This window comes from Ranitomeya variabilis, chromosome 6 (assembly GCF_051348905.1).
Source record: "Ranitomeya variabilis isolate aRanVar5 chromosome 6, aRanVar5.hap1, whole genome shotgun sequence".
Lineage (NCBI taxonomy): Eukaryota > Metazoa > Chordata > Amphibia > Anura > Dendrobatidae > Ranitomeya > Ranitomeya variabilis.
In genome coordinates, this window is record NC_135237.1 from 251860459 (window position 1) to 251932547 (window position 72089).

The 72089-nt window shown below is 44.0% G+C and overlaps 1 pseudogene; it reads left to right on the forward strand.

Annotated features, from left to right (window-relative positions):
- Positions 1-15698: 15698 nt before the first annotated feature.
- On the forward strand, positions 15699-27072 carry LOC143783255 (piwi-like protein 1 pseudogene; annotated as a pseudogene).
- Positions 27073-72089: the final 45017 nt, after the last annotated feature.

The following is a 72089-nucleotide window of genomic DNA, read 5'->3' on the forward strand; positions in this document are numbered from 1 at the left end:
GAGCGGCTATGCAAACCTTTTATATCTGTAGCCTTCCAGGACCTTCCTAGTGTTCCAATTGGAGCCGCTACAGGACCTGAGCATGTGACCCCCGACCACCAATGAGAGGTTGTCCCGTGGGCATGTTCAGTAGAAGAAAAGCAGGACTTAGTCCCTGGAACGTCTACTCGCCTCGGATCAATGCTGGTTACAAAGGCTGGGACTGGAATGGCAGCTGTAACCAAACACACATTATCTGCTTGAGCCAGATGCTGGGACTGACGACTCTGCTGAGCAGGCTCCACTGCAGCTGAAGGAGAATGGGAGATCGCAGCGGACATGGTTTGAGATTCCCCCTGTGCAGCGGTGGGAACTCGACACCTAACACGGAATTTCTCTAAAGTGTCCCAGGAGCCGTTTTTAAATATATTGGCAAAACATTTCTCAGATAACCATAAATAACCTCACTGATACCATGCCAAGGTGTGTAAGTGTGTGTGGACTTGTGGCACCCCAGGATTTCTGGTACCAAAGTGGTGCTGCCTTTCTCTCAGGGAGGGTAATGCCATGCCTGGAGACAGGAGGGATCCCTTTGGCAGGTAATCTTACATACAACACTTTCTGACTCCAGGCCAGAAGGGGGAGCTCAAAACCTGGATTTCAGGGGAACTTCCCTATTTCCATCCTGGTCTGGAGGAGGAGTCAGTTCAGTCTGGTACCGAGTATCCAAATTGCCCTGGTGGGCGACTCAGACTTCATACCCAATACTGAATAAATCAAGATGCTTTGAAATTCTTGATCCAAAGCATAATAAACCCAAGATACAGGGGGTACAGAAAGTATTCATACACTGTGAGGCACAGGTAAGGGTATCTGTGTGTTCTCCTCAGGTTGTACATGCAGACGGATTAAGTCCATAGGTGTGCATGGGAGTCACGGATTTCCGGTCCAGGTTTTCCATGTGGCTGAAGGCCACAGGTTTGTGTGTGTTAAAAGCCCTGCAGAAAGAGGTATGGGTGTTTCAGGCGTAAGTCAGTGTCAGTCTGGTGTGTGCTGGTGTGAAGAGCAGAGGCCTGCAGAGTGTTGGCTAAGTGCATGTGTAGCGCCCCCACTGCCGCAGGGCCAAGGGGTACCCGGTACCGGGCCTCTGAGTCTCTGTCCTGGGGTTGTCACGGTGGCTAGACCCGGTCCGTGACCCTGCTGAGGGGCGCCCAATGAAAGGTGTGGGTGGTGATGATGTTATGGTGCGGTGCAGGTCGCAGTAAATAACGAGGACACCAGGTTGCAGTCTCTTTACCTCTTTACTGAAGGCTTCAGGATTCTCAGTCCGGAATACGGTTAACCGGGCTGCGCAAGTCCGGCCGGTCCGATGGCACCTCCAGAGTTCCCTTTGCAGGTGGAAATCTGTGCCTACCTTCTAGCGCTTGTGTGTTGTGGTCCTCCCCTGCTGTGCTTACGGGATAGTCCCCACAACTGTTGTGTCTGTTTCTGAAGTTCCCTCACAACTCAATTATGATGTTCTTCTTCGTCCCCCAGATGATATGGCTAGGATGCACCCGTATGACGGGTAGGCTCGGAGCTCTTCCTGGACCCTAGTGTCGCCCCTCTCCTGTTGTTGCCCCCTATTGTTCTGAACTGGTGGCCTAGGAGCAGCATGGACGAGCTCTGGAGTAGGTGGCCTCTATACTGACTGCAGACCCTGAACTTAACACATCAACTAGAAGTAGCCGTGGGATGTTCCTGTCACTCCCTAGACACCTCGTCACGGCCGGAGGACTAATTACACCTAAAGGAAGAAACAGGAATACTATCTTGCCTCAGAGAAAATTCCCAAAGGAAAGGCAGCCCCCACAAATATTGACTGTGAGAGGAGAGGGAAATTACAAACGCAGACTGAAAACAGAATTTAGCAAAGGAGGCCACGCTACCTAGAAAGAAAAGACAGGAAAGAGTACTGTGCGGTCAGTATAAAAAATACTACAAAATCAACCACAGAGAATACAAAATCTCCACACCTAACTAATGGCATGGAGGGTAACTCTGTGACTCCAGAGCTTCCAACTTGGCTGAGTAAATCTTAACACAGACAAAGCTGGACAAGAAAAAACATAGCAATTCACAGAACTATTAAGTCCACCGCATGTGGACTGCAAAAACAGAGCCAGGACTTATCTTTGATGATTTGGACAATCCAGAAGGAGAAACCAAGCAGAGATGTGGATCCCTAGAAAAACAATGGACAACTGGCACTCAATAAAGGAAGGAGCCAGACTAAATAGCCCCGTCCAAAGTGGAAGCAGCTGATGACTGTTGTGAAGGACAAACAGCAGCACTACCACTTATAACCACCGGAGGGAGCCTAAGAGCAGAACCCACAACAGAATTCACAACACCCTATGTCTTCTTAGGTGATTTGGGTGAGACAGCCTGCCTATAACTGACTGTCCTGCCGTAGGTTTGAAGTTAGGCCTGGAGCTCTATACTTCCTCGGCGTTCCGGCCACCGGCTGCGCGCCTCAGCAGGATGTTGCCTCATCTTACAGCACGACTCCTACTGGTGTTTCTCCTTGTTGCGTTGATCTCGTTTCTCACTCAGCACAATAAACTTTGCTTCTTGTCCTTTCTTAGGGTACCGCCGCGATCAGGTGCAGGTGCGGTCCCGTAACGTTCTCTCTGTTCGCTAGGCCTCTGTCAGGATCCCACCCCTGACAGGGACCCCCCTGAATCTTCCCCTGCAACACCCTCTGCCACAGGATGTTGCCTGGTTCCAACCCAGTCAGCTTTCTCTCTAACTTCCTATCCAACCCCCAGTTTTACCAGACTGTGAGGAGTGGCCTAATACATAGCGCCCTTAGCTCCCCCTGGAGGCCAGACTGTGAAGTGTATTGGTGTCTGTGATACCTGGTCAGGTGAACTCCTTCAGTGCCATCAGACATACCATAGCCCCCCTTAGCGGCGGAGCATCAGTACTGCAACGACCAGGACTTGGGGCACTGCACATGGAGGCACAGGCCAGTGGAATCAGCACCCAGGGGAGCTGAATAGCCTGGCACCCGCAGCATATACCACGACGCAAGTCATCCATGGTACTGGTCTCGGATGTGGACAGTCCTGTGCCCGGAGGTGGATGTCCTGTGCCCGAAAGAGGACTAGCATGTTGTTGTGAATTCTGTTCTTGGGCTCCCTCCGGTGGTTATACGTGGTAGCGCTGCTGTCTGTCCTTCACAGCAGTTATCAGGTGTGTCCACTTTGGACTGGGCTATTTAGTCTGGCCTCACCCTTTAGTCAGTGCCAGTTGTCCATTGTTCCTGGAGGATTCACATCCCTTCATGGTTTCTCCTGCTTCCTGGTCTTTTCACCAAGATAAGTTCTGCTTGTTTTGCAGCCCACATTTTGTGGGCCTCATTGTTCAGTGCATTTCATGTTTTTTCTTGTCCAGCTTAATCTGTGTAAGGATTTATGCAGTCAAGCTGGAATCTCCGGAGAGGCAGATATACCCTCCATGTCTTTAGTTAGATGTGGAGTTTTTTGTATTTTCTGTGGTGGATATCTCCTAGTATTTTAATACTGACAGCATAGTTCTCTGTCCTATCTTTCCTATTTAGCTAGATTGGCCTCCTTTGCTAAATCCTGTTTTCAGCCTGTGTATGTTTTTTCCTCTCCTCTCACAGTCAATATTTGTGGGGGGCTGCCTATCCTTTGGGAATTTTCTCTGAGGCGAGATAGTTTTCCCTTTTCTATCTATAGGGTTAATTAGTCCTCCGGCTGTGTCGAGGTGTCTAGGATCAGTAGGTACATCCCACGGCTACTTCTAGTTGCGGTGTTAAGTTCAGGGTCCGCGGTCAGTACAGATACCACCTTCTCCAGAGTACGTCCAATGCTACTCCTAGGCCACCAGATCACAACACATGTATAACGATTGCAAACAGATGGATATGGTGCCCGGCTGCTATCCGGAGGATATCCTGGGCTGTGCACGGCTGTGTGAGTGAAGAGACTGTAAGAGACTGTGATACAGTGATGCAGGACACCCATGGGAACTAGTCGGAGGGGGCTGGCATGTGTAGTGTCTGCAACATATGAGGCTGTGTATATAGAGACTGTAATATGGGGTGTGGTTGTCCAGGGAAACTGGACAAGGAAAGTCTGGCCTGTTTAGCGACTGTAAATCTAAAGCCATATGATATGTATTGCTATGAACTGGTGTGAAGTGAACACTGATAATATACACTGAAGTTATATGCATTTGTGTGAATTGGACTTTAATGCTGTGAGGAAACACATTAGGCTAGTTTCACACTACCGTTTAGCCGGGCTGCGGAGGGATGCAGACTTCCTCCGTGAAGCTCCGCCCACTGCCACGCCTCTTCATTCAGCTCCGCCTATGGCTGCATGCACATCCTATCTTTAATATTGGGTATGCAGGCCATGCCGCTGTATGCGGATGACTTCACATGCGTCGTTTTGATGGTGCGACGACCTGCGCCAAACGCAACGAGTTGCAATTTCGTGCAGATGCCGCACAGTCAAAATGACGCATGCAGCGGCATCCGTATACAGCGGCATGGCCTGCGTACCCAATGTTAAAGATAGGGTGCGCATGCCGCATGCAGCCAGAGCTGAATGAAGAGGCGCGGCAGTGTTCGGGGCTTCACGGAGGAAGTCCGCATCCCTACGCAACCCGGCTAAATGCTAGTGTGAAACTAGCCTTAAAGAGACTTTTGTGTTGGTCACTGCCTCTTCACTACGTACGATGCTACCACAATCTTACAACCCCTTTAAATTTTTCACTCTTTGTTTCATTGCAGCCATTTGATAAATTCAAAAAAGTTCATTTTTTTCTCATTAATGTATACTCTGCACTCCATCTTGTCTAAAAAAAAAAAGACAAATGTAGAAATTTTTGCAAATTTATTAAAAAAGAAAAATTGAAATATCACATGGTCATAAGTATTCAGACCCTTTGCTCAGTATTGAGTAGAAGCACCCTTTTGAGCTAGTACAGCCATGATTCTTCTTGGGAATGATGCAACAAGTTTTTTACATCTGGATTTGGGGATGCTGTGGCATTCTTCTTTGCAGATTCTCTCCAGTGCCGTCAGGTTGGATGGTGAACGTTGGTGGACAGCCAATTTCAGGTCTCTCCAGAGATGCTTAATTGGGTTTAGGTCTGGTCTCTGGCTGGGCCAGTAAAGAATGGTCACAAAGATGTTCTGAAGCCACTCCTCGGTTATTTTAGTTGTGTGCTTAGGGTCATTGTCTTGTTGGAAGGTGAAACTTCGGCCAAGTCTGAGATCCAGAGCACTCTGGAAGAGGTTTTCATCCTTGATATCTCTGTACTTGGCCGCATTTATGTTTCCTTCAATGACCTCTAGTTGTCCTGTCCCTGTAGCTGAAAAACATCCCTATAGCATGATGCTGCCACCACCATGTTTCACTGTTGGGATTGTATTGGGCAGGTGATAAGCAGTGCCTGGTATTCTCCACACATACCACTTAGAATTATCACCATAAAGGTCTATCTTTGTCTCATCAGAACAGAGAATCTTATTTCTCATAGTCTCTGAGACCTTCATGCGTTTTTTAGCAAACTCTATGTGGGCTTTCATGTGTCTTGCACTAAGGAGAGGCTTCCGTCAGACCACTCTGCCATAAAGGCCCAACTGGTGGAGGGCTGCAGTGATAGTTGACTTTGTGGAGCTTTCTCTCATCTCCCTACTGAAACTCTGGAACTTAGCCACAGTGATCTTGAGGTTCTTCTTTACCTCTCTCACCAAGGCTCTTCTCCCACGATTGATCAGTTTGGCTGTACGGCCAGGTCTAGGAAGACTTCTGGTGGTCCCAAACATCTTCAATTTAAGGATTATGGAGGCCACTGTGCTTTTAAGAACCTTGAGTACTGCAGAAATTATGTTGTAACCTTGGCCAGATCTGTTCCTTGACCCAATTCTGTCTCTGAGCTCCTTGGCCAGTTCCTTTAACCTCATGATTATCATTTGGTCTGACATGAACTGTGAGCTGTGAGGTTTTATAAAGACAGGTGTGTGCCTTTCCAAATCAAGTCCAATCAGTTATCAGTTTAATTAAACACAGTTGGACTCCAATGAAGGAGTAGATTCATCTCAAGGAGGACCACAACGAAATGGACAGCATGTGACTTAAATATGAGTGTCTGAGCAAAGGGTCTGAATACTTATGACCATGTGATATTTCAGATTTTCTTTTTTATTGAATTTGCAAAAATTTCTACATTTGTTTTTTTTCAGTCAAGATGGGGTGCAGAGTGTACATTAATGAGAAAAAAAATGAACGTTTTTGAATTTACCTAATGGCTGCAATGAAACCAAGAGTGAAAAATTTAAAGGGGTCTGAATACATTCTGTAGCCACTGTATGCATGTATTCTATGTGTATATATATCAATTCTATCCTATTCTAACCTGTCAGTGTGATTTTACTGTATGCGGCACATGAATTGCCGGCTTTTCAAAGGACACCTGTGCGTAAAAATTGGACAGCACTTGCATGGTCTGAGTGCTGTACTGTATTTTTTTTCTCGCACCCATAGGTTTGCATTGGCGAGTCTCGGTGACAACCGCAGCATGCTGCGATTTTACACACACTTAGAATATGCAAGAGAAAAAATATGGTGATGTGATGTTTTTATTTTTTATTAAACTAGCAAAAATTACTACATTTCTGTTTTTTTTCATTCTAGATGGGGTGTACAGAGTGTACATTAATGTGAAAAAAATAAACTTTTTTGAATTTACCAAATGGCTGCAATGAAGCAAAGAGTGAAAAATTTAAAAGGGTCTGAATACTTTCCATACCCAATGTATATAAATGAAAACCTTCACCCCACTGATCACCTCTGCTGCTGGCTCTCCTCTGTAAGATTCTGGGCGCATCTTCTTACCGCTGACACAAGAATTCCAGGCCTAAAAAGTTCTGCTATGTCAGGTACATCACTGCGCTTGTGTCTGATAAGGTTGTTGCAACATGGTTACATCATAAAGTGCACTGTGGTCTTAAGATGAGAAGTTTAGGTTGAGACTTCCAGCTGCCACTAAGTCCTGGAAGACTAAGCATGCACAGGGTCACCCCAGACATACAGGGGTTGGACAAAATAATGGAAACACCTAACGTTTTGGCATCATAATCTTTGAACATGTTATATACATGCAAACCATGACATATGGTAATGTTTTATAGTTGATTATTTGTGTTATGTGATATGTGTTTGTAAATTAACTGTTTGTTTTGCATAATTGTAAGAACATTGATGAGAACTTGATACCAATGGCCGACCTCTCGGATTTTCAAAGAGGCCAAATTGTTGGTGCTCGTATGGCAGGCACTAGTGTAACAGAAAGTGCCCGAATGCTTGGCGTGTCAAGAGGTACTGTCTCCAAAGTAATGACTGCGTTTGAAAGAGAAGGAAAAATGTCCACAGCAAAGCACAGGTCCGGCCGAAAGTCAAAGTTGACTGAGAGAGACCGTTGGACTCTAAAGCAAATTGTGAGAGAGGATTGCAAGACCCCGGCTACGAAAATCACTGCTGAGCTCAATGAACACCTACAGAACCCAGTTTCCACGAAAACTGTTCGTCAGGAGCTGCACAAATCTGGATTCCACGGAAGAGCTGCAATTAGAAAACCGCTGTTCTCAATGACAAATGTTTCCAAGCGTTTAGAGTGGTATAGAAACCTCCAGAATTGGTCACTCGAGCAGTGGAAACATGTGATATTCTAAGAGGAATCATCGTTTACCCTATTTCCGACCTCCGGCCGAGTGTACGTTTGGAGACAGCCGAAAGAAGCATTCCATCCAGACTGCCTTCTTCCAACCGTAAAACATGGCAGAGGTTCTGTGATGATCTGGGGTGCTATTTCATGGAGATCTGCCGGGCCAATGATATCTGTTCATGGGACAATTAACAGCCGAGATTATTTAGGCATTTTGGGTGACCAAGTGCATCCAATGGTTCAAGCACTGTTCCCGGAGGGGAACGCCATCTTTCAGGAAGATAATGCACCAATTCATACAGCTAGAATCGTTAAAGCATGGCACGAGGAACATTCTAATAAAGTTGAGCATCTCTTCTGGCCCCCACAATCCCCAGACCTCAACATTATTGAGCATTTAAGGTCGATTTTAGAGATTCCAGTTAGACGCCGATTTCCGCAGCCATCGTTGCTCAAAGAACTGGAGGGTGTTTTAACTGCAGAATGGGCTAAAATTCCTTTGGAAACAATTCACACCTTGTATGAATCCATACCTTGGAGAATTGAGGCTGTAATCACCGCAAAAGGTGGACTTACACCATATTAAACTAACTTTCGTTGATGTTTCCAGGTGTTTCCATTATTTTGTCCAACCCCTGTAGCTGTGGAGAGAAGTCCGAGCTTACTCCACATTCTGGAGAATACTTATTTTTGTAAAATTCAAGTACAATTCAATTCCACTCAAATAAATTCACTCAATTCTAATTAACATGTTTATTGATCGTGCAATTTTCTTAGTTACACAATTTTTTATTCTTGAGGCTGCAGTCTTAATGTACCCTACCGATAAGGCTATATGGTTATTACTTTAGTGCATGGATGTCAATTTCTGCTTATTACAATCTTTGAATATCAGATTATCTAATGATCCCACCATTTCTTTCATTTATTTTTTTGTTTTAAGGAATTGTATAATGTATTGATTGTCATCTGTACTAAGTGGTCATAAGTCATAAATTCTTTCCTAGTCTGTTACACCATCCGATAGACAATATATCAAAGAAATACAGACATTTGTTATTCATCTATCTATGTATTTTTTTCTCTGTCAGTACACTGTGTGCAGAATTATTAGGCAAGTTGTATTTTAGAGTATTATTTTTATTATTGATCAACAACTATGTTCTCAATCAACCCAAAAGACTCCTAAATATCAAAGTTTAATATTTTTGGAAGTTGGAGTGGGTTTGTTTTAGATTTGGCTATCTTAGGAGGATATCTGTTTGTGCACGTAACTATTACTCTGCAAAATTATTAGGCAACTTAATAAAAACCAAATATATTTAAATCTCGCTTGTTTATTTTCACCAGGTAAACCAATATAACTGCACATAATTTAGAAATAAACATTTCTGACATGAAAAAACAAAACAAAAAAAAATTAGTGACCAATATAGCCACCTTTGTTTATGATGACGCTCAACAGCCTTCCATCCATAGATTCTGTCAGTTGTTTGATCTGTTTACGTTCAACATTACGTGCAGCAGCCATCACAGCCTCCCAGACACTGTTCTGAGAGGTGTACTGTTTTCCCTCCCTGTAGATCTCACAGTTTATGAGGGACCACAGGTTTTCTATGGGGTTCACATCAGGTGAACAAGGGGGCCATGTCATTATTTTTTCTTCTTTAAGACCTTTACTGGCCAGCCACGCTGTGGAGTAGTTGGAGACATATGATTGAGCATTGTCCTGCATGAAAATAATGTTTTTCTTGAACGATACCGACATCTTCCTGTACCACTGCTTGAAGAAGTTGTCTTCCAGAAACTGGCAGGAGGTCTTGGAGTTGAGCTTTACTCCATCCTCAACCCGAAAAGGTCCCACAAGTTCATCTTTGATGATACCAGCCCATACCAGTACCCCACCTCCACCTTGCTGGCGTCTGAGTCGGAGTGGAGCTCTCTGCCCTTTACTGATCCAGCCTCTGGCCCATCCATCTGGCCCATCAAGAGTCACTCTCATTTCATCAGTCCATAAAACCTTTGAAAAGTCAGTCTTAAGATATTTCTTGGCCCAGTCTTGACGTTTTATCTTGTGTTTCTTGTTCAAAGGTGGTCGTTTTTCAGCCTTCCTTACCTTGGCCATGTCCTTGAGTATCACATAACTTGTGCTTTTTGCTACTCCAGTATCGTTGCAGCTCTGAAATATGGCAAAACTGGTGGCAAATGGCATCTTGGCAGCTTCACACTTGATTTTCCTCAATTCAGGGGCAGTTATTTTGCGCCTTTTTTGTCCAACACGCTTCTTGCGACCCTGTTGGCTATTTGTCATGAAGCGCTTGATTGTTCGGGGATCACGCTTCAAAAGTTTGGCAATTTCAAGACTGCTGCATACCTCTGCAAGACATCTTACAATTTTGGACTTTTCAGAGCCCGTCAAATCTCTCTTCTGACCCATTTTGCCAAAGAAAAGGAAGTTGCCTAATAATTAAGCACACTTTATATAGGGTTTTGATGCCATTAGACAACACCCCTCCTCATTACAGAGATGCACATTGCCTGATTTACTTAATTGGTAGTTGGCTCTCTCAATTCTGAACAGCTTGGAGTAGGACAACATGTATAAAAAGTATCATGTGATCAAAATACAACTTGCCTAATAATTCTGCACACAGTGTATATCTGCAACACATCAATTACAGGACAATAACCTAATGTATAATTACTTGGATTACACATTCCACAGTTTCACTGCAACAAAGAGAATGCCAAGTCTGTTTTCTACAGTACTAGGGTTGGAACCTACTTGGGTACCCCTGCTTTGGATTGCTGTACTTTGTCTATTAACCCCTTAGTCATGGAGCCAATTTGCAGCCTAATGACCGGGCCAATTTTTACAATTCTGAACACTGTCCATTTATGAGGTTATAACTCTGGAACGCTTTAACAGATCCCACTGATTCTGAGAATGTTTTTTTCATGACATAATGTACTTTATGATAGTGGTAAAATTTATTCGATATTACTTATGTTTATTTATGAAAGAAACGGAAATATGGCGAAAATTTTAAAAATTTTGCAATTTTAAAACTTTGAATTTTTATGCCCTTAAATCATAGAGATATGTCACACAATATAGTTAATAAATAACATTTCCTACATGTGTACTTTACATCAGCACAATTTTGGAAACAACTTTTTTTTGTTAGGAAGTTATAAGGGTTAAAATTTGACCAGCGATTTCTCATTTTTACAACAAAATTTACAAAACCATTTTTTCTGGGACCATCTCACATTTAAAGTCACTTTGAGGGGGGTGCATGACAGAAAATATCCAAAAGTGAAACCATTTTAAAAACTGCACCCCTCAAGGTGCTCAAAACATTATTCAAAAAGTTTATTAACCCTTTACGTGCTTCACGGGAACTGAAGCAATGTGGAAGGAAAAAATTAACATGCAACATTTTTTTTACAAACATTTTACTTCAGAAGCAATTTTTTTATTTTCTCAAGTGTAAAAAGGGAAAGTGAACCACAATGTTTGTTGTGCAATTTCTCCTGAATATGTTGACACCCGACATGTGGCAGTAAACCACTGTTTGGGTGCATGGCAGAGCTCGGAAGGGAATGAGCGCCATCTGACTTTTTCAATGCAGAATTGGCTGGAATTGAGATTGGACGCCATGTCGCATTTGGAGAGCACCTGATTTGTAGAAACCCCCCACAAGTGACCCCATTTTAGAAACTAGACCCCCCCAAGGGCTTACCAGATGTGTGGTGAGCACTATAAACCCCCAAGTGCTTCACAGAAGTTTATAACGTAGAGCCATGAAAATAAAAAAACATATTTTTTATTTTCACAAGGATAACAGGAGAAATTAGACCACCAATGTTGTTGTGCAATTTGTCCTGAGTACGCTAATACCCCTTATATGGGGGTAAACCACTGTTTGGGCACACGGCAGAGCTCGGAAGGCAAGGAGCGCCATTTGACTTTTTCAATGCAGAATTGGCTGGAATTGAGATTGGACGCCATGTCGCGTTTGGAGAGCCCCAGATGTGCCTAAACCGTGGAAACCCACCATAAGTGACACCGGTTTGGAAACTAGACCCATTAAGGAACTTATGTAGATGTGTGGTGAGCATTTTTAACCCCCAAGTGCTTCATAGAAGTTTATAACGCAGAGCCTTGAAAATAAAAAATCTTTTTTTTCCTCAAAAATTATTTTTTATCCTGCAATTTTTTATTTTCACAAGGGTAACAGGAGAAATTGGACACCAAAAGTTGTTGTCCAGTTTGTCCTGAGTACGCCGATACCCCCATATGTGGAGGGGGAACCAATGTTTGGGCACACATCGGGGCTCGGAAGGGAAGTAGTAATGTTTTAAAATGCAGACTTTGATGGAATGGTCAGCGGGCATCATGTTGCGTTTGCAGAGCCCCTGATGTACCTAAACAGTAGAAACCCCCACAAGTGACCCCATTTTGGAAACTAGACCCCCCAAGGAGTTTATCTAGATGTGTGGTGAGCACTATGAACCCACAAGTGCTTCACAGAAGTTTATAACGTAGAGCCATGAAAATAAAACATTATATTTTTTCCACAAAAATGACCTTTTCACCCCCAAATTTTTATTTTCCCAATGGTAACAGGAGAAATTGGACCTTAAAAGTTCTTGTGCAATTTGTCCTGAGTACTATGATACCCCGTATGTGGAGGAGGACCACTGTTTTGGTGTATGGCAAAGCTCAGAAGGGAAGGAGCGCCGTTTTGGAATGCAGACTTTTTGATAGAATGGTCTGCGGGCGTCATGTTGCATTTACAGAGCACCTGATGTGCCTAAACAGTAGAAACCCTCCACAAGTGACCCCATTTTGGAAACTAGACCCCCCAAGGAGCTTACCAGATATGTTGTGTGAGCTTTTAACCCCCAAGTGTTTCACTAAAGTTTATAACGCAGAGCCGTGAAAATAGAAAATCATTTAAAAAAAAAAATGATTTTTTTAGCCCGCAATTTTTTATTTTTCCAAGGGTAACAGGAGAAATTGGACACCAAAAGTGTCCCATATGTGGGAGAAAACTACTCTTTGGGCACACGTCGGGGCTCGGAAGGGAAGTAGTGATGTTTTGGAATGTAGACTTTGATGGAATGGTCTGTGGGAGTCATGTTGCATTTGCAGAGCCCTTGATGTGCCTAAACAGTAGAAATCCTCCACAACTAACCCCATTTTGGAAACTAGACCCCCCCCCCGAGGAGCTTATCTAGATGTGTCGTGAGTAATGATGAGTGAGCAATAAATGCTCGGGTGCTCGTTGCTCGGGTCGAGCAGATTCGAATACTCAGGTACTCGACCCGAGCAACGAGCCCAAATGTAAGTCTATGGGTAACAGAAGTATTTTTACCGCAATCCCCCCAAGGGTCCTTTTAAGGTCTAAAAACATCGAAAAATGATGGAAACACTGCTCAAATGACATGGGAATATCATGGGGATCGCCCATGGAAGCATTTCTGGCTCCAAGGTCACAGCTGTCAGAGCTGTTGTCAGAGTTTCACGCTATTTTTACAGGTGCACCAAAAAACATACAAAAATTAAACCAGAATGGATTTTGCTGGGAAATATGTTAAGGTACATCCTTTCCAGGTTAATGACTTGTATAGAAGTCAAAATAATTAACCCCAGACCAAAATGTTCCTCCACCACTTGGGCTATGTTGACACGCAGCATTTTTGATGCGTTTTTCAACTTTAACATTGCTTTCAACAATACAAATGCATTCACTGGGAAATGTCATTGTAACATTTAACAACTCTAGCTGGTCATGTGGTGTGTAACACATAAGGAGACACATCTTGTTTCATTTATGAAGGAGGGACTCTTAAAGTCACAAAGCCTATTTTTAGAGGGGCATCATTCGGCATTAATATTCTTAAAGGGCTATTATTAAACAGTGGGTCTCCTATGCTGTTATTGCAAAAGCAGTGAGTGGCTGGGCTGCCAAGAATTACGATGCACTCCAATACTCCTTTCACGAGAGGTATAGGAGGACTTCCTGAAAAAATGTTGCATTGAATGCAAGGCCTGCCCTGCTATCAAGTCATATGCACCCCAAGAATCCTTTGAACCCAGATACTGGATGGCCACAGGAAAACCTACTTCACATTCTTCAGTTGGTCCTGCCATACTGTTTTCTTATGTATTAACTGCAAGGCCAGCCCTGCTACCAAGTCATATGCACCCCAATAAGCCTTTGAACCCAGGTACTGGATGACCACAGGAAAACCCACTTCATATTCTTCAGTTCATCCTGCCATACTGTTTTCTTATGTATTAACTGCAAGGCCTGCCCTGCTACCAAGTCATATGCACCCCAACAAGCCTTTGAACCCAGGTAAGGGATGGCCACAGAAAAACCCACTTCACATTCTTCAGTTGGTTCTGTGTCATGGTTCTCAATGGCAAGAGACCGTAGTAAAGCATACAAAAGGACTAGCTCTTGGAAGATGGGAACTCGAGCTGACTGTGAGCTAAACCTACCGCACAACTAACAGTGGCCGGGTAGCGTGCCTACGTTTTATCCCTAGACGCCCAGCGCCAGCCGGAGGACTGACTGACCCTAGCAGAGGAAAATACAGACCTGGCTTACCTCTAGAGAAATTTTCCCCAAAAGGCAGACAGTAGCCCCCACATATATTGTCGGTGATTTTAGAGGAAATTGACATACGAAGTATGAAGATAGGTTTAGCAAATTGAGGTCCGCTTACTAGATAGTAGGAAGACAGAAAAGGGAACTTCACAGTCAGCTGAAAACCCTTTCAAAACACCATCCAGAAATTACTTTAAGACTCTAATATCAACTCATGACACCAGAGTGGCAATTTCAGCTCACAAGAGCTTCCAGCCTCAGAAATATTCAAACACAGAGAACTGGAACAAAAATGCAAAACAATCTTAGGACTACAAGTCCAACTTAGCTGATAGTAGTCTAGGAGCAGGAACATGCAACAGAAAGGCTTCTGGTAACATTGTTGGCCGGCATAGAAATGACTGAGGAGCAAGGCTAAATAGAAACTCCCACATCCTGATGGAAACAGGTGAACAGAGGAGATGAAGCACACAAGTTCAGTACCACCAGTAACCACCGGGGGAGCCCAGAAACCAAATTCACAACAGTCCTGCCATACTGTTTCTTTATGCATTGAAGGGCCTCCTTGACCCAAATTTGCACGCACCCTAATCCCCCTTGGAAAAAACATGGAGGAGGGCCTCGTAAAAAAATGTCCCATTACAAAGGAGCTGGTCTCCTAGACTCGTAATGCCCATACACTAAGTGTATTGGCTGACAAACCTTTCCCCATGGGGGATACGGTTTTAAGAAATTTAATTGGGATCACAGACACCCTTGCCAAAAAATTGACTGTCTGTAGCAGCACGGAACACGTGAACCCTGGTGATCTAGTGGTGGAAAATGATGAGAGGTGGAGGAAGGCCTCATTAAAAACTAGGCCCAATTTAAAGGAGAGGGTCTCCTATACTTGTAATGCCCATACACTAAGTGTATGGGCTGATAAACCTTTCCCCATGGGGAATACATTTAAAAAAAATATTTAATTGGGATCACAGACACCCTTGCCAAAAAATTGACTGTCTGTAGCAGCACGAAACATGTGAACCCTGGTGATCTAGTGGTGGAAAATGATGAGGTGGAGGAAGGCCTCATTAAAAACTAGGCTCAATTTAAAGGAGCCGGTCTCCTAGGCTTGTAATGCCCATGCACTAAGTACATGGCCTGACAAACGTTTCCAAATGGGGGTTACAGCTTTAAAAATTTATTTATGGGTAGTATCATAGATACCCTTGCCCAAAAATTGAATGGCTGTAGCAGCATACAACCATGGTGATCTAGTGGTGGAGAATGAGGAAACATTGATGAAGGTCTCATTAAAAACTAGGCACAATAAACACTAGTGCATGGATTGTGTACGAAGTAAATATGAGCTGATGAGTAAGATCCCGGGCCCGTGGCCGAGCTCGTGTGCAGGAGCAAGCCCCGCAAAGACCACCTGGACAGGTATAGCAGACCCAAGGACCCCGGTCAGCAGTCCAATCTCAGCAACCAGAGCCTGAACCTTTGCTAGTCGGAAGAGGGTGCCAGAGAGGTCTGCCGCAGAGAGACCATCGCCCGAGGTTCTGCAGGTGTCTGGCAGACTTGCAGAATTGTCTATCGGTGAATGGGGCGGCAGTAGGCGTGACTTCCATGATGTCGGGGTGAACACCTTGCAGACTATCGAACAGCAGAAAGGGGGAGGAAAAAAATCCAAACGATAACCTGTGGTCTTTTAATAAAACATGCTTTATTGTGGAGGGCAAGGAAGCGATGGCGACAACAGATAGTCACCAGACAAAGTGTAGAAAGGGCACTGAAAACCATACATGCCATATTATAAATATAGTACACACTCTATATAGGTAACAAAAAGGCAGTAGATGTATCCAAAGGTATATGGAAGATAATGTATATATATACTAGATTATATCTCATACAGGCCAGTGCCATCCCAGCTCATAATAGAGCCTAAAATAATGCTAGAGAAATAGAAAGAATAAATATAAATAAATAGCAAGAATACGTCACCCCAAAGTGCAGGCAAGTGCTGGCAGGTAAAAGGTCCCAGTGCCCGCCCCAACGCGCGTTTCGGAAACACCTTCATCATGGGGCGCATTGTATAGCAAACGGAAGTGGTATAAAAAGGCCACACACAGGAAATGAACCATGCAAGTGCTCCGGAAGTACCTCAGCGCTCCTTAGCAACCACCCACACAACAGAGAGAGCGGCACAGTCCAGGCTGTGCGTGCGGATACACGTGGGGCCCCACGTGATCCGCTGGCAACTAATCCATGGACGTCGCCGCCCGCAAAGGATAATGGGTAGGCGCATGCACTGAAGAAAATCCAAGGCTGAAGCCATCATCTATTCTAAGGGCAAGATGTAACCTACCACAGAAATAGCGGAATAGCAGATTTAACCATATAGTAGCCGCAATGGCTCCAATGTTAATATGTCACCTTTAAAAGCACTAAGGTCAGTAACTGAAAAACGGAACAAAGAACTAACATAACGATACTGTATATAAATGAAACACATCAAACTAAAGGGAGGACAAAGAGTGCAAAAATATACACATAATCTATCACTGTTATCTATTTTATAACCCATCGCGTGTTCAGGCTACATTCATAAAGTCAGATTATACATATACATATCATACAATTATTGACATATACAGTAGAAGATTACATCATAGGGTATAGATAGATAGTTAATAGCACAGGGTAGGATATAGTCTTTCACTGATATCACTCCGCATAGATGTCCAAACAGATAGTACATTGGATAGTTTCATATCTTCAGTCTTGTGCCATAAAGAAGACAAAGATTCCGTTACCATTGCCAGAAAATAAAAAGGAATACGGATCTAAAAACATAAAAATATTATTAAAACAAGTCGGATGACAATCCACAGTCACATGAGAACCTCACAGTCAAATGATCACAAAAAAGGGTAAAGCTAAGACTTTCATTTAGACCAAGGGGTGTACAGTCCGTAGTGTCCATATCCACCTAGATTCAAGACATGCTAGTTTGGTAGAGAGTTTACCACCCTGTATTCCAACATCTAACTAATCAATTCCCCGAAACCTAATCAATTTACCATTACTCCCATGGAATATTTTGAAGTGTCTTGGGACTGTCTTCAAAGTACATGAGATGGATGGCATGAAGATGCATGCAATAAAGTATTTGTTGATCTTGGCTTACGAATAGTGTTGAGCGATACCCTCCGATATTCGGAAATATCGGTATCGGATTGGATCGGCCGATATCCAAAAAAATATCAGATATCGCCGATACCGATACCCGATACCAATGCAAGTCAATGGGACAAAAATATGGGAATTTAAATAAACCCTTTCTTTTCTTGTAGGTTAATTCTACATGAAGGAAAACAACTAAGAATAATGTTGGATGTATTGGGGGAGGTGGAGGAGACATTAAAGGCATAGAGGTTTAGCCCAATCAAATGGAATAGCAGGAATTAATTTTTTTTTAAGACGTTCGGAGTTACAAAGATATTGACTGTTAAGCTTTTTTATATTTTGTCAGATATTTATGTTTCACTACTTCCATGCTCTTCACCTTCTTTTTTACTTCTCCCACACTTTCTTCATCATCCTCGGCAGCAGCATCTTTTTCATCAACTTCTCCTTCACCTTATTCATCTCCTTCTTCTTCACCTTCTTCCTATTATTCTTTTTTTTTACATTCTTCATATTCTTTTTATTCAACTATTCTTCTTCTTCATATTCTACTTCTTCATCTTCTTCATATTCTTCTTCTTCATCATATTATTATTTGTGACAGGCATTCCTGTAGTTGTTATCTATAAAAGTTTGAAGATTACACCTTCCGTTCTGCCTGTCACAAAAGATTTACAACAGGAGTTGTCCGCGTTCAGTTTGGCCTGCAGCAGCAGGTTTTTTCCAAGGGTACTATGAGGAGGAACGGACTCACCCCCATACACTGCTTAATCTTCTTCTGCTAATAATTTAGATAATATCTTTTGCTCTGATTTTAAGTCTTATGCTTAATGTTCTACTGCTTTTTGTTCTGCAGCTTCCTGTTCTTCTGCTTCTTGGTCTTCAGGGTGGTCGTCTCCAGGGTCGTCGTCTCCAGGGTCGTCGTCTTCTTCGGGGTGATCTTCAGGGTCGTCGTCTCCAGGGTCGTCGTCTCCGGGGTCATTGTCTTCTTTGGGGTGGTCTTCAGGGTCGTCGTCTTTAGGGTCGTCATCAGGGAGATCCAGAGTGATTAGCAAAAACGATTTCCAAAAGCTTGACCTTGGAAATGTAGCAGAAGGTACAAGAAGGCTGAGGAACTGCCAAGAACCAGCTGACGGTACTGTACTGGAACCCGGATGGCTACCTGAAGGTACAAGAGCCAATGGAACAACCGAGGACCAGCTGATGGTACTGGAACCCGGTTACTAAGCAGGAGGTACCCGTGCCAGAAAGCACTACCAAGGACCACCACACATTGGTGGAACTCGGATACCCAGAAGGAGGCACCTAAGCCAAAGGCTCTGCCTGGAACCAGCTGACGGTACTGGAACCAGGATGGGGAGCAGAAGGTACAAGAGCCAAAGACACTGCCGAGAACCAGCTGAGGGTACTGGAACCCAGATGGGTAGCCGAAGGTACAACAGCCATTAGAACTACCGAGGACCAGCTGACGGTACTGGAACCCGGTTACTAAGCAGGAGGTACCCATGCCAGAAAGCACTACCAAGGACCACCAGATGTTGGTGGAACTTGGATACACAAAAGGAGGTACCTAAGCCAAAGGCTCTGCCTGGAACCAGCTGACGGTACTGGAACCAGGATGGGGAGCAGAAGGTACAAGAACAAAAGACACTGCCGAGAACCAGCTGACAGTACTGGAACCCGGATGGGTAGCAGACGGTACAAGAGCCAATGGACCTACCGAGGACCAGCTGACGGTACTGGAACCCAGTTACTAAGCAGGAGGTACCCGTGCCAGAAAGCACTAACAAGGACCACCAGACGTTGGTGGAACTCGGATACCCAGAAGGAGGTAGCTAAGCCAAAGGCTCTGCCTGGAACCAGCTGATGGTACTGGAACCAGGATGGGGAGCAGAAGGTACAAGAGCCAATGGAACTACCGAGGTCCAGCTGACAGTACTGGAACCCGGTTACCAAGCAGGAGGTACCCGTGCCAGAAAGCACTACCAAGGACCACGAGACGTTGGTGGAACTCGGATACAAAGAAGGAGGTACCTAAGCCAAACGTCCTGCCTGGAACCAGCTGACGGTACTGAAACCAGGGGGGACCTATTCAAGATTGTCTTCCAAAGAACCAGCTAATGGTGCTGGAACTCAGATAGGCAGCAGAAGGTCCACATGAAAAAAAAATTACTAGGCCGCGACCCGGCCGTAGTTACTAAAAACCCACAGTCCTACAGAGGGAGCTTGTTCTATTGGCTCTACAGAACCAGCCTTGATTGCCAGTTCCCGAAGCCCACATAGGAAGCACCTAAACTGCAGGCACCATAGAGTTAGCTAACCCGAACGCAACCGAACAGGACAACGTATTGGAGGCAAAGTGACCTTGACACTACCCGGAAACAGCTGGCGTGCTGGAACCAGGCTGGGCAGGAGGGAGTACCCGTGCCAAAGACACTTCTGAGCAGCAACTGGCGGTGTTGGAGCCCAGGGATTACATGAGAAACAGAGTGTAGGCTGAGGCCTAATTGTAGCAAGTTTAAAATCTGTAGTGGTGTCAATGTGGAGGGAGCAGGAGAAATTGCCGCACACACAGCTGGGGATCAGCTGAAGTTACTGAACCCCAAAACACTGGAGCATGTGTTGACTGTACAGACGGCACTTCCTAGCAGCAACTGGCGGTGTTGGAGCCCAGGGATTACAGGAGAAACAGAGTGTAGGCTGAGGCCTAATTGGAGCATGCTGAAAGGGAACCTGTAACCCCCCCAGGCATTTGTAACTAAAAGAGCCACCTTGTGCACACTAATGCTGCACAAGGAAAAGGTGGCTCTTTTACTTATGCTCCTTGCACACGCTGAAGTTAACACTTATAAAATGTGCCCCCTCATACCATGAAACCGTCCTGGAGGCGGGACATTCCTTCCAAATCAGACTCGGCACAGCTGTCATTCATACCCCCTTGGCACCGTGCGCCGCCTCCTGAGCGTTGTTTGAATCTCTCCCAGAGCCTGCACTGTTATGTTATCCCTTGGGCATGCGCAGTTAGCGCTGCCCGTCTTCTGACATCATTTATTGTCAGGCTGACTGCGCCTGTGCGGCCGCGCTGCCAGAGATCCCACCCCGCAGTGTCTTCTGATTTATTCACACTGCGGGGCTGGGATTCATGGGCATACGCTGTGCATATCTTCGCCTCTCACTCATCTCCTTCCGCCTTCTTCAGACTGTGTGGTGTCAGCTGATCCCTAAGCGCATGCCACGGCGCATGCGGTGCGGACTGTTAATTTAAATACGGCCTGTTGATGTTTGGCCATGGCTGTGCTCATATCGGTTGTAACAGGTAAGCATTCACGGGTCAAGGTGGAGGTAGACCGTGACGGCTCCTGCAGCAGTGATTCTGAGGAACTGGAGTATGAGGAGGACTTAATGAGTATAGACTGGATTCCTGCAATCCTTGGAGTTGGCAGAACACATAGAGCGCCACTCTCAAGATCTGTCCCCGGCTCCACAACATTTACCCAATGGGCAGTGAGGGAAAGGTATCGTCCCTGTCCATGGTGACTGGTCCACGCATCGGTGGTGAGGTGGACCTTGCTACTGACGGCATTTAGTAGAGCATGTTTAATGTTTCCCTCCACATGCTTTTGCAGGGCAGGGACGGCTTACCTGCTGAAATAAAAGCGGCTGGGCACGTTGTATTGTGGGACTGCCAATGCCATTACGGAAGGTGTCAGTCTCCACCAGCCTGAATGACAGCATTTCAAGGGAAAGTAGTTTTGCAATGCCAGCATTCAGAGCCTGTGCTCTAGGGTGGTTTGCCGAGAATGGCTGCCTTTTCTCCCATGCCTGTGCTACTGATGGCTGTAGACTGGGCTGGGAATGTGAGGATGACAGTGAACATGGTGCTGTGGGTGGAATTACACTGGGTCTCTGTACAACAGTGCCAGAGGTTCTTCCATGGCGATCCTGTGAGGAAGCCGAACCAGCTGTGTGTGAGCTGGAGGAAGAGGCTACAACACGAGCTGAAGTGGTGGTAGGTGCCGCTGTAGGTTGGCCTAGGTCTTCAGTGTGTTTTTGTAACTTCACCACGTGCTTGGTCCGCACATGTTTCCACATATTTGTGGTATTGAGGTTGCTGACACTTTTCCCTCTTTTGACTTTCTGATTACACAGCTTTCATTTGACAAAGCAAATGTCATCTGCAACTGTGTCAAAAAAGGACCAGGCACTGCAAGTCTTGGGAGCACCTGCTTTGGCTTTTGGAAGGGGCATGCTCCTAATGGGAGCCGAAGTGGAGGCTACAGGCAACGCAGTCTTCCCCCTCCCTCTCCCTTCTTTTTGGGCCGTTCGGGGAATCTCTTCCTCAGAGCTGCTCCCACCACCTTCCTGTACCTCACGCCATGATGGGTCAAGGACCTCATCATCTACACTACCCTCTTCCAATGACTGCTTCTCCTAGGTAGTCTCGGCAGCACAGTACGCACCAGAAAGTGGCACCTGAGTCTCATGATCAGATGCGTACTGAGGTGTGCTGACCGGAGGCACTGGCCCACCCGCCTCTTCAGATTCAGAGAGACAAAGCAGTTGGGCTTCACTGCATACTGCCTCTTCTTCCATTTCTCGAATGCTGCTTGGCTGGCCCCCTCTTTCCAAGCCAAGAGATTCAGAGAACAGAAGTAGAGATGGCTCCTGTCCAGGGCTCTCTGACTGCCTGGGCAATTTGGCAGGTGGTGAAGAGACAGATGGGTGCTCTTCAGTGCTCTGTGCCTGAGAGGATGTGGAACTAATTGAAGTCGATGCGTTAGCTGCCATCCATCCAACAACGGCTTCAATTTGTTCATCCCGCAGCAGTGGGGTATGGCGAGATCCTACAAAGCTGCGCATGAAGGACTGTTCCCTGCTAAAACTGGGGGATGATGAGTCACCGGTGCCCGCAGCAGGCACAGAATCCCCACGTCCTCTCCCTGCAGAAACTCCATGCCCATGACCACGTGCCTTACGCCCTGCCTTCTTCATTTTGGTAGACTGATAAAGATAGGTAGAAAAGTACTAAAGGCTTAGTGTGCTTATTTCTGAACAGCTGCTAACAGGTATAAGAAACACTAATTTTATAAAGTGTGGACTAGACTTTAATATTAACTAATGTGGCCTACACTACTGTAAAGTGGAGTGTTTAGTGAACTTTATTAACTTTTTGTTTTTTTTGCAGAACAGACTACAGCGTGAGCTGAACTCTCACAGAGACCTTGCAGGCAGCCGTGAACTGCCCTGCAAGGCCTAAAAAAGCTCCTCTATGTACTCCTATATAGTGTTTTTCCACAATCTAGCAGGATACGGATGGAAACCCACAAATAGGATAAATCTGGAACAATGTGCAGCAGGCAGCACTAATGGAAAAAAGGACAATGGAACAGTATGAGGCAGTGATGCATGCTGAGCTGACTACAACCAGCTGTGGCTGCAGAACAGGCTACAGCGTGAGCTGCACTCACACACAGACCATGCAGACAGCCGTGAACAGTGCTGCAAGGCCAAAAAAAGCTCTCTATGTAATCCTATATAGTGTTTTTCCACAATCTAGCAGGATACGGATGGAAACCCACTAATAGGATAAGTCAGAAAAAATGTGCAACAGGCAGCACTAATTGAAAAGAGGACAATGGAACAGTATGAGGCACTGACGCACGCTGAGCTGACTACAACCAGCTATGGCTGCAGAACAGGCTACAGCGTGAGCTGCACTCACACACATACCTTGCAGACAGCCCTGAACAGCGCTGCAAGGCAAAAACAAGGTTCTCATACAGCGGTTGCTAAATTAGCCTGGGTAAAGCACAATGAAGCAAATATCTCAAACTATCCCTCAGTCAGAACAGCAGCGTCTTGTCCCTAACTGAATTCACAGCAGAGTGAACCCAAAATGGCAGCAGCGGCTTTTATAGTGCATCATGACATAATTTCAGCAGCCAATCACAGCCATGCCCTTACTTACATGCCTAACATGCATAACAGGATGTGCCAACACTTCTTAGGATTCCTCATTGGCTGAATTAAATCAAACTGGCTCATTGCACTAGGGGAACTTCCGATTCCAGTATCCGATATTGAGAAAGTATCGGAATTCCGATACCGCGAATATCGTCCGATACCCGATATTTGCAGTATCGGAATGCTCAACACTACTTACGAAACATGTCAGTTTGTACTATGCCAGAAGAATCCTTCCTTACCATGACATCCAAAAATTCAACTCTTTCCATATCCCAGTTATATGTCAGGTGAATGTTCAAATCATTGTCATTCAAAGCTGCCATAAATGTGGAATGGCAGCTTTGAATGACAATGATTTGAACATTCACCTGACATATAACTGGGATATGGAAAGGGTTGAATTTTTGAATGTCATGGTAAGGAATGACATGTTTCGTAAGCCAACATCAACAAACACTTTACTGCATGCATCTTCATGCCATCCATCTCATATTATTGGGGCTGTACCATCTGGACAACCTCTCGGGCATCCCTTCTTTATAATAATTCAGCAAGTAGATCTTCGCAGTCTGATAAGCAGTTACGTTTTGTAACTAACTTTAATTCCCAAGCTACTAAAATTCATGAGGCATTATTAAAATCTTGGCCTATCCTTAAGGTGGATAAGACTATCTCTAAAATCCTACCGGATCATCCCCTAATGTCATTTAGGCAGGCTAGGAATTTAAAAGATCATCTGACACAGAGTCATTACGAAGGAATACCAAGAGTTGCTTTTCTAGACAATGCCGCTCCATGGTGTGGTTCCTTTCCGTGCGGCCATTGCGTGGCGTGCCCCAATGTGGATCGCATTAACACATTCTCTGATTCTAGTGGTGGAAAAAACTTTAAAATTAAAAAACAATCACATGTACTACACGTTTCGTGATTTATTATGCCACATGCCCTTGTGGCTTAATTTATGTAGGGCTTACGTCCCGCCAACTGAAAGTCCGCGTACGTGAACACGTGTTAGGTATTGAAGCAGCAGCAAGTTGTATGGATATTTCTACTTTGAAGACACTCCCAAGACACGTCAAAATATTCCATGGGAGTAATGGTAAATTGATTAGGTTTCGGGGAATTGATTCGTTAGATGTTCAAATACGGGGTGGTAAACTCTCTACCAAACTGGCATGTCTTGAATCTAGGTAGATATGGACACTATGGACTGCACACCCCCTTGGTCTAAATGAAAATATTAGCTTTGCCCCTTTTTTGTGATCATTTGACTGTGAGGTTCTCTTGTGACTGTGGATTGTCATCCGACTTGTTTTAATAATATTTTTATGTTTTTAGATTCGTATTCCTTTTTATTTTCTGGCCATGGTAATGGAATCTTTGTCTTCTTTATGGCACAAGACTGAAGATATGAAACTATCCAATGTACTATCTGTTTGGACATCTATGCGGAGTGATATCAGTGAAAGACTATATCCTACCCTGTGCTATTACTATCTATCTATACCCTATGATGTAATCTTCTACTGTATATGTCAATAATTGTATGATATGTACATGTATAATCTGACTTTATGAATGTAGCCTGAACACGCGATGGGTTATAAAATAGATAACAGTGATAGATTATGTGTGTATTTTTACACTCTTTGTCCTCCCTTTAGTTTGATGTGTTTCATTTATATATCGTTATGTTAGTTCTTTGCTCCGTTTTTCAGTTACTGACCTTAGTGCTTTTAAAGGTGACACACTAACATTGGAGCCATTGCGGCTACTATATGGTTAAATCTGCCATCCTGCTATTTCTGTGGTAGGTTACATCTTGCCCTTAGAATAGATGGTGGCTTCAGCCTCGGATTTTCTTCAGCGCATGCGCCCACCCATTATCTTTTGCGGGCGGCGACGTCCATGGATTAGTTGCCAGCGGATCACGTGGGGCCCCACGTGTTTCCGTGTGCACAGCCTGGACTGCGCCGCTCTCTCTGTTGTGTGGGTGGTTGCTAAGGAGCGCTGAGGTACTTCCGTAGCACTTGCATGGTTCATTTCCTGTGTGTGGCCTTTTTATACCACTTCCGTTTGTTATACAATGCGCTCCCTGACGAAGGTGTTCCAAAACGCGCAGTGGGGCGGGCACTGGGACCTTTTACCTGCCAGCACTTGCCTGCATTTTGGGGTGATGTATTCTTGCTATTTATTTATATTTATTCTTTCTATTTCCATTTAGCATGATTTTAGGCTCTATTATGAGCTGGGATGGCACTGGCCTGTATGAGATATAATCTAGTATATATATACATTATCTTCCATATGCCTTTGGATACATCTACTGCCTTTTTGTTACCTATATAGAGTGTGTACTATATTTATAATATGGCATGTATGGTTTTCAGTGCCCTTTCTACACTTTGTCTGGTGACCATCTGTTGTCGCCATTGCTTCCTTGCCCTCCACAATAAAGCATTTTTTATTAAAAGACCACAGGTTATCGTTTGGATTTTTTTCCTCTCCCTTTCTCTTGCATGTTTTTGATAACCAATCTTACTTTTCAGTCCATGGCATTTATTAATTCTGGGTACTAACTATTGTTATTACTTGTTTTGATTTGTTTATATTTGCCCAGATGATGAGTTTTATCTATTTGCCCTTGGTCACTTCTATTTTTACAGAGTATCGAACAGGTCCAAAAATCTAAAGCTGGCGCCTCTGGAACCAAGATTGCTCTTGTGACCAACCACATGAAGCTGGTGTCCCGACCACAGCGGGCCCTGTACCAGTATCACCTTGACTTCAACCCCACCATGGAGTCCAAGCGTTTGCGGTATGGCCTCCTGTACCAGCATGAAGAAACCATCGGGAAGGCACAGGCGTTTGATGGAACCATGTTGTTTTTACCAAAAAGACTGAATAAGGTCACCGAGGTGTTCAGCCAAACTCGAAATGGAGAGAACGTGTGGATAACAGTCACCCTGACCAACAAGCTTCCACCAACCTCGCCCACCTGCTTCCATTTCTATAACATAATTTCCCGAAGACTCCTGAAGATAATGGATATCAAGCATATAGAACGTAACTATTACAACCCGAGCGATGCCACCGAAGTCAGAGCCCACCGACTCGCTATCTGCACGGGGTTTCCACCTCCATCCTCCAGTATGAGTCCAGCGTCATGCTGAGCATTGATGTCAGCCATAAAGTCCTCAGGAACGAGACTGTGCACGAAATCATGAGCAACCTCTACTCCTCGTGGGGCCCACAGAGGTTCCAGGATGCCTGCTGCAAGGAGCTGATCGGACAGTTTGTCCTCACCAAGTCCAACACTAAAACCTACTGTATAGACGAGATCGCCTGGAACATGACTTCAGCGTCCACCTTCAAGAAGGCACATGGAAGCGAGATCAGCTTTGTGGACTACTATAAGAACCAATGCAATGAACAAGTGAAAGACATGATCCAGCCGCTAATCATGAACATCCCCTGGAGGCCCAAGCCGGGAGCCACAGACAGACCGACCTACAGAATGAGAAACAACTTCAACGTCATAAAAGACCTGGCTGTTCTCACCCGCTTACCACCAGAATAGAAGGAGTGGCAAGTTGGGAAGTTCATGAACTACATACACAAGGATGACAGCATTCAGAAAGAGCTACGTGACTGGGGGCTGAATTTTTATACCGAACCGCTGCAGTTCGAAGGGAGAATCGCACCTCCAGAAATAAATCATGCAAAAAGACAAATCTGCTGAATATAATCCACAGTTTGCTGATTGGTTGCGCGAACAGAGGAGTCCCATCCAGATCACCCCCGAGATATGAATAATTGGCTGCTCTTTTACATCGGGAGAAATTAGGATGTGGCCAATGCTCTTCTGCAGAACATATTGAAGATCACACAGCAAATACGCATCAAGATTAACCGGGCAGTGTTGGTTGAAGCTGAAGATTTTTTGGGGGGGTTTTGGTGTATTTTTGAAAAAAAGAGTAGAACAAAGATAGCAGACAGAACTATGCAACTTATGCCTGCAAAGCTACATAAGACTGTATAAATTTTCTTTAATTTTATTTATTTATGTTTTGTAAAACAATAAATACTGAGTACACCAAGGCTAGCAGACAGAACAATGCAACGTATGCCTGCAAACAGAAGATTTTTACACCACAGATACACCAGGTGTGTGACGGGGATAACAAACTGTATAATTTTTTTGGTTTTTTAAATTTTTAAAAATAAATACTCAGTAGACCAAAGGTAGCAGACAGAAGAATGCAGCGTATGCCTGCAAAGTACAGATTTTGACACCACTGATGCAACAGACTGATCAAAATGTGGTGTTTTTTTTTTGCACACCAAAATTTTGTCAAAAAGTTGGCAATGACACCCAGAAATTAAAGTGGAGTGCTAAAATTGTAACATATTTAGCGCAATAATATGCTATGCGTGTGTCGTACAACACACAGTGATAAATATTACAACTGTAGCTAATTTTTTGGGGGCCAGCTAAAGTTTTTGGAGGCAACAAAATGGTGTCCAAAAATGTTATGACACTACAAAATATTAGATAGTAGCCCCCCAAAAGGACAAATTTTCACACTCTTTTATTGCAATGACCTGGCTGTAGTCTGCAGCGTGACCAATCAAATAAATGTTTAAAAAAAGGGGGCAATCGATTGCTTTATAACTAGTGTTGAGCGATACCTTCCGATATGCAAAGGTATCGGATTGGATCGGCCGATACCGGCAAAATATCGGATCTCGCCGATACCGATACCCGATACCAATGCATATCAATGGGACACAAAATATCGGAATGGTTCCCAGGGTCTGAAGGAGAGGAAACTCTCCTTCAGGCCCTGGGATCCATATTCATGTATAAAATAAAGAATAAAAATAAAAAATATTGATATACTCACCCCTCCGGCGGCCCCTGCTCTTAGCGGTGCCTCCGCTCTTAAGAATGCAGAGTTAAGGACCTTCGATGATGTCGCGGCTTGTGATTGGTCGCGTGACAGCTCATGTGACTGCTCACGTGACCAATCACAAGCCACGACGTCATCGCAGGTCCTAAACTCACTGCATTCTTAGGAACGGAGGCTGCTGGTTACATCGCTAAGGTCCAGGGGCCGCCGGAGGGGTGAGTATATCCATATTTTTTATTTTAATTCTTTATTTTTTACATGAATATGGATCCCAGGGCCTGAAAGAGAGTCTCCTCTCCTCCAGACCCTGGGAACCATACACTGGGAACTTCCGATTCCGATTTCCGATATCACAAAAATATCGGAACTCGGTATTGGAATTCCGATACAGCAAATATCGGCCGATACCCGATACTTGCGGTATCGGAATGCTCAACACTATTTATAACAAAATGAGCAGGCATAATCTTAAAAAAAAAATTGCCATGGATAACTGCAGCTAGGTATATATAAAATATGCAGCAGGTGACAGTAATGGAGCCTTTTGATGTATGCAGGGAGATCTATACACTCACATGCAGTGCCTGCAAGCCTTGCAGTTATAGTACAGACCAAAAGTTTGGACACACCTTCTCATTTAAAGATTTTTCTGTATTTTCATGATTATGAAAATTGTTAATTCACAGTGAAGGCATCAAAACTATGAATTAACACATGTGAAATTATATACTTAACAAAAAAGTGTGAAACAACTGAAAATATGTCTTATATTCTAAGTTCTTCAAAGTAGCCACCATTTGCTTTGATGACTGCTTTGCACACTCTTGGCATTCTCTTGATGAGCTTCAAGAGGTAGTCACCAGAAATGGTTTTCACTTCACAGGTGTGCCCTGTCAGGTTTAATAAGTGGGATTACTTGCCTTATAAATGGGGTTGGGACTATCAGTTGTGTTGAGCAGAAGTGTGGTGGATACACAGCTGATAGTCCTACTGAATAGACTGTTAGAATTTGTATTATGGCAAGAAAAAAGCAGCTAAGTAAAGAAAAATGAGTGGCCATCATTACTTTAAGAAATGAAGGTCAGTCAGTCCGAAAAATTGGGAAAACTTTGAAAGTGTCCCCAAGTGCAGTTACAAAAACCATCAAGCGCTACAAAGAAACTGGCTCACATGAAGACCGCCCCAGGAAAGGAAGAACAAGAGTCACCTCTGCTTCTGAGGATAAGTTTATCCGAGTCACTAGCCTCAGAAATCGCAGGTTAACAGCTGCTCAGATTAGAGACCAGGTCAATGCCATACAGAGTTCTAGCAGCAGACACATCTCAACAACAACTGTTAAGAGGAGACTTTGTGCAGCAAGCCTTCATGGTAAAATACCTGCTCGGAAACCACTGCTAAGGACAGGCAACAAGCAGAAGAGACTTGTTTGGGCTAAATAATACAAGGAATGGCCATTAGACCAGTGGAAATCTGTGCTTTGGTCTGATGAGTCCAAATTTGAGATCTTTGGTTCCAACCACCGTGTCTTTGTGCGACGCAGAAAAGGTGAACAGATGGACTCTACATGCTTGGTTCCCACTGTAAAGCATGGAGGAGGAGGTCTGGGGGTGCTTTGCTGGTGACATTGTTGGGGATTTAGTCAAAATTGAAGGCATACTAAACCAGCATGGCTACCACAGCATCTTGCAGCAGCATGCTATTCCATCCGGTTTGCGTGTATTTGGACCATCATTTATTTTTCAACAGGACAATGACAAAAAACACCAAAATGATATCCCTAACAAGGCTATGAAGGTACAACCATAACAAAATACCAAAAAGAAACACCCTCACACTAGAGCCAAAAAATAAAATATATAAACTTTATTAGTACATACAAGAAAATGTAAAAACAACAATAAAAATACCTGGGGCAGTAACCACCAGTGCGGCAGCAACAGTGGGTCACACACAGGAAACAACCTCAGTATGAACAATTAAGACAGTAAAAAACTACTGTAAAGAGGAAATCCAACTCGATATTACATAAATATAGATATAAATGGGATGCAAAATAAGTGCATGTGTAACATGAGATCCATCAAAGTAATTTGTTCACATAAAGTATAACATATATCTATACACATGAAACTTTGCAACGTACCCATAAAGAGATAAGACAGTCAGCTGAACAGCCTAACAAAACACTATAGATACTGCATAGATGTAAAATATAAACATAATTACCAGGAGGAAGGACCCGGGGACCCACCACACCCGACGCGCGCTTCGCACTGAAATGCCATCCGGTTTGCGTGTATTTGGACCATCATTTATTTTTCAACAGGACAATGACCCCAAACACATCTCCAGGCTGTGTAAGGGCTATTTGACCAAGAAGGAGAGTGATGGGGTGCTACGCCAGATGACCTGAACCCAATCGAGATGGTTTGGGGTGAGCTGGACCTCAGAGTGAAGGCAAAAGAGCCAACAAGTGCTAAGCATCTCTGGGAACTCCTTCAAGATTGTTGGAAGACCATTTCCGGTGACTACCTCTTGAAGCTCATCAAAAGAATGCCAAGAGTGTGCAAAGCAGTCATCAAAGCAAAAGGTGGCTACTTTGAAGAACCCAGAATATAAGACATATTTTCAGTTGCTTCACACTTTTTTGTTAGGTATATAATTCCACATGTGTTAATTCATAGTTTTGATGCCTTCAGTGTTAATTTACAATTTTTATAGTCATGAAAATACAGAAAAATCTTTAAATGAGAAGGTGTGTCCAAACTTTTGGTCTGTACTGTTTGTGGATATGTACAGATAGACTCCCCTGCCCAACTAGCACAATTAAAAACTAGGCTCAATGATAAGGAGCGGATCTATTAGGCTTGTAACGAACATACACGAAGTGCATGGGCTGAGAAACATTTCACCATGGGGGGTACCTTTCTACAAAATCTTTTATGGACCTCATAGACAGGCTTGGCAAAAAATGAACTGCCTGTAGCATCACAGAATGTAAAGGAGTGTGTGTCCTAGACTTGTAATGCCCATACACTCAGTGCATGGGCTGACAAACATTTCCCCAAGGGGGGGTACATTTTTAAAAAATATGCTTTGGGCATCATAGACACCTTTGCCAAATATTGGACTGCCTATAGGAGCACGGAACACGTTAAGCGTGGTGACTGGTGATCTAGTGGTGAAGAGTGAGGAGACATTGCTGAAGGCCTCATGAAAAAATAGGCACAATGTAAAGGAGTTTGTCTCCTAGAATTGTAATGCCAATACACACAGTGCATGGGCTGACAAATGTTTCCCCAAGGGGGATACATTTTCTAAAAATATACTATGGGCATCATCATAGGCACCCTTGCCAACAATTGGACTGCCTGTAGCGGCACAGAAGACGTTAAGCCTGGTGATATAGTGGTGGAGAATGAGACATTGCTGAAGGCCTCATTATAAATTAGGCCCAATGTATAGGAGTGTATCTCCTAGACTTGTAATGCCCATACACGCAGTGCATGGGCTTACAAACAGTTTCCCAAGGGGGATACATTTTCTAAAAATATACTATGGGCATCATCATAGACACCCTTGCCAACAATTGGACTGCCTGTAGCGGCACAGAAGACGTTAAGCCTGGTGATATAGTGGTGGAAAATGAGGAGATATTGGTGAAGGCCTTATTATAAACTAGGCCCAATGTAAAGGAGTGTGTCTCCTAGAATTGTAATGCCCATACACGCAGTGCATGGGCTGACAAACATTTTCCCAAGGGGGATACATTTTCTAAAAATATACTATGGGCATCATCATAGACACCCTTGCCAACAATTGGACTGCCTGTAGCGGCACAGAAGGCGTTAAGCCTGGTGATATAGTGGTGGAGAATGAGACATTGCTGAAGGCCTCATTATAAACTAGGCCCAATGAAAAGGAGTGTCTCCTAGACTTGTAATGCCCATACACGCAGTGCATGGGCTGACAAACATTTTCCCAAGGGGGATACATTTTCTAAAAATATACTATGGGCATCATCATAGACACCCTTGCCAACAATTGGACTGCCTGTAGCGGCACAGAAGATGTTAAGCCTGGTGATATAGTGGTGGAGAATGAGACATTGCTGAAGGCCTCATTATAAACTAGGCCCAATGTATAGGAGTGTGTCTCCTAGACTTGTAATGCCCATACACGCAGTGCATGGGCTGACAAACATTTTCCCAAGTGGGATACATTTTCTAAAAATATACTATGGGCATCATCATAGTCACCCTTGCCAAAAATTGGACTGCCTGTAGCGGCACAGAAAACGTTAAGCCTGGTGATATAGTGGTGGAGAATGAGGAGACATTGTTGAAGGCCTCATTATACACTCACTGGCCACTTTATTAGGTACACCATGCTAGTAACGGGTTGGACCCCTTTTGCCTTCAGAACTGCCTCAATTCTTCGTGGCATAGATTCAACAAGGTGCTGGAAGCATTCCTCAGAGATTTTGGTCCATATTGACATGATGGCATCACACAGTTGCCGCAGATTTGTCGGCTGCACATCCCTGATGCGAATCTCCCGTTCCACCACATCCCAAAGATTTCATGTTGTTTACGCCAAATTCTGACCCTACCATCCGAATGTCGCAGCAGAAATCGAGACTCATCAGACCAAGCAACGTTTTTCCAATCTTCTACTGTCCAATTTCGATGAGCTTGTGCAAATTGTAGCCTCAGTTTCCTGTTCTTAGCTGAAAGGAGTGGTACCCGGTGTGGTCTTCTGCTGCTGTAGCCCATCTGCCTCAAAGTTCGACGCACTGTGCGTTCAGAGATGCTCTTAGGCCTACCTTGGTTGTAACGGGTGGCAATTTGAGTCACTGTTGCCTTTCTATCAGCTCGAACCAGTCTGCCCATTCTCCTCTGACCTCTGGCATCAACAAGGCATTTCCGCCCACAGAACTGCCGCTCACTGGATTTTTTTTCTTTTTCGGACCATTCTCTGTAAACCCTAGAGATGGTTGTGCGTGAAAATCCCAGTAGATCAGCAGTTTCTGAAATACTCAGACCAGCCCTTCTGGCACCAACAACCATGCCACGTTCAAAGGCACTCAAATCACCTTTCTTCCCCATACTGATGCTCGGTTTGAACTGCAGGAGATTGTCTTGACCATGTCTACATGCCTAAATGCACTGAGTTGCCGCCATGTGATTGGCTGATTAGAAATTAAGTGTTAACAAGAAGTTGGACAGGTGTACCTAATAAAGTGGCCAGTGAGTGTATACTAGGCCCAATGTAAAGGAGTGGGTCTCCTAGACTTGTAATGCCCATATACCCAGTGCATGGGCTGACAAACATTTTCCCAAGGGGGATACATTTTCTAAAAATATACTATGGGCATCATCATAGATACCCTTGCCAACAATTGGACTGCCTGTAGCGGCACAGAAGACGTTAAGCCTGGTGATATAGTGGTGGAGAATGAGGAGACATTGCTGAAGGCCTCATTATAAACTAGGCCCAATGTAAAGGAGTGTGTCTCCTAGACTTGTAATGCCCATACACGCAGTGCATGGGCTGACAAACATTTTCCCAGGGGGGATACATTTTCTAAAAATATACTGTGGGCATCATCATAGACACCCTTGCCAAAAATTGGACTGCCTGTAGCAGCACAGAAGATGTTAAGCTTGGTGATCTAGTAGTGGAGAATGAGGAGACATAAAGATAAATCATACTGAAATTAAAAAAAAAAGGATGTGAATCCACAGATGAAAGTAAATAACAAAAGGAAGGGGCGAACACAGGTTCATATATATGATGCCAGATTGTGTCCAACGTGATATGTTTGTCCTTAGCAACAGCTCAGAGACAGGGATATAAAAATATATATATATATAATAGTATTTCAATATTTTCATATTGTAGAGGTATACACTGGGTCATAAAAGGACGGTGCAGAGATATTAAAACTGGAATATATAAGAATAAATGGGTTAAATATACGTACATCTCATTTCGATGACAGTTCCCCCGGGGGAGTTTATTTTGGTTTCTAATTAGTAACGGGCATTTGAAAAATACCCTTGCACAAAAATTGAGTGAGTTTTGCATCACAGAATACGTTCACCCTGGTGTTATACTGGTTGTTGATGATGAGGATGAGGATAAGGCCGGGATCACACATACGCGAGATACGGACAAATCTCGCAGGTGAAATCCCTCCTCTGGTGCCGGCACTTGGGAGCGGAGTGTGCAGCTCTATGTGTTGCTGTGCGGCTGCACACTCCGCTCCGGAGTGCCGGCGCCAGAGGAGGGATTTCACCTGCAAGACTCGGCTGTATCTCGCGTATGTGTGATCCTGGCCATAGGAGGAGGATAACGCCGAACAGACAAAATCAGGAAGCGGATAGCCATGTGTGGTTGGGGAGAGGTGCATGACAATACACCTCCACAAAAAAGACAATGTATTACAGGTTATGTTTCACTGTTTTCACTTGGTGGTGTACAGAAATCTTTCTCAATCCAACACTTGTTCATTTTTATAAGAGTCAGCCTGTCAGCATTTTCGGTTGACAGGTGGATGCGCTTATCTGCTATAATTCCACCAGCGGCACTAAAAACCTGCTCTGACAGAACACTAGCAGCAGGGCAGGCCAGGACCTCCAAGGCATAGAGAGCCAGTTCATGCTATGTGTCCAGCTTGGATACCCAATAATTAAAAGGCACAGAGGAATCACGGATGACGTTTGTACAATCGGCACGGTACTCCCTCAGCATCTTCCCAAACATTGCACTTCTTGTGACAGCACCCCTTGCCACTATGTCAGCACGATGGTAGGGTCTGAGAAAACTGTCCTAGAACTTTAACATTGTTCCCCTGCCTGAGCTGGATTGTACTTCTGTCTCTCTTGCTTGGACTCCTTGGTTGTACAACAAACTCTGACGTCTGCTGCCAGCGTTATCACATGGGAATTTTCTAAGTAATTCCGCTGCAAGGGCCCTCTGGTACTGCAACATTTTAGTACACCTCTCTGCCTCTGGCAGAAGAGACTGAAAGTTTTCCTTGTAGCGTGGGTCTAGAAATGTCACCAACCAGTAATGAGTGCCACCAAAAATTTTTATAATGTGAGGGTCATGTGAAACTCAGCGCAACATAAAGTCAGCCATGCGTGCCAGACTGCTAACAGGCAAGACTTCCTCACCAACAGGATTACTGACCATGCTGTCCTCTGTTATGATCCGGTGACCTTGGAGCCACATGAGAGACTTTCTCAGGAGTAGGTGGTACCTATACTGACCGCAAACCCTAAACTGACACCGCAACTAGAAGTAGCCGTGGGGTGTACCTAACAAGTCCTAGACACCTCGACACAGCCGGTGGACTAATTACCTGTTGTGAAATTGGATTTTGGGCTCCCACGGTGGCCACTGGTGGAATTGAACTGGTGTGCATCATCCTCTCTGTTCACCTGTTTCCATCAGGATGTGGGAGTCGCTATTTAGCCTTGCTCCTCTGTCACTTCCTTGCCGGTCAACATTGTAATCAGAAGCCTTTCTGTGCATGTTCCTGCTGCTAGACAACTCCCAGCTAAGTTGGACTTAGTCCTTGTTTGTTTTTGCATCTTGTTCCAGTTCACAGCTGTAGTTTCGTTTCTGTGTCTGGAAAGCTCTTGTGATCTGAAATTGCCACTCTGATGTTATGAGTTAATACTAGAGTCTTAAAGTAATTTCAGGATGGTATTTTGATAGGGTTTTCAGCTGACCATGAAAGTGCCCTTTCTGTCTTCCTGCTATCTAGTAAGCGGACCTCAATTTTGCTAAACCTATTTTCATACTACGTTTGTCATTTCATCTAAAATCACCGCCAATATTTGTGGGGGCCTCTGTCTGCCTTTCGGGGAAATTTCTCTAGAGGTGAGCCAGGACTATATTTTCCTCTGCCAGGATTAGTTAGTCCTCCGGCCGGCGCTGGGCGTCTAGGGATAAAACGCAGGCTACGCTACCCGGCTACTGTTAGTTGTGCGGCAGGTTTAGTTCATGGTCAGTTTAGTTTCCATCCTTCCAAGAGCTAGTTCGTATGTTTGCTGGGCTATGTTCTCTTGCCATTGAGAACCATAACAGTTTGACCGGCCATAAAGGGTTAAATTAATTGACAGAGAAAGGAGAGAAAAGAGAAGTCTGCTGAAGATTTTTTATTTTTTTTTCTCAGTTCTGAGTGTGCTTGTAATTGAATCTCTTGCAAGTCTGCCTATATTGCAGCCTTTCTCTCTCTCTCTCCTTCTAATCCTGGAATGGCTCTGTGTTCACCTGTTTAAAATGGATATTCAGAGTTTAGCTGCAGGTTTGAATAATCTCACCACGAAAGTTCAAAACTTACAAGATTTTGTTGTTCATGTTCCTATATCTGAACCTAGAATTCCTTTGCCTGAATTTTTCTCGGGGAATAGATCTTGCTTTCAAAATTTCAAAAATAATTGCAAGTTGTTTTTGTCCCTGAAATCTCGCTCTGCTGGAGATCCTGCTCAGCAGGTCAGGATTGTGATTTCTTTGCTCCGGGGCGACCCTCAGGATTGGGCTTTTGCATTGGCTCCAGGGGATCCTGCGTTGCTCAATGTGGATGCGTTTTTTCTGGCCTTGGGGTTGCTTTATGAGGAACCTCAGTTAGAACTTCAGGCGGAAAAGGCCTTGATGTCCCTATCTCAGGGGCAAGACGAAGCTGAAATATACTGCCAGAAATTCCGTAAATGGGCTGTGCTTACTCAGTGGAATGAGTGCGCCCTGGCGGCGAATTTCAGAGAGGGTCTCTCTGATGCCATTAAGGATGTTATGGTGGGGTTCCCTGTGCCTGCGGGTCTGAATGAGTCCATGACAATGGCTATCCAGATCGATAGGCGTCTGCGGGAGCGCAAACCTGTGCACCATTTGGCGGTGTCTACTGAGAAGACGCCAGAGAATATGCAATGTGATAGAATTCTGTCCAGAAGTGAACGGCAGAATTTTAGACGAAAAAATGGGTTGTGCTTCTATTGCGGTGATTCAACTCATGTTATATCAGCATGCTCTAAGCGTACTAAGAAGCTTGATAAGTCTGTTTCAATTGGCACTTTACAGTCTAAGTTTATTCTATCTGTGACCCTGATTTGTTCTTTATCATCTATTACCGCGGATGCCTATGTCGACTCTGGCGCCGCTTTGAGTCTTATGGATTGGTCCTTTGCCAAACGCTGTGGGTATGATTTGGAGCCTCTTGAAACTCCTATACCCCTGAAGGGGATTGACTCCACCCCATTGGCTAGCAATAAACCACAATACTGGACACAAGTAACTATGCGGATTAATCCGGATCACCAGGAGATTATTCGCTTTCTTGTGCTGTATAACCTACATGATGTGTTGGTGCTTGGATTGCCATGGCTGCAATCTCATAACCCAGTCCTTGACTGGAAAGCTATGTCTGTGTTAAGCTGGGGATGTAAGGGGACGCATGGGGACGTACCTGTGGTTTCCATTTCATCATCTATTCCCTCTGAGATTCCTGAATTCTTGACTGAATATCGTGACGTTTTTGAAGAACCTAAGCTTGGTTCATTACCTCCGCACCGGGAGTGCGATTGTGCCATAGATTTGATTCCGGGTAGTAAATACCCTAAGGGTCGTTTATTTAATCTGTCTGTGCCTGAACATGCTGCTATGCGAGAATATATAAAGGAGTCCTTGGAAAAGGGACATATTCGTCCTTCGTCATCTCCCTTAGGAGCCGGTTTTTTCTTTGTGGCTAAGAAAGATGGCTCTTTGAGGCCGTGCATTGATTATCGGCTTTTGAATAAAATCACGGTTAAATATCAATATCCGTTGCCACTGCTGACTGATTTGTTTGCTCGCATAAAGGGGGCCAAGTGGTTCTCTAAGATAGATCTTCGTGGGGCGTATAATTTGGTGCGAATTAAGCAGGGGGATGAGTGGAAAACCGCATTTAATACGCCCGAGGGCCACTTTGAGTATTTGGTGATGCCTTTTGGTCTTTCAAATGCCCCTTCAGTCTTTCAGTCCTTTATGCATGACCTTTTCCGTGATTATTTGGATAAATTTATGATTGTGTATCTGGATGATATTTTGATTTTTTCGGATGACTGGGACTCTCATGTCCAGCAGGTCAGGAGGGTTTTTCAGGTTTTGCGGTCTAATTCCTTGTGTGTGAAGGGTTCTAAGTGCGTTTTTGGGGTTCAAAAGATTTCCTTTTTGGGATATATTTTTTCCCCCTCTTCCATCGAGATGGATCCTGTCAAGGTTCAGGCTATTTGTGATTGGACGCAACCCTCTTCTCTTAAGAGTCTTCAGAAATTTTTGGGCTTTGCTAACTTTTATCGTCGATTTATTGCTGGTTTTTCTGATGTTGTTAAACCATTGACTGATTTGACTAAGAAGGGTGCTGATGTTGCTGATTGGTCCCCTGCTGCTGTGGAGGCCTTTCGGGAGCTTAAGCGCCGCTTTTCTTCCGCCCCTGTGTTGCGTCAGCCTGATGTTGCTCTTCCTTTTCAGGTTGAGGTTGACGCTTCTGAAATCGGAGCTGGGGCGGTTTTGTCGCAGAGAAGTTCCGATTGCTCCGTGATGAGACCTTGTGCTTTTTTCTCGCGTAAATTTTCGCCCGCCGAGCGGAATTATGATGTTGGGAATCGGGAGCTTTTGGCCATGAAGTGGGCTTTTGAGGAGTGGCGTCATTGGCTTGAGGGGGCTAGACATCAGGTGGTGGTATTGACTGACCACAAAAATCTAATTTATCTTGAGTCCGCCAGACGCCTGAATCCTAGACAGGCGCGCTGGTCGTTGTTTTTCTCTCGGTTTAATTTTGTGGTGTCCTACCTGCCGGGTTCTAAGAATGTTAAGGCGGATGCCCTTTCTAGGAGTTTTGAGCCTGACTCCCCTGGTAATTCTGAACCTACAGGTATCCTTAAGGATGGAGTGATATTGTCTGCCGTTTCTCCAGACCTGCGGCGGGCCTTTCAGGAGTTTCAGGCGGATAGACCTGATCGTTGCCCACCTGGTAGACTGTTTGTTCCTGATGATTGGACCAGTAAAGTCATTTCTGAGGTTCATTCTTCTGCGTTGGCAGGTCATCCTGGAATCTTTGGTACCAGGGATTTGGTGGCAAGGTCCTTCTGGTGGCCTTCCCTGTCTCGAGATGTGCGAGGCTTCGTGCAGTCTTGTGACGTTTGTGCTCGGGCCAAGCCTTGTTGTTCTCGGGCTAGTGGATTGTTGTTGCCCTTGCCTATCCCGAAGAGGCCCTGGACGCACATCTCGATGGATTTTATTTCGGATCTTCCTGTTTCTCAGAAGATGTCTGTCATCTGGGTGGTGTGTGATCGTTTCTCTAAGATGGTCCATTTGGTTCCCCTGCCTAAGTTGCCTTCTTCTTCCGAGTTGGTTCCTCTGTTTTTTCAAAATGTGGTCCGTTTGCATGGTATTCCGGAGAATATCGTTTCTGACAGAGGTACCCAATTCGTGTCTAGATTTTGGCGAGCATTCTGTGCTAGGATGGGCATAGATTTGTCTTTCTCGTCTGCTTTCCATCCTCAGACTAATGGCCAGACCGAGCGGACGAATCAGACCTTGGAGACATATTTGAGGTGTTTTGTGTCTGCAGATCAGGATGATTGGGTTGCTTTTTTGCCTTTAGCGGAGTTTGCCCTCAATAATCGGGCCAGTTCTGCCACCTTGGTGTCTCCCTTTTTCTGTAATTCGGGGTTTCATCCTCGATTTTCTTCTGGTCAGGTGGAATCTTCGGATTGTCCTGGAGTGGATGCTGTGGTGGAGAGGTTGCATCAGATTTGGGGGCAGGTAGTGGACAATTTGAAGTTGTCCCAGGAGAAGACTCAGCTTTTTGCCAACCGCCGGCGTCGGGTTGGTCCTCGGCTTTGTGTTGGGGACTTGGTGTGGTTGTCTTCTCGTTTTGTCCCTATGAGGGTTTCTTCTCCCAAGTTTAAGCCTCGGTTCATCGGCCCGTACAAGATATTGGAGATTCTTAACCCTGTGTCCTTCCGTTTGGACCTCCCTGCATCTTTTTCTATTCATAATGTTTTTCATCGGTCATTATTGCGCAGGTATGAGGTACCGGTTGTGCCTTCCGTTGAGCCTCCTGCTCCGGTGTTGGTTGAGGGCGAGTTGGAGTACGTTGTGGAAAAAATCTTGGACTCCCGTGTTTCCAGACGGAAACTCCAGTATCTGGTCAAATGGAAGGGATACGGTCAGGAGGATAATTCTTGGGTGACTGCCTCTGATGTTCATGCCTCCGATTTGGTCCGTGCCTTTCATAGGGCTCATCCTGATCGCCCTGGTGGTTCTGGTGAGGGTTCGGTGCCCCCTCCTTGAGGGGGGGGTACTGTTGTGAAATTGGATTTTGGGCTCCCCCGGTGGCCACTGGTGGAATTGAACTGGTGTGCATCATCCTCTCTGTTCACCTGTTTCCATCAGGATGTGGGAGTCGCTATTTAGCCTTGCTCCTCTGTCACTTCCTTGCCGGTCAACATTGTAATCAGAAGCCTTTCTGTGCATGTTCCTGCTGCTAGACAACTCCCAGCTAAGTTGGACTTAGTCCTTGTTTGTTTTTGCATTTTGTTCCAGTTCACAGCTGTAGTTTCGTTTCTGTGTCTGGAAAGCTCTTGTGATCTGAAATTGCCACTCTGATGTTATGAGTTAATACTAGAGTCTTAAAGTAATTTCAGGATGGTATTTTGATAGGGTTTTCAGCTGACCATGAAAGTGCCCTTTCTGTCTTCCTGCTATCTAGTAAGCGGACCTCAATTTTGCTAAACCTATTTTCATACTACGTTTGTCATTTCATCTAAAATCACCGCCAATATTTGTGGGGGCCTCTGTCTGCCTTTCGGGGAAATTTCTCTAGAGGTGAGCCAGGACTATATTTTCCTCTGCCAGGATTAGTTAGTCCTCCGGCCGGCGCTGGGCGTCTAGGGATAAAACGCAGGCTACGCTACCCGGCTACTGTTAGTTGTGCGGCAGGTTTAGTTCATGGTCAGTTTAGTTTCCATCCTTCCAAGAGCTAGTTCGTATGTTTGCTGGGCTATGTTCTCTTGCCATTGAGAACCATAACAATTACCCCTATAGATGGAAATGGGAATTCTATCTTGCCTCAGAGCAGAACCCCAAAGGATAGGCAGCCCCTCACAAATATTGACTGTGAGTATAAGAGGAAAGACACACGCAGGCAGAAAAACAGGATTTAGCAAAAGAGGCACTTCTAGCTAAATAGAAAAGGATAGGACAGAATTCTAAGCGGTCAGTATTAAAATCCTAAAAATATCCACAGCAGATAATACAAATATTCTACATCTAACTAAAGACATAGAAAGTATATCTGCTTCTCCTGAGAATCCAGCATGACTGAAAAATCCAAACAAAGTCTAAGCTGGACAAAAACACAATGAATTGCATTGAATAGCAAAGCACACTGCATGTGTGCACAGAGACAAAAAAACAGACACTTATCTTAGCTGAATTGGCAGCAGGGCAAGAGGAACCAGAGAGAGATGCAATCCCTTCAAGAACAACGGACAACTGGCAAGGACTCATGGATCCTGCACACCTAAATACCTAGTAGAGCTGCAATCAGCAGAAACACCTGCCCTAGATTACAACCCCAACACAACTGCACTACCACCAACAACCACCGGAGGGAGCCCAAGAGCAGAATTCACAACAGTACCCCCCCCTTGAAGAGGGGTCACCGAACCCTCACCAGAGCCCCCAGGCCGATCAGGACGAGCCAGATGAAAGGCACGGACCAAATCAGCAGCATGGACATCAGAGGCAAAAACCCAAGAATTATCCTCCTGGCCATAACCCTTCCATTTGACAAGGTACTGAAGCCTCCGCCTCGAAAAGCGAGAATCCAAAATCTTCTCAACCACATACTCCAACTCCCCATCAACCAACACAGGAGCAGGAGGATCAACAGAGGGAACCACGGGCACCACGTATTTCCGCAATAAAGATCTATGGAAAAAATTATGGATGGCAAAAGAGGCCGGAAGGGCCAAACGAAAAGACACCGGATTGATAATCTCAGAAATCCTATAAGGACCAATAAACCGAGGCTTAAACTTAGGGGAAGAAACCTTCATAGGAACATGACGGGAAGACAACCAGACCAAATCCCCAACCTGAAGCCGGGAACCAACACACCGACGACGGTTAGCAAAACGCTGAGCCTCCTCCTGAGACAACACCAAATTGTCCACCACATGAGCCCAAATCTGCTGCAACCTGTCAACCACAGAATCCACACCAGGACAATCAGAAGGCTCAACCTCCCCCAAAGAAAAATGAGGATGAAAACCAAAATTACAAAAGAAGGGCGAAACAAAGGTAGCCGAACTAGCCCGATTATTAAGGGCAAACTCGGCCAATGGCAAGAAAGCCACCCAATCATCCTGATCAGCAGACACAAAGCATCTCAAATAAGTTTCCAAAGTCTGATTAGTTCGCTCGGTCTGGCCATTTGTCTGAGGATGAAATGCGGAAGAAAAAGACAAATCAATGCCCAGCCTAGCACAAAAGGCCCGCCAAAACCTAGAAACAAACTGGGAACCTCTGTCGGACACAATATTCTCCGGAATACCATGCAAACGAACCACATGCTGAAAAAACAACGGAACCAAATCAGAAGAGGAAGGCAATTTAGTCAAAGGTATCAAATGAACCATCTTAGAGAACCGGTCACAAACCACCCAGATAACCGACATCCTCTGGGAAACCGGAAGATCTGAAATAAAATCCATAGAAATATGCGTCCAGGGCCTCTCAGGGACCGGCAAAGGCAGAAGCAACCCACTAGCACGGGAACAACAAGACTTGACCCACGCACAAGTCCCACAGGACTGCACGAAAGAACGCACATCACGCGACAAAGAAGGCCACCAAAAGGACCTACCAACCAAATCTCTGGTACCAAAAATACCAGGATGGCCAGCCAACACAGAACAATGAACCTCAGAAATCACTCTACTAGTCCATCTATCAGGAGCAAACAGTTTCCCCACTGGACAGCGGTCAGGTTTGTCAGCCTGAAATTCCTGCAGAACCCTTCGCAAATCAGGGGAAATGGCAGAAAGGACCACCCCTTCCTTCAGAATGCCAACCGGTTCAAGTACCTGAGGAGAATCAGGCAAAAAAATCCTAGAGAGGGCATCAGCCTTAATATTCTTAGAACCCGGAAGATACGAGACCACGAAATCAAAACGGGAGAAAAACAGGGACCATCGAGCCTGTCTAGGATTCAGCCGTTTGGCAGACTCGAGGTAAATCAGATTTTTATGATCGGTCAAGACCACAATACGGTGCTTGGCTCCCTCAAGCCAATGTCGCCATTCCTCAAACGCCCACTTCATAGCCAACAACTCCCGATTGCCGACATCATAATTGCGTTCAGCAGGCGAAAACTTACGGTAAAAGAAGGCACACGGTTTCATCAAGGAACCAACAGAATTCCTCTGAGATAAAACGGCCCCTGCCTCAATCTCAGAAGCGTCAACCTCAACCTGAAACGGAAGAGAAACATCTGGCTGACGCAACACCGGGGCAGAAGTAAATCGGCGTTTAAGCTCCCGAAAGGCAGAGACAGCCTCAGAGGACCAATTCGTTACATCAGCGCCTTTCTTCGTCAAATCGGTCAGGGGTTTAACCACACTGGAGAAGTTAGCAATGAAACGGCGATAAAAATTAGCAAAGCCCAAAAATTTCTGAAGGCTCTTCATGGATGTGGGCTGAATCCAATCATGAATGGCCTGAACCTTAACCGGATCCATCTCTATAGATGAGGGAGAAAAAATGAAACCCAAAAAAGAAACCTTCTGCACTCCAAAGAGACACTTAGACCCCTTCACAAACAAAGCATTATCACGAAGGATCTGAAATACCATCCTGACCTGTTTCACATGAGACTCCCAATCATCGGAAAAAATCAAGATGTCATCCAAATATACAATCATGAATTTATCAAGATAATTCCGGAAGATATCATGCATGAAGGACTGAAACACAGATGGAGCATTAGAGAGTCCGAATGGCATCACAAGGTATTCAAAATGGCCTTCGGGCGTATTAAACGCAGTTTTCCATTCATCACCCTACTTAATACGAACAAGATTATATGCCCCCCGAAGGTCAATCTTAGTAAACCAACTAGCCCCCTTAATCCTGGCAAACAAATCGGAAAGCAAAGGTAAAGGGTATTGAAACTTGACCGTGATCTTATTCAAGAGGTGATAATCAATACAGGGTCTCAAGGAGCCATCCTTCTTAGCAACAAAAAAAAATCCCGCTCCCAACGGTGAAGAAGATGGCCGAATATGCCCTTTCTCCAAAGACTCCTTAACATAACTCCGCATGGCGGTATGTTCAGGCACAGACAGGTTGAAAAGTCGGCCCTTAGGAAACTTACAGCCTGGAATCAATTCAATAGCACAATCACAGTCCCTATGCGGTGGAAGGGAACTGGACTTGGGCTCATCGAATACATCCTGAAAATCAGACAAAAACTCTGGAACTTCAGAAGAGGAGGAAGAGGAGATTGACATCAAAGGAACGTCATTATGAACCCCCTGACAACCCCAACTAGTCACAGACATAGACTTCCAATCCAACACAGGATTATGTATCTGTAACCATGGAAAACCCAGCACAATAGCATCATGCAAATTATGCAACACCAGAAAACGACAATCTTCCTGATGGGCTGGCGCCATGCACATGGTCACCTGTGTCCAAAACTGGGGTTTATTTTTAGCCAAAGGTGTAGCATCAATGCCCCTTAAAGGAATAGGGTTCTGCAAAGACTGCAAGGGGAAACCACAACGCCTGGCAAATTCAAAGTCCATTAAGTTCAAAGCGGCGCCTGAATCCACAAACGCCATGACAGAAAATGACGACAATGAGCAGATCAAGGTCACCGATAACAGAAATTTTGGTTGTACAGTACTGATGGTAACTGAACTAGCGATTCTCCTTGTACGCTTAGGGCAGACTGAAATGACATGAGAAGCATCGCCACAATAAAAACACAACCTATTCTGTTCCGTTCTAGACAGAATCCTATCACACTGCATAGGCTCAGGCATCTGCTCTGAGGACAACGCCACAGCGCGCACAGTTCTGCGCTCCCGCAAGCGCCGATCAATCTGAATGGCCAGAGACATAGAATCACTAAGACCAACAGGCGTGGGAAACCCCACCATAACATCTTTAACAGATTCAGAAAGACCCTTTCTGAAAATTGCCGCCAAAGCATCCTCATTCCATTTAGTCAGCACAGACCATTTTCTAAATTTCTGACAATACAATTCTGCCGCTTCTTTACCCTGAGACAGGGACAACAAGGTCTTCTCCGCTTGATCCACAGAATTTGGTTCATCATATAATAATCCTAGAGCCTGAAAAAAGGCGTCTACATTAAACAAGGCCGGATTCCCAGATTCCAGGGAAAATGCCCAATCCTGAGGGTCGCCACGCAGCAGGGAGATGACAATTTTAACCTGCTGAATGGGATCACCAGAGGAACGAGGTTTCAGGGCAAAAAACAGTTTACAGTTGTTTTTAAAACTCAAAAATTTGGACCTGTCCCCAAAAAACAAATCAGGAGTAGGAATCTTCGGCTCTAAAACTGGAATCCGAACAATATAATCAGAAATACCCTGTACCCTAGCAGCAAGCTGGTCTACTCGAGAAACCAATCCCTGAACATCCATGCTAGCACAAGACTCCTCAGTCACCCAGAGGAAAAGAGGGAAGAAGAGACAAAACAGACTACAGAAAAAAAAAGGCTCAACACCTTTCTTCCCTTTTTCTGAGATGCATTTAACTCATTGTTGGCCAGTTGTACTGTTATGATCCGGTGACCTTGGAGCCGCATGAGAGACTTTCTCAGGAGTAGGTGGTACCTATACTGACCGCAAACCCTAAACTGACACCGCAACTAGAAGTAGCCGTGGGGTGTACCTAATAAGTCCTAGACACCTCGACACAGCCGGAGGACTAATTACCCCTATAGATGGAAATGGGAATTCTATCTTGCCTCAGAGCAGAACCCCAAAGGATAGGCAGCCCCCCACAAATATTGACTGTGAGTATAAGAGGAAAGACACACGCAGGCAGAAAAACAGGATTTAGCAAAAGAGGCACTTCTAGCTAAATAGAAAAGGATAGGACAGAATTCTAAGCGGTCAGTATTAAAATCCTAAAAATATCCACAGCAGATAATACAAATATTCTACATCTAACTAAAGACATAGAAAGTATATCTGCTTCTCCTGAGAATCCAGCATGACTGAAAAATCCAAACAAAGTCTAAGCTGGACAAAAACACAATGAATTGCACTGAATAGCAAAACACACTGCATGTATGCACAGAGACAAAAAACCAGACACTTATCTTAGCTGAATTGGCAGCAGGGCAAGAGGAACCAGAGAGGGATGCAATCCCTCCAAGAACAATGGACAACTGGCAAGGACTCATGGATCCTGCACACCTAAATACCTAGTAGAGCTGCAATCAGCAGAAACACCTGCCCTAGATTACAACCCCAAGACAACTGCACTACCACCAACAACCACCGGAGGGAGCCCAAGAGCAGAATTCACAACAGTCCTCCTCCTCTTCATCCTCCTCCTCCCCCCTGTCCTCAGGCCATTCCTGCTGAACAGACGGTATGACAGCTGTGCTTGTAGTACCGCACATGAAAGTAGCTCCCGTTCTTCCTCCTCCTCCTCCTCATTGCCTACCAATCCACGTTGGGAAAACATGAGGCTGGGCTGAGTGTAATCCCCCTGTTTGGTTCCTTGTTCCACGTCCTCGTGCTCTGCCTGCAATACGTCCTCTTTAATTGTGAGCAGATAGGTTTTCAGAATGCGGAAAAGCGGGATGGTGATGCTAATTATGGCGTCATCGCCGCTTACCATCCTGGTACAGTCCTCAAAGTTTTGGAGTATGGTACATATGTCTGACATCCATGTCCACTCCTAAGGTCTTATGTGTGGAGTCTGAACTGAATATCAACAGCCTTGTTGATGTTGGTAGTCAGCAACTGCCCTCTTCTGCTCACAAATGCTTTTCGATATATGCAGTGTAAAGTTTCAATGTATGGGGACATCACACACCAGTTGGTGAGCTGGAAGCTGTAAACGCTGCTGAAGCACAGCAAGGGCGGCTGAAGCTGTAGCTGACTTTCTAAAATGGGCAGACAGATGGCGTACTTTCACTAGCAGATCCGGCAGCTCCGAGTAGCTTTTCAGAAAACATTGAACCACGAGGTTAAGCACATGGGCCAGGCAAGGTACGTTTGTGAGCTCACCTTGCCTCAGAGTCACCACCAGGCTCTGGCCATAGTCACACACGACCATGCCTGGCTGTAGGTTCAGCGGTGTCATCCAAATATCTGACTGCTCTTTCAGTGCTGTCCACAACTCTTCTGCATTGTGCGGTTTGTCACCTATGCAGATTAGCTTCAGCACAGCCTTTTGCCGCTTGGCTCAGGCAGTGCTGCAGTGCTTTCAGCTTCTGATTGATGTGTTGATTTCAGAGATGGAGGCTGAAGAAGAGGAGGAGGAGGTGCAGGAGCTGTAGACTGTGGGGTCAACCCTGATTGACGTAGGGCCTGCAATCCTCGTGTGGGGAGGATGTCTTCCATCCCAAGGTCCCACTGGGTCCCTGCTTCCACTATGTTAACCCAGTCTGCCATCAGTGAGATTTACCATCCCTGTCCAAAAGCACTTGTCAACGTGTCCGTGGTTAGGTGGACTTTTCCAGTAACAGCATTGTTGAGGGCATGGGTAATGTTGTGGGACACATGCTGGTGTAATACCAGCACGGCACACCGGGAGAAAAAGTGGCGACTGGGGACCAAGTACCTTGTGAAAGCTGCTGCCATCAGGTTGTGGAAAGTTTCCATCTCAAAATGCCTAAAAGGCAACATTTTCAGTGCAAGCAGAAGAGAAATGTTAGAATTTAGTACTGTGGCCCGTGGGGCATTGGCTGGTTATTTCCGCTTGCATTCCAATGACTGGGGTATAGAAAACTGAAGGCTGTTCTGGGACAAGGATGTGGACGGGCTTGATGATGGTGCTCCTTTACTGTGGGTAACAGGTGCAGGGCTCGAGACATCTTCACATAAACGGTGGACTGGGGATTGGCTTCTACGCAAAACAGTGGAAGAAGCAGTGGTATCAATTGCAGACAGTGTTCCTGGAGCCTGGGGTTCGGCCCACAAAGTTGGGTGCTTTGCTGCCATGCGCCTGATCATGCTGGTGGTGGTCAGGCTGGTAGTTTTGCTACCCCTGCTGATGCGGGCATGGCAGGTGCTGTAAATGGCCTCTTTCGGTTTATCGGCAGAATCTTTAAAAAATAACCATTCGCAGGAAGTTCTAACAGTTGGAATGGCAACTTTCCTCATGTTGGTGTTATGGGGAATGGATGCACGCCTTCTGTCTGTGGCCACCACACTGCTTCTTCCTGCCTGTTGGTGTGCTATGCCTCCTTCCCCATGTGTGCTGCTGTCCTTGCTCTGCATGTTCTCCTGCCAGATTGTGTCAGTCACTATGTCATCCACCACCTCGTCTTCCACATCCACACCCTGCTCCGCCTCCTGACTTTCTGGCAATTGTGTCTCATCATCATCCATCTCTTGTGGCACATTCCTACTATAACCTTGATGTGACCGTGGCTGGTCAGAGCTTTGGGCATCACTACATGCAATCTCATCTGGCCCCACTTCAAGTTGACCGGCCGAGAGTCCGGAATCTTGAAAGGGAAAACTGAACAAATCTTCAGAGTATCGAAGTGTGGGATCAGTTGTATCATGGCATTCGGCATGGTGGGAGGAAGGAGGATCAGGGTGAGGAATATCCGGTCCACACTCACGGCTACTCAGACTTGACCGTGTGGAAGACATGGTGGTGGTGGCTAAGTGACTGGAAGCATTATCTACTATCCAACCAACAACCGTTCCACACTGCTCTGGCTTCAATAGTAGTTTGCTGCGATCCCCTAGAAACTGGGACAGGAAGGTCGAGCAAGAAGATGTGGGTCTTTGTTGTGGACTACTTTCAGCTTGGCCACGGCCTCATCCTCTGCATATACCATCAGTATCACATCCACTTGCCTGTACCTTGCCTTGCCCATTTTAAATGGACTACTGATCTATTTCAAAAGCTCAACACAAATGTATTTGATTGGAGCAAAATTATATCTGATCAGTATGCCTTCAAAGCTATGATTTTTCCACTCCAGATACTACAGGTCGCAGCCACAGATAACAGACTTATATACAAAAAAAGGAGCAGAAACATCCACAACAACATAGTTGTATATAAAAGCAAAAAAGTTTATTAAATATAACTCATAAACATAAATTTATATATATGCACATACTACCGCGGGCGCTGTATGCAACCCACAGATACAGGGAGGTAACACAAGAAAGGGGAAAAGAATGGTAGCCAACCACAAGGAGGAAAGGCACAAAAAAATGTGCCCTTAAAACCCCCCCCTATGTCTCAATAAGGTGCCCAGCTCAAAGCTCTCTCAATAACATACAGGGTCCTACGGTATCCCCTGTTCACATTCAGTAAACAGCTGATGCATAGAAAAGCAATGTGCTATGTTCAATAGGGCTTACCCATACTGAGGTCCTAGAAAGGGTCTCTCCTCCTGGTGTGGCACCCCTGGACGCGCGTTTCGCGTTGTCGCTTTTTCAACAGGGCTAATGTGTAACCGTTCCCATGTTCTTAAAGTACTAAAATGACCGGAAATAGCGCCGGCATATCGGCGCATGCGCAGTGGCGCCCGGGTCGCGTAATCAGCCGGGTCGTCATAGCAGGGCGGGCGTAAGGGGGAAAATCCTCCCATAGACGTCATGTGACGCCCCCCTGCTATTGCAGACAAACTCAGCAGAGGACGCATTATCCGGGCGGCAGTGGGCATGCGCACACCTGGCGTCCATATTTAAGAAGACCGCAGAAGCGGCCATGTTTAGGGAGACTACGGGGCTGTATATTTCCACCTACCATGTAAGTGAGAAGAGTGAGATTAATAAGTGCATAAAATCTATTATAATACAACGATCCAGTGCATAAGGGGATAAAAATATCCAGTATAACCAACATAGTTGTATAAATATATCAAAAAACTCCAACTATATAAAAAGCTGCATTCAGGCATATAAGGAGAAATACATATATATAAATACATATAGTGAATACATTAATAAACATGCATACATAAGATCATAAGACATCACACATAAGATCGGCATTCAAATTATTCATTAATGCCGACTTTTTCTCCTTTTTCTTTCTGTGGCATCACAAGATGGCAAATAGTGTTGTTACATGGAGGGAAGGAATATTAGGCAGCCCCAACGTCATCCACGGCCATAAACGTGCAAATGTATACTAAAAATAAAACAAATACAAGAACAATTATTATTAAAAGAGAATAAAACCAGAATGGTGAATTCACTCAAGAGTAGAGAATATATGAGCAAACAAAGCCCATTTATTAAATCTCAAATTTCAAGGTGCCCAATGCCACACAGGCGCAAAGAGACCGAGGGACAGGCACCAAATACCAGGCACATCAGAGGAAAGGGGCGAAACCTAATTTTTCGTTTAGCCCCTTTGGAGCCATGGTGTCAAGGGTGACAATCCACCTACACTCACGTTGTGCAAGAGTCTTGGTGGTATTGCCACCCCTGACCCCCCCATGTATCCTCTCTATGCCCCTTATTTTCAGGCCTCTGGGGTCACATCCATGAAACTTCCGGAAGTTGGAGAAAGAAATTGATATCATCCAAACTAGTATAAAAGATGACCTGACTACGGAGGCACTAGAAAAATTAAATAGTGATTTGGATAAAGATTTTGTTAAATGGGAACAGGAGATCAGCATGGTCAAAACCAAAAAATTACAGAGAGACAATGGAGACTATCGGGAGAATCGGGTATACCGTTGGAGGATGGGCAAAAATAAAACCCGCCCTGTATCACAAATTAGATCGGGTTCTATCTCATCCACAACATCAGTGGATGAAATTAGTATAATTTCAGACCGATCCAATACATCTGGTGGAGGTAGGGAGCGGAAGATACAACCGAATAGAGCTGCTAAGGTGAAGTACAACGGCAAAAGAAGGAAACTTACCCCTCCGCCATTGTATGAACGGAAAGCTAAGAATACAGGTTTAGAGGTGATTAATTTGTCCTCCCATCATCTATCTAGTATACAAATTGAGGCCCTAAAATTGGGGCTTAATTTTGTTCCATCTAACCAATTTGATTTCTTTACAGTCGTGAAAGACACCCATTTATTTTGCCGCAAATTACTCCTCAAAAAACTACATGGCCAAAAAAATCTTGGAGATATTCCATTGAGTGAGGCGGAGGCTGACGCTTTATCAGCGTTAGAGGATCTTCTCGAAGAACAACAACCAGACTTTTTAGGTAAATTTCCTTCCACACTTTTGCCTAGGTCAACCACATTCCCTCCCTTGTCTTTATGTCCACAGGTGGACATATTTTGTAGATTGGTCATTGAGGATCTGGCCAAGATAACGAGGGGTCTGTACAAGGACAATTTGACAGTGGGTCATAGGAAAGCCCTGAGAGAATTACAGGAACTTGATTCCGTAGTAATAAAACCAGCGGACAAGGGGGGGAATGTGGTTATATGGCCAACCGAGAAATACGAAAGGGAGATTATGCGGCAATTGAGGAATAAGGACACATATCGGGTATTACCCCAATATCCCACTCAAACTTTTATGAATAAACTGACGCGCATCCTGGATCTGGCGGACGGGTTGGATGCTGTTCCCAGGAAGGTACTTGAGGGACTCATACCTAAGTTCCCTAGAACTGCCACATTCTATGCCCTGCCCAAGGTGCATAAGGATGCTGTGAACCCGCCTGGGCGACCGATTGTCCCTGGCATAGGGGGGTTATGTGAGAATGTCTGCAGATTTGTTGACTTTTATTTAAAACCATTAGTCGAGACGCTTCCCTCCTATGTCAGAGACACCACGGATGTATTAAGGAGGGTGGATGGACTGACTCTCGAGGCGGGTATGATTCTCGTCACCATTGACATTGAATCATTGTATACATCTATTAGACATGTGGATGGACTTAAGGCCGCCCGTTTCTTCCTTGAAGGTACCAACTGGGATGGCCATTTAGTTGAATTTATTTTGGAGTTACTTGAGTTTATTTTAACTCACAACTATTTTGTTTTCAAGGATAGGTTTTATTTACTGTTACAAGGTACTGCAATGGGCGCGGCATGTGCCCCGTCTTATGCAAACCTCTTTCTGGGATTCTGGGAGAGGTACATTTTCCAAGGAGACGGGGCACATGCCGCCGACCCAGTGGTAGGCTGGTTTCGCTACATCGATGATGTTCTGATGGTTTGGAACGGTAGCGAAGCCAGCCTATCCAACTTTATGCAGGAATTAAATCATAACAATTTTAATTTGAAATTTACTTATTTTTGGCATAAAACCACTATTGATTTTTTAGATATTACCTTGTGTGTGGCCAGGGATGGATCCATTGAAACGGATCTTTATAGAAAATAAACATCTGTGAATTCGTTATTGCACGCATCCTCGGCACACAACTATTCTGTTATTAAGGCCATCCCAGTTGGGCAATTTTTGAGGAACAGACGGGTGTGCTCTACGGAAGCCCGCTTCGAGAGGCAGTCCGCCATCCTATCGGAACGCTTTCAGGCAAGGGGGTACAGTCGCCGGAGCATCAGGGCAGGGTATGGAAGGGCTAAGTCCACACGGAGGGAGGATTTGTTGGCACAAGGGGGAAACCAAGATCTGATGGCGGGTCTGGGGTCAGGTTCCTATCAACTTCGAACTGCCAGTGGCACCGCATCCGAGAAATATTGAAGAGGCACTGGTCTATATTACAAACCGATACAGTGTTAGCCTCACATTTAACAGAGTCCCCCCTCATGACTCAACGGAGGGGTAGGAATCTAAGAGATAACCTGGTGAGGAGTCATTATGTGGCCAAAAATAGTAACAACAAAAATTTCTTGGGTGCGGTGAGCCCGAGACAGGGGTGTTACCCATGCGGTTCATGTGTCGCGTGTCCGAATATCCTTAGATGTGGGACCTTCAAGACCTCAGACGGGAGCAGGGAGTTTAAAATAAGGGAATTTATCTCATGTAGTACAGACTGTGTTGTATATTATGCAACGTGCCCCTGCTCCCTTATTTATGTGGGTCTCACATCTAGGGAATTAAGAATTCAGACGCGCGAGCATGTACGCGACTTCATTGCCGCAAAAAAGGCAGTGGATGTGGCCAGTTTAAAAATCTTACCTAGACACTTCCGGAAGTTTCATGGATGTGACCCCAGAGGCCTGAAAATAAGGGGCATAGAGAGGATACATGTGGGGGTCAGGGGTGGCAATACCACCAAGACTCTTGCACAACGTGAGTGTAGGTGGATTGTCACCCTTGACACCATGGCTCCAAAGGGGCTAAACGAAAAATTAAGTTTCGCCCCTTTCCTCTGATGTGCCTGGTATTTGGTGCCTGTCCCTCGGTCTCTTTGCGCCTGTGTGGCATTGGGCACCTTGAAATTTGAGATTTAATAAATGGGCTTTGTTTGCCCATATATTCTCTACTCTTGAGTGAATTCACCATTCTGGTTTTATTCTCTTTTAATAATAATTGTTCTTATGTTTGTTTTATTTTTAGTATACATTTGCACGTTTATGGCCGTGGATGACGTTGGGGCTGCCTAATATTCCTTCCCTCCATGTAACAACACTATTTGCCATCTTGTGATGCCACAGAAAGAAAAAGGAGAAAAAGTCGGCATTAATGAATAATTTGAATGCCGATCTTATGTGTGATGTCTTATGATCTTATGTATGCATGTTTATTAATGTATTCACTATATGTATTTATATATATGTATTTCTCCTTATATGCCTGAATGCAGCTTTTTATATAGTTGGAGTTTTTTGATATATTTATACAACTATGTTGGTTATACTGGATATTTTTATCCCCTTATGCACTGGATCGTTGTATTATAATAGATTTTATGCACTTATTAATCTCACTCTTCTCACTTACATGGTAGGTGGAAATATACAGCCCCGTAGTCTCCCTAAACATGGCCGCTTCTGCGGTCTTCTTAAATATGGACGCCAGGTGTGCGCATGCCCACTGCCGCCCGGATAATGCGTCCTCTGCTGAGTTTGTCTGCAATAGCAGGGGGGCGTCACATGACGTCTATGGGAGGATTTTCCCCCTTACGCCCGCCCTGCTATGACGACCCGGCTGATTACGCGACCCGGGCGCCACTGCGCATGCGCCGATATGCCGGCGCTATTTCCGGTCATTTTAGTACTTTAAGAACATGGGAACGGTTACACATTAGCCCTGTTGAAAAAGCGACAACGCGAAACGCGCGTCCAGGGGTGACACACCAGGAGGAGAGACCCTTTCTAGGACCTCAGTATGGGTAAGCCCTATTGAACATAGCACATTGCTTTTCTATGCATCAGCTGTTTACTGAATGTGAACAGGGGATACCGTAGGACCCTGTATGTTATTGAGAGAGCTTTGAGCTGGGCACCTTATTGAGACATAGGGGGGGTTTTTAAGGGCACATTTTTTTGTGCCGTTCCTCCTTGTGGTTGGGTACGATTCTTTTCCCCTTTCTTGTGTTACCTCCCTGTATCTGCGGGTTGCATACAGCGCCCGCGGTAGTATGTGCATATATATAAATTTATGTTTATGAGTTATATTTAATAAACTTTTTTGCTTTTATATACAACTATGTTGTTGTGGATGTTTCTGCTCCGTTTCTTTGTATATATCTCTGCTTGGAGCTATCCTGTCTGGCCTAAAGGGCATGAAGAGGGAGTCTTTGTGACTTGTTTCCCTCTAATACCTATTACAGTGGTGCTTCAGTTTCCTCCTAACAGATAACAGACTGTATATTTATTTATTCTGTTGTATGTGAAATTTAAAAAAAATAAATAAAAAGAGTAGAACAAAGCTAGCACAAAGAACTATGCTACGTATGCCTGCGAGACTACGATTTTTCCACCACAGATACAAAAGGCCTCAGCCTGACATAACAGACTGTCTGAAATATTTTTGGGGGGTTTTGGTGAATTTTTGAAAAAAAAAGTAGAACAAGGCTAGCACACAGAACTATGGTACGTATGCCTGCAAAGCTACGATTTTTCCACCACAGATACACAAGGCCTCAGCCTGACATAGCAGACTGAGCTAAATGTGGCCTTGATTTTTTTGGGCACAGCTAAATTGTGTTAATAAATTGGCTATGACAAAAAAAAAAAATTTGGGCCACTCACATATGATGCCTGGGACAAAAAAAATTATTAGATTTGCATGCTTTTCGATTAGAATGACCCGGCTGTAGTCTGCAGCGTGACCAAGCAAATAAATGTAGAAATAAGGGGGCTATGGATTGCTTTAGAATAAAAGGAGCAGGCATAAGGTGAAGAAAAAAAAATGCCACAGATAACTGCAGCTAGGTATATATTAAATAAGCAGCAGCAGACAGTAATGGAGCTTTTGGAGGTATGCAGTGAGAGCTATGTACTCACATACAGTGCCTGCTGGCCTTGCACTGATGTGGATATGTGCACATAGACTTCCCTGCCTACCTAGCGCTGCAATCACTGGTCCACCGAATTAGCCCTAAGAAGGACTATTGGTTTCTCAGAAGTTGTGGACTGAACAGTTGCAGACCTACACTAACTATTAAAAGGACGATTCTGACCCTATCTCAGCAGCAGCTCTCCCTACTCTTGCTAAGTCCAGAGCAGAATGCAGCGAGCATGGTGGCACCAGGTCTCTTATCGACCTGATTATGCTGTGTGGCCAGCCAATCACTGTAATACCACAAAAAAGATGGCTGCGACATTACAGTGCATGGCAGACAAGCCATGAGCGCCAGAATTTCAGGGCAGAGACCCGAGCTCCCGCCGAATAATGATGGAAATATTCGGTGCTCGCCGAGTACACCGAGCACAGAGAGTACCGAATAGTGGCGAGCGTGTTCGCTCATCACTAGTGGTGAGCACTTTGAACACCCAAGTATTTCACTAAAGTTTATAATGCAGAGCCGTCAAAAGATAAAATCATTTTATAGCCCCAAATTCTTTATTTTTCCAAGGGTAACAAGAGAAATTGGACCTCAAAAGTTGTCCAATTTGTCCTGAGTACTCTGATGCCCCATGTGTGGGGGTAAACCACTGTTTGAGCGCACGGCAGAGCTCAGAAGGGAGGGAGCACCATTTGTCTTTTTGAACAAAAAATTGGCTGGAATCAATGGTGCCATGTCGCGTTTGCAGACCCCCTGATGTACGTAAACAGTGGAAACCCCCCAATTCTAACTCCAACCCTATCCCCTAACCCTAATCCCAACCATAACCCTAATCCCAACCGTAACATAACTCTAATCACAACCCTAACCCCAACACACCCCTAACCCTAATCCCAACCCTAACCATAACTCTAATCACAACCCTAACCACAACACACCCCTAACCCTAATCCCAACCATAACCCTAATCCCAACCCTATCATAACCCTAATCACAACCCTAACCCCAACACACCCCTAACCCTAATCCCAACCCTAACCATAACTCTAATCAAATCCCTAATCCCAACACACCCCTAACCCTAATCCCGACCCTAACCCTAATCTCAACCTTAACCCTAATCCCAACCCTAATCCTAATACCAACTCTAACCCAACTTTTGCCCCAGTCCTAACCCTAATTTTAGTTCCAACACTAACCCTAACTTTAGCCCAACTCTAACACTAATTGGGAAATAGAAATAAATACATTTTCTTTATTTTATTATTTTTCCCTAGCTAAGGGGGTGATAAAGGGGGGTTTATTTACTATTTTTTTTATTTTGATCACTGGGATAGGGTCTATCACAGTGACCAAATTGAAACAATAGGAAAAATCTTCCAATTGTTGCCGGGTGCCGGATGGCAGATCACATCAGAGGACAGAGAAATTAAATGGCAAATCATGCTTTTTTTTGCGGTCGCTGTTATACGGTTAGTAACGGTGATCGCAACCCGGGGGTCGGTAAAGACCGACCCAAATCGTTTTCTCTGGGGTCTCGGCTACCCCCAGCAGCCGAGACCCAGGAGAAAATCTGACTCTGGGGGGCGCTATACACTTTTTCCACAGTCGCCTTAAATTAACGGCGCTGTGGTTTAAGTACCCTTAACTACTGCCGTTAAAAAGCGTATCGGCTGCCATTCAGGGGTTAATGTTTTATCCATTCACTATTAACTAATGATAAAATGCATATTATAGAAAAGTAAAAGCTGTGAAAATATTGAAAAAGTAAAAAATAATGACATACAAGAAAAATAAGTAAAGTAAATCCAAGTTACTTGAATTAAAATATCACAATTATGACATCAATCTCCAAAATAGAGATTTTAACTTCAGACAAATGCTATCCTTACATGCAGTTATAGTGTCAACGTGCTGTCTCGCACCTTTTGCTGAGGGATGAATTCAGGCTTAGCCTAATAATTTACATTGTCTTCATAATCCTTTTATCTGTAACTCATTATGCAATTCAGTCACGTTACTAAGTAAAGCTTCTAAAGCTTATATAAATTTGGCATTTCCACAATTTGTTGAAGTTAGACTCTAAGATATGGTGCTGAAAGTTTCCTAATGCCAATAGAATGGAGGATCAGGACGTTTAATTGAATCCATTTTGAGCTGTCCCAGTAGAAATAGTGCAATTGCTAGGACACTGAAATGATTATTGTTGCTTTGAAAAGTAATTACACCTTTAAATAGTAGCAGAATAGAGGGAGTTAGCTCATTGCTGAAGGCGCCGAATAGTAAATGTAGATTGTCTGAAAGGAATCTTTTGATAAATTTGCAAGGCTTACATCATGTGCATTTGCAGTGAACATAATTCCCTGTAGGTAGATTCATATTTTCCTCTTAAGAAATAAAATGAATTTTGAAGTATAAGCATTATCCATACTCCGTCTATGAGATTTACAGCAAGTAACAGAATTACTCTTCAGCACTTAGTTTTGCTGTGCCTTTCATAATTTACTTACTGTAAATGTATTGGTTCTTTATTGCCAAATGCTGTATATGCTGTACAAGCACACTCATGGCGCATGTGGTGTATGGAAATTGTATATTATTTCCATAATTATAATTATACAATCCAGTTTAATTACTGATGGACAAACAATTACCGTATTTTCTGGTGTATAAGACGACTGGGCGTATAAGACGACCCCCAACTTTTCCACATAAAATATGGAATTTGGGATATACCCGCCGTATAAGATGGGGGTCATCTTATATGGCGTGTGGTTCCCAGGGTCTGGAGGAGAGGAGACTCTCCTTCAGGCCCTGGGATCCATATTCATGTAAAAAATAAAGAATAAAAATAAAAAATATATGGATATACGGTACTCACCCCTCCGACGGACCCTGGACCTCAGCGGTGCAAGCGTATGCCTCCGTTCCTAAGAATGCAGTGAGTGAAGGACCTGCAATGACGTTGCGGTCACACGACCGCTCACGTGACCGCTCATGTGACCGGGACGTCATCGAAGGTCCTTCACTCACTGCATTCTTAGGAACGGAGGCAGACGCTTGCACCGCTGAGGTCTAGGGTCCGTCGGAGGGGTGAGTATATCCATATTTTTTATTTTTATTCTTTATTTTTTACATGAATATGGATCCCAGGGCCTGAAGGAGAATCTCCTCTCCTTCAGACCCTGGGAACCATCCAGGATCGCTCTGTGTACCCGTACCCGGCGTATAAGACGACCCCCAACTTTTGGGACAATTTTTAGGGGTTAAAAAGTTGTCTTATACGCCGGAAAATACGGTACCTGTATGTTTTCTATATCTCAATGGTATAAGCATTAATATTTTATATTAGGCATGAACTATGATCCAGTACGATAAGATATTGTTTAGATAGATATACTGAGGATACAGCACTATGTAAATGTTTTCTGCAGGTGTGGAAAAAGACTGCAAAGTAAGATTCCTTTAAAAAATAAAATAATAGCTAAGTTAAGCATGGATTGGACGCAGGGTTAAATCTAAGTTTTCTGATGCCTGAGGAAAAAAATAAAATGGGCCCCTCCCTACAGTGCAATTTAAACCTGCAGTGAAGAAACACAATTACATCACTGTTTTGGAGTTTTGCTTTTACGGTATTCATTCATTATTATTTAGTCCCCTTAGAGGACTTGAACCTGTGATCATCTAATTGCTTATACTATATACAGTGCCTTGCGAAAGTATTCGACCCCCTGGAACTTTTCAACCTTTTCCCATGCTTCAAACATAAAGATACCAAATGTAAATTTTTGGTGAAAAATCAACAATAAGTGGAACACAATTGTAAAGTTGAATGAAATTTATTGGTTATTTAAAATTTTTGTGGAAATTCAGAAACTGAAAAGTGGGGCATGCAAATTTATTCGGCCCCTTTAAATTAATACTTTGTTGTGCCACCTTTTGCTGCGATTACAGCTGCAAGTCGCTTGGGGTATGTCTCTATCAGTTTTGTACATCGAGAGACTGAAATTCTTGCCAATTCTTCCTTGGCAAACAGTTCAGTGAGATCTGATGGAGATTGTTTGTGAACAGCAGTTTTCAGCTCTTTCCACTGATTCTCGATTGGATTGAGGTCTGGACTTGGACTTGGCCATTCTAACACCTAGATACGTTTATTTGTGAACCATTCCATTGTAGATTTTACTTTATGTTTGGGATCATTGTCTTGTTGGAAGACAAATCTCCATCCCAGTCTCAGGTCTTTTGCAGACTCCAACAGATTTTCTTCAAGAATGGCCCTGTATTTGGCTCCGTCCATTTTCCCATCAATTTTAACCATCTTCCCTGTCCCTGCTGAAGAAAAGCAGGCCCAAACCATGATGCTGCCACCAGGTTTGACAGTGGGGATGGTGTGTTCAGGGTGATGAGCTGTGTTGCCTTTGCGCCAAACATATCGTTTGGCATTGTTGCCAAAAAGTTCGATTTTGGTTTCATCTGACCAGAGCACCTTCTTCCACATGTTTGGTGTGTCTGCCAGGTGGCTTGTTGCAAACTTTAAACTACACTTTTTATGGATATCTTTGAGAAATGGCTTTCTTCTTGCCACCCTTCCATAAAGGCCAGATTTGTGCAGTTTACGACTGATTGTTGTCCTATGATCAGACAGTCCCTCCTCAGCTGTAGATCTCTGCAGTTCATCCAGAGTGATCTTGGTCCTCTTGGCTGCATCTCTAATCAGTCTTCTCCTTGCTTGAGATGAAAGTTTAGAGGGACGGATGGGTCTTGGTAGATTTGCAGTGGTATGGTGCTCCTTCCATTTCAATATGATCTCTTGCACAATGCTCATTGGGATGTTTAAAGTTTTGGAAATCATTCTGTATCCAAATCCGGCTTTAAACTTCTCCACAACAGTATTACGGACCTGCCTGTTGTGTTCCTTGGTCTTCATGATGCTCTCTGTGCTTCAAACAGATCTCTGAGACTATCACAGAGCAGGTGAATTTATACGGAGACTTGATTACACACAGGTGGATTATATTTATCATCACTAGGCATTTAGGACAACATTGGATCATTCAGAGATCCACAATGAACTTCTGGAGTGAGTTTGCTGCACTGAAAGTAAAGGGGCCGAATAATATTGCACGCCCCACTTTTCAGTTTTTGAATCTCCATAAAAATTAAAATAAGCAATACATTTCGTTCAACTTCACAATTGTGTTCCACTTGTTGCTGATTCTTCACCGAAAATTTGCATTTGGTATCTTTATGTTTGAAGCATGGGAAAAGGTTTAAAAGTTCCAGGGGGCCGAATACTTTCGCAAGGCCCTGTATTACAATGCCACAGTATTGCAGTATATAGAACATATATAGTATATAGTCTCTTATGAAAGAATACTGCATCTGAACCAACATCAACACAGGAGTACAGCACCGGAATCGTATCAGCACATCAATACAGCATCAAAACTACCAATGATACATAAATACATAACCAAAATTAATACATGAAAACCTCACATCACCAGAACAATCAATACATAAATGCAGCACCAAAACTATCATCTGTACTTCTGTACTTGAACACACCGCCAGAACCATAATCAGTACAGAAATAGAGGACAAGAAGCACCATTAGTACATAAATACATAACCAGCACCCACATAATTATATGTATACAGCACAAGCCTAGTACAGCAATCAGTTGCAATGTCATGTAAACCCCACACAATTTACACTGGTATCACATGAATCTATAACTACCAGTATGCCTTAAAAAATGGAAAGAATATACTGGAAGTTATTGTTGATAGTCATCATCAGAGTATGGACCATACATGAACCACAGCTATGATTAGACACAAACAGTATAACAAAGAAATATTTATACTCCGGTACCTTGTATGTGACATCATGTCTGATTAAATTAATTTTTATACCATTTGTATCTATCTGGCCCAGACACCATAAATGCTTTGGCCATCCACAACTCATCTCTGCAAATGTTCCTCTTCTCTGTTCTTCTACAGAACACTTCAACATGGTAGCTTTAAAAATAATAGCGCCATTATAAGGCTACAGAATAAAAATATTTGCCCATACTATGCCCTTGAATAACAATTGTCCTTGGCTGTGCTTCCTGCATAAAATATGACTCCCACACTGGCCATCTTATGATACAAAACCTCTACACTGTTCTCTCCTATAAAATACTGCCTCCACACTATTCGCCCTTATGAACCATAAGACATCATCGCCCTTTATGAACTGTAACCTACAGACAATTCACCCTTATGGACTGTAAGAGACCATCACACCATACGATCTATACACATCACACTGACCACTTTTTTGAACTGTAGTCTCCAGACAATACAGACTTGTTCAGGTCTACAATTTTATCCCAGGTGTCCTTAGACAACGTTTTGGTCTTAGCCATATTAAAGAGGTTGGAGTGTGAATGAGTTTGTGGACAGGTGTCTTTTATACAAGTAACAAGTTCAAACAGGTGCAATTAATACAGGTAATGAGTGCAGAGAAGGAGGGCTTCTTAATGAAAAACTAACAGGTCTGTGAGAGCCAGAATTCTTGCTGGTTGTTAGGTGATCAAATTCTTATTTCATGCAATAAAATGCAATTTAATTATTTAAAATCATACAATGTGATGTTATGCTTTTTTACTTTTAGATTCTGTCACTCACAGTTGAAGTGTACCTATGATGACAATTACAGATCTCTCCATTTTTGTAGGTGGGAAAACTTGCAAAATCTGCAGGGTATCAAAAACTTATTTTCCCCATTGTATATGATACCACCACAGACCACTCCTTACTCCCAGGCTATATAATAGAAAAAAAATTCAAACAAAAAAGTATACTCATCTAATAAAGGTTCCTCATCCACCTTTGTCTTCTACTCCAGGTTGTTTCGCAGTGGGCCAAAATCCTGCTAGAGTAAGTGGTGGTGCAATGAGAGGATATTGTTAAAAGTAATGCAAGCTGATGCGGCACACTGTCGAACTAAACCACTAAATCTTCTTGTAGTTCGGCTGTGCTCCCAGGGTGGGGAAAATGTCTTTGAGAATCACCTTAAACCATTACCTGAGCCAAGATGCCCATCTCGTCTCATTGCAGGAGTGGGCCAGATTGGAAGGGAACAAAAATGCAAGATGAAAGACTACATAAAAAGATATTGCAGGCAGGAGATAATAAGGACAAGCATTCATATTTTTGTTGATTCAAAGGCGAGGAAAGAGCAGATTAGAGAATTGATTTTGAGGTGGAGGAAGTAAGAGCTTGCGTTTGTGGTATTAGAAGGGCTCACAGATGTTCACTGAAGCTAGTCAGATTATACATGGCAGTGGACCCATGCCACACAGGAGAGAAGAACATTGACGGAAGTTAATTTCCAATCTCCCAGCCCAGATGGGACTCCTATTCCCAGAGGACACGTAACAGAGTTGTTGCCTCTCTTTCGCCAGAAATGAGAGCACAGTGCTGCCCAGAGACAGAAAAGGCAAGCACCAATACAACGGTCACACTCTGATCATTTTGAAAGACTTGATAAAGGGTCAGACATTGTCTTGTGGCATAGTGTCATGATTTGCCACTGACTGCACATGTGAATTGAATGTGATAGTAAATTTTTAGTTTCTTAAGTTGCATGTACATTGCAAGATAATAGCGAGTGAGCGATGTTAAAGGGAACCTGTCACCAGTTTTTGAATCTAAGTACAAATGCCACCACCTTTATCTGCTCATACACTGCATTCAATAAAGATCTACAGTATCATCCACTGGCTCCACGTTTATAACCCCAAAGTACCATTTTATTTGTTCCTGCACTGTATTTAACATACCCTGCCACTGAAAATGAATGGAATGACATAGCTCGGCGCTTGCACAGTGATGTTTTATGCTCTGCTCACAGTGTTGACAGGTTCCCGGTAAAAATGCTTTTTGTCATGATTATCTTGCTCTGTAAACAGGCTGCCAATCACTCGATGAAAAAGCATTTGGAAATGATCTTTTTCACAGCTGAATAAAAAGTTCAGTATATGAACAAGAAATAAAAAAAATAATTTCTGGCTTTTTCTGGTGTGGATCAAAGTATTGGCTTCTGCTGAACGTCAGTAAATTTAAAAAGCTCAATAAAGCAATCTGAAATGCTTTCTGTAAGCTCTATATTGCTTAAAAGTATTTGTAACTAGAAGATAAGAGTAAAAGAGAAACAAGATATGTATTTACTTTTTAATAACGGTGAAAGCTTTAAAGCCACATTGACACAGCAGTGCCTAAAAATTCGATTGAATGGATCCAAAACCAAAATAACTGAAAAAAAGCTATAAAACATTGATTTAATCCAAAACAGCACAAAAATAACAACTCTGCCCTAATATGGGAGCGTGAAGTCCATTTTCAGAAAAAGATAAGTTTGGACAGAGATTAATACAAACTAGTCTCATAAAACAAAACTAAATATAAACTTTACAGTTAAACAGTAACATGCTAATCCAACAAGTTTTCTGTTATTTCATGGGATTATCACAAGACCATTAGAAAATCATATGTCATATTAGGTCAGGGAAGGTGAGGGATCCATTCACTTTTGTGAAAGAGTACCTTATGATTTCCATAACTGCAAGAAAAAAATATTTACACAGAGTTCTTCTTTGAAGTTCTCTAGTGCAGCTATTTTCCCAACTCCAGCATCCTAAAAAATAGAATAGCTGAAGCCAACCATGAAAAGAGCAAACTGCAATATTTTCATATTTTGAGTGATGGAATCAAAACTGGAACAAAATTTGCTGAAGTGAGGTGAAAGGCAAAAGCTCTTTAGGTACAAGGGTATTGTAAATCATGTATTTATTTGTTAACCTCCTTTATTATGCTTTTCATTACATTCTTCTATCATAAACATTAGTGATGAGCGACCATACTCGCTACTACTCTGTACTCACCCGAGCATCTTACTGCTCGAGATGCTTGGAGTTCGCCGAGTATTTCCGGGGTTGCTTGGCGGGAGCTCGTGTCCCCTCCCTGCATATTTCCTGATGAAGGAGTCATAGTACTCCGAAACGCGTCAAAAAAAGCCACTTTTTCATCTGAATATCCATTTGGACCTCTTTCTTTCAATCAACGCGGAGTTAATCCACCTTTTTATCTCATTTTTTTTTACTCCCTGCATGTTTGGCATTCTTTAGAAAACCATTGAACATGCAGGGATTGTTTGCCACACAGTGTAATGCCCCAGCCATGTTGGTTGTGGCATTACAGTGATTGGCTGGACGTACAGCGTCATCAGGTCCATATCAGACCTGGCACCGCCATGCTCATCACAGTGTACTCCGAAATCTGGCAGTGTAGGGAGAGGTGCTGCTGAGTTAGGGAGAGATTTGCTTGCTGCTTAGTTAGTGTAGGTATACCAAAATATATTATACACATGTCCATCTCAACTAACAGTCTTTCGGAGAACTTATCCAGCTTCATAGTTCTCAGTGCTAGGTAGGCAGGCAGTGTATGTGGCAGACTGCAGTGCAGTGAGGGTCCATTCTAGTTCTGTCTGCGGCTGCTGCTTTTACAGATATTTCTAGACATGTATACCCCCCAGGGGTAAATGTTCGTCAGCCCATACACTCAGTACATGGGCATTACAAGTATAGGTGACCCGCTCCTTTCTAATGGAAACATTTTTTTATGAGGCCCTCCTCCACATCTCTTCCAAGGGGCATTGGAGTAGGTCAAAATTTTTGGCAGCCCTTGCATTCACTGCATAGGCAAACAGTTTGGTAGACCCACTTCCTAATAATGGGAACATTGTTTTAAGGAGGCCCTCTTGTATGTCTCTTCAAAGGGGTATTGGGGTGCGTCCAAACTGTGGGCACGCAGCCCTGCCACTCACTGCATACGCAATAACAGTATAGGAGACCCACTGTTTAATAATGGAAACAACAAAGCATAGCCATCTGATGGCTCTCTAAGAATAGGGATGGCCACTGCTGGCCCTTTAAGAATAGTAAAGGCCACCTGATGGCCCTATAAAAATAGCCTTTGTGACTTTCAGAGTACCTCCTACATAAATGAAACAGGATGTGTTTGAAGATGTGTCACACACCACATGGACAGCCAGGGTTGTAAAATGTTAAAATTAAATTTCCCAGTGGCTGCATTGGTCTTTGTTGAAAGCAATGTTAAAGTTCAAAAATGAATAAAAAATGCTAAGTGTGAATATAGCCCCAGGTGTGGAGGAGCATTTTTGTTTTTGATTATTTATTTTGCCTTATATACAAGTCATTACCCTTTAAAGGATGTTCCTTAGTATATTTCTCAGGAAAATCCATTTTGGCTTTGTTTTTGAATGTTTTATTGTGAGTCTGTAAAAGTGGCATAAAACTCTGACAGCATTGTTCACAGCAGTGACTTGGGAGTCAGAAATGCTTCCAGGGGTCTTCCCCATGCTGTTCCCATGTCATTTGAGCACTGTTACCATTGATTACCACAATTTCTAGTCCCTCTGCAGACCGCCGGGGGCGCAGGAAAAATGCTTGAGTTTCCCATTGGGCTCGTTGCTCGCGTAGAGCACCAATTTGCATTCCAATTTGCTCGACCTGAGCAATGAACACCTAAGCATTTTAGTACTCGCCCATCACTAAACACTATTAATGGTGGTTCCTAACTCAAATATTTTGGTGGAACTGGGTGATCTGTAGGGTTGATACTTGCTACTGTAACAAAGTACTGTTGCTAGTTAAGCCTGAGTGACAGTCATATATTTGATGCATATCAATGTAAGACTTGGTCTTCAGACACTATTGAATTGGTATATTGGGTGAAAAACAGAAAGTCTGTCTGTATAGAAAATGCAACGCCCGCTAGGGCCGTGGGATACTTGGAACCGGGTCGGACTGTTCTTAAAGGGGTGGTCACGGCAGCAACTGACCCAGTCCATGGCCCTCAGCATGCAATAAAAGGGGATTAGGGAAATGTTTGTAGGGGATAAGGAAATTGTTCGTTACGCCACCTGTGGTACTCGGCCAGGGATGGCTGACGCTGCATAACCCCTTAATCCCATATGACCTACTATGCCGTCAAGGTGACCTGGGACTTAATTCCCAGTGACGGGATAGTACATCATATGCAATCGGCCGCGCTCATCATCGCAGCTGACATCCGGCACTATGTGCCAGGAGCAGTCACGGACCGCTCCTGGCACATTAACTCCAGAAACACTGTAATCAAACATGATTGTAGCATTCCGGGGGCATAGGGAAGCATCGCGCAGGGAGGGGGATCCCTGTGGGCTTCCCTGAGACCCTCGGTACAAGGCGATGTGCTAACCTTGTACCGAGCGTCTCCTCCCTGCAGGCCCTGGATACAAAATGGCCACGGGGCTATTTCTGGGTCCTGCAGGGAGGTGGCTTACAGGCGCCTGCTCAGAGCAGGTGCATCTAAGCCTGGAGCAGTGCACGTCAGATTATTGATCTGACACAATGCTCTGCAAAGTGTCAGATCAGCGATCTGTCACTATATAGTGATGCTCCCCCCCCCCCCCCCCGGGACAATGTGACAATGTAAAAAAAAAAAAATAGATGTGTAAAAAAAAAAAATAATATTAATTCCTAAGTAAAGAAAAAAAAAATATTGTCCCCATAAATACATTTCTTTATCTAAATAAAAAAAAACAATAAAAGTACACATATTTAGTATCGCCGCGTCCGTAACGACCCGACCTATAAAACTGTCCCACTAGTTAACCCCTTCAGTGAACACCATAAAAAAAGGCAAAAAACAACGCTTTATTATCATATCGCTGTTTAAAAAGTGAAATAACACGCGATCAAAAAGACGTATATAAATAGCCATGGTACCGTTGAAAACGTCATCTTGTCCCGCAAAAAACGAGCTGCCATACAGCATCATCAGCAAAAAATAAAAAAGTTATAGTCCTCAGAATAAAGCGATGCAAAAATAATTATTTTTTCTATAAAAGTTTTTATCGTATAAAAGCGCCAAAACATTAAAAAATAAATGAGGTATCACTGTAATCGTACTGACCCGAAGAATAAAACTGCTTTATCAATTCTACCAAACATGGAATGGTATAAACGCCCCCAACAAAAGAAATTCATGAATAGCTGGTTTTTGGTCATTCTGCCTCACAAAAATCGGAATAAAAAGCGATCAAAAAATGTCACGTGCCCGAAAATGTTACCAATAAAAAACGTCAACTCGTCCCGCAAAAAACAAGACCTCACATGACTCTGAAATTATAGCTCTCAAAATGTGGAGACGCAAAAACTAAAAGCGTCTTTTAGTGTGTCACAGCTGCCAATCACAAAAATCCGCTAAGAAACCTACTATGAAAGTAAATCAAACCCCCTTCATGAACCCCTTAGTTAGGGAAAAATAATAAAATAAAAAAATGTATTTATTTCTATTTTCCCATTAGGGTTAGGGCTAGGGTTAGGGATAGGGCTTGGGTTAGGGCTAGGGTTAGGGCTAGGATTAGGGCTAGGATTAGGGCTAGGATTAGGGCTAGGGTTAGGGCTAGGGTTAGGGCTAGGACTAGGGTTAGGGCTAGCGTTAGGGCTATGGCTAGGGTTAGGGCTAGAGTTAGGGCTAGGGTTAGGGCTATAGATAGGGCTAGGGTTAGAGTTAGGGCTAGGGTTAGGTTTAGGGTTGAGGCTAGGGTTAGGGTTGGGGCTAGTGTTAGGGCTACAGTTAGGGTCGGGGCTAAAGTTAGGGTTAGGGCTACAGTTAGGGTTGGGGCTAAAGTTAGGGTTAGGGTTGGGGCTAAAGTTAGGGTTAGGGCTACAGTTAGGGCTACAGTTAGGGTTCAGGTTTGGATTACATTTATGGTTGGGATTAGGGTTAGGGGTGTGTCTGGGTTAGGAGTGTGGTTAGGGTTATGGTTGGGATTAGGGTTAGGGGTGTGTTGGAGTTAGGGTGTGGTTAGGGTTGAGATTAGGGGTGTGGTTGGGGTTAGGGGTGTGTTTGGGTTAGGGTTTCAGTTACAATTGGGGGTTTCCACTGTTTAGGCACATCAGGACTCTCCAAACGTGACATGGCATCTGATCTCAATTCCAGCCAATTCTGCGTTGAAAAAGTAAAACAGTGCTCCTTCCCTTCCGAGCTCTCCTGTGCGCCCAAACAGAGGCTTATCCCAACATGTGGGGTATCAGTGTACTCAGGACAAATTGGACAACAACTTTTGCAGTCCAATTTCTCCTGCTACCCTTGGAAAAATACAAAACTGGGGGCTAAAATATAATTTTTGTGGAGAAAAAATGATTTTTTATTTTCACGGCTCTGCGTTATAAACTGTAGTGAAACACTTGGAGGTTCAAAGTTCTCACAACGCATCTAGATAAGTTCCTTGGGGGGTCTAGTTTCCAATATGGGTTCACTTGTGGGGGGTTTCTACTGCTTAGATACATCAGGGGCTCTGCAAATGCAACGTGACGCCTGCAGACCAATCCATCTAAGTCTACATTCCAAATGCCGCTCTTTCCCTTCCGAGCTCTGCCATGCGCCCAAACGGTGGTTCCCCACACATATAGGGTATCAGCGTACTCAGAACAAATTGGACAACAACTTTTGGGGTTCAATTTCTCCTTTTACCCTTGGGAAAATACAAAACTGGGGGCTAAAAATAATTTTTGTGGAATAAAAAAGAATTTTTACTTTCACGGCTCTGCATTATAAACTGTAGTGAAACACTTGGGGGTTAAAAGCTCTTACAACACATCTAGATAAGTTCCTTAGGAGGTCTATTTTCCAAAATGGTGTCAATTGTGGGGAGTTTCAATGTTTAGGCACATCAGTGGCATTCCAAACGCAACATGGCGTCCCATCTCAATTCCTGTCAATTTTGCTTTGAAAAGTCAAACTGCACTCCTTCCCTTCCGAGCTCTGCCATGCGCCCAAACAGTGATTTACCCCCACATATGGGGTATAAGCGTACTCAGGACAAATTGCACAACAACTTTTATGGTCCAATTTCTTCTCTTACCCTTAGGAAAATAAAAAATTGGGGGAGAAAAAATCATTTTTGTGAAAAAATATGATTTTTTTTATGGCTCTGCATTATAAACTTCTGTGAAGCACTTGTTTGGTAAAAGTGCTCACCACACATCTGGATAAGTTCCTTAGGGGGTCTACTTTCCAAAATGGTGTCACTTGGGGGGGTTTCAATGTTTAGGCACATCAGGGGCTTTCCAAACGCAACATGGCGTACCATCTCAATTCCAGTCAATTTTGCATTGAAAAGTCAAATGGCACTCCTTCCCTTCCAAGCTCTGCCATGCGCCCAAGCAGTGGTTTACCCCCACATGTAGGGTATCAGCGTACTTAGGACAAATTGTACAACAACTTTTTGGGGTCCATTTTCTCCTGTTACCCTTTGTAGGGATTTCACTCGCTCAGGTGCGACGGCTGACACTCAGGAGGCACGTTCCTTTAAAGTTCACAGGGTTTATTACGTCATAAACCACATGGAAAAATAACAGCAAACAAAATAGCCTTAAGTTCAGGAAAAGCAAAACAAAGTGTCCAGTCCACCAGGCTCAGTCCTGTAGCGTTAACACACTCATGAGGGTTTCACCTCCACACATGCCCCCCTGTGTTAAACATTTGCCTGTCTTATATAGAGCTAACCACACCCAGTAACCCATCACATGATTAGCCATGTGGTCTGACATCACCACAGGTCCTGGAACACACATATATACATGGTTATATACAACAAAGAAATACTCCGGGCTACATTACAGCAACAAGGCACTTATGTGGCACATACCTCCCGTCGACTGTGTAGTCGACGGGAGGTATGTGCCACATAAGTGCCTTGTTGCTGTAATGTAGCCCGGAGTATTTCTTTGTTGTATATAACCATGTTCCAGGACCCTTTAGCCATGCTACATACCTCCCCCCTCTGCCTAAAGCCGTGGGACTTGGCACTTTTCCCCACTAAACAAGGGATTCTGTTGTGAAATTGGATTCTGGGCTTCCCCGGTGGCCACTTGTGGAATTGTACTTGTGTGCATCATCCCCTCTGTTCACCTGCTCCTATCAGGATGTGGGAGTCGCTATATAACCTTGCTCCTCTGTCAGTTTCATGCCGGTCAACAATGTAATCAGAAGCCTTCTGTGCATGTTCCTGCTACTAGACAACTCCTAGCTAAGTTGGACTTTTGTCCTTGTGTGTTTTTGCATTTTGTTCCTGTTCACAGCTGCTGTTTCGTTACTGTGTCTGGAAAGCTCTTGTGAGCGGAAATTGCCACTCTGGTGTTATGAGTTAATGCTAGAGTCTTAAAGTAATTTCTGGATGGTGTTTTGATAGGGTTTTCTGCTGACCATGAAAGTGCCCTTTCTGTCTTCATGCTATCTAGTAAGCGGACCTCGATTTTGCTAAACCTATTTTCATACTACGTTTGTCATTTCATCTAAAATCACCGCCAATATATGTGGGGGCCTCTGTCTGCCTTTTGGGAAAATTTCTCTAGAGGTGAGCCAGGACTGTCTTTTCCTCTGCTAGGATTAGGTAGTTCTCTGGCTGGCGCTGGGCATCTAGGGATAAAAAACGTAGGCATGCTACCCGGCCACTTCTAGTTGTGCGGCAGGTTTAGTTCATGGTCAGTATAGTTTCCATCTTCCAAGAGCTAGTTCTCATATATGCTGGGCTATGTTCTCTCGCCACTGAGAATCATGACAGTTTGACCGGCCCAAAAAAGGGTTAAATTACTGGCTGAGAAAGGAGAGAAAAAAGAAGTCTGCTACAATTTTTTTTTTTTTTCCCTCTAGTTCTGAGTGTGCTCTTAATTGAATCACTTGCTAGTCTGCCTATACTGCAGCCTTCCTCTCTTTCTCTCCTTCTAATCCTTGAATGGCTCTGTGTTCACCTGTTTCAAATGGATCTTCAGAGTGTAGCTACAGGTTTGAATAATCTCGCCACAAAGGTACAAAATTTGCAAGATTTTGTTGTTCATGCACCTATGTCTGAGCCTAGAATTCCTTTGCCTGAATTCTTCTCGGGGAATAGATCTCACTTTCAAAATTT